The sequence below is a fragment of the Canis lupus genome, chromosome 5 (assembly GCF_003254725.2).
Source record: "Canis lupus dingo isolate Sandy chromosome 5, ASM325472v2, whole genome shotgun sequence".
NCBI lineage: Eukaryota > Metazoa > Chordata > Mammalia > Carnivora > Canidae > Canis > Canis lupus.
In genome coordinates this window covers 8,803,936-8,864,883 of record NC_064247.1, presented here as the reverse complement: position 1 = coordinate 8,864,883, position 60,948 = coordinate 8,803,936, and the positions used below count along the sequence as shown (strand labels likewise).

The 60,948-nt window shown below is 46.5% G+C and overlaps 2 protein-coding genes, 1 long non-coding RNA gene and 1 pseudogene across 3 annotated transcripts; 1 reads left to right on the top strand and 3 right to left on the bottom strand.

Annotated features, from left to right (window-relative positions):
- Positions 1 to 10,465: 10,465 nt before the first annotated feature.
- ACRV1 (acrosomal vesicle protein 1) lies at positions 10,466 to 16,984 on the bottom strand. The gene is made up of 4 exons (XM_025465030.3): positions 16,827 to 16,984; positions 13,459 to 14,139; positions 11,776 to 11,895; positions 10,466 to 10,845 (listed from the first exon to the last, which is right to left on the bottom strand). Exons 1-4 carry the CDS (start codon positions 16,873 to 16,875, stop codon positions 10,721 to 10,723), a joined length of 975 nt encoding a protein of 324 aa, XP_025320815.1. The 5' UTR covers positions 16,876 to 16,984; the 3' UTR covers positions 10,466 to 10,720.
- A 6,862-nt stretch (positions 16,985 to 23,846) lies between these two features.
- LOC118354846 (uncharacterized) lies at positions 23,847 to 29,055 on the bottom strand. Its single transcript, XR_004816153.2, has 3 exons — positions 28,939 to 29,055; positions 25,521 to 25,720; positions 23,847 to 23,974 (listed from the first exon to the last, which is right to left on the bottom strand). It is a non-coding gene; the product is annotated as an uncharacterized LOC118354846 (long non-coding RNA).
- An 8,130-nt stretch (positions 29,056 to 37,185) lies between these two features.
- LOC112671108 (protein SDA1 homolog) lies at positions 37,186 to 39,281 on the bottom strand (annotated as a pseudogene).
- An 8,529-nt stretch (positions 39,282 to 47,810) lies between these two features.
- LOC118354656 (acrosomal protein SP-10-like) lies at positions 47,811 to 53,789 on the top strand. The gene is made up of 4 exons (XM_049109476.1): positions 47,811 to 47,958; positions 49,686 to 49,790; positions 52,070 to 52,375; positions 53,177 to 53,789. Exons 1-4 carry the CDS (start codon positions 47,811 to 47,813, stop codon positions 53,299 to 53,301), a joined length of 684 nt encoding a protein of 227 aa, XP_048965433.1. The 3' UTR covers positions 53,302 to 53,789.
- Positions 53,790 to 60,948: the final 7,159 nt, after the last annotated feature.

Below are 60,948 nucleotides of genomic sequence, written 5' to 3'. Positions count from 1 at the left end.
CAGATAAACATGTCTGTCATCTCAGTTTTGGCATGGATTGCTTGTCTTTATATTTTACTTTCATTTAGTGTGGGATCTTCCTGGTTTTTGGTATGAAGAGTGATTTTTTGAAACTTGGACATTTTTAAATTATATCCTGGGCATACAATTTTACTGAAGCATTTTGTTTTAGTTGGCTTTTTTTTTGCAACAGTTCCGGCAATGAGGTGGACAATACCTTGTTCCTACCCAGTAGAGACAGATGTACAGGTTTCCCATTTGGCACCCAAGTCGGAGAGCCCTTCATTGCTGCCATGCAGGGTAGAGTTCCAATTTCACACGTGGTCTCTGCTGATACTATCATGGGGACTGCCTCAGTATGCTGGGTAATGGGGAAAATCTCAACCTCAGTAGACTTCCTCTGATACCACCAATGAGAATGGGAACTCCCCATTATTGTTAAGTGGAGGCAGAAGTCCTGGCTTTCCACATGGCCATGCTGACACTGGCAAGGGCCCTGTTTCTTACTGGGGGGTGAATGTCCCAACTCCTTCTTTGGCCTTACCTGATACAACCACAGCAGGGGGGTTAGGCACCTAATTATAGGCTCATTAGGGTGGAAGTGCAGGCTCCTGACTTGGCCTTTGCTTGCCTTGGTGGGTATGGGACTATAGTTGTTCTGTGGTTAGTTAGCTGTAATTAATTGGTTATTGTCTTTGGTGGGGGGGGTGGAGAGTAAAAAAATTAAACATTTAATAATAAATTCCTTATATTTGTACAGCTTACAATTTTTAACATTTTATTTTAATCTCCATAAAGTTAATATACAGTGTTCTATTAGTTTCAAGTATATAATATAGTGATTCAACAATTCAGTACAGGGGATCCCTGGGTGGCTCAGTGGTTTAGCGCCTGCCTTTGGCCCAGGGCATGATCCTGGAGTCCCGGGATCGAGTCCCGTGTCAGGCTCCCGGCATGAAGCCTGCTTCTCCCTCTGCCTGTGTCTCTGCCTCTCTCTCTCTCTCTCATGAATAAATAAATAAAAAATCTAAAAAAAAACCAAAAAATTCAGTACAGTACTCAGTGCTCATCATGATAAGTGTATTCCTTTTTTTCTTTTTGTTTTTTGTAAATATTTTATTTATTTATGAGAGACACAGGTAAGGGGAGAAGCAGGCTCCATGCAGGGAGCCTGACGTGGGACTTGATCCTGGGTCTCCAGGATCACGCCCAGGCTGAAGGTGGCGCTAAACTGCTGAGCCACCCGGGTTGCCCGATAAGTGTATTTTTAATCCCCTTTACCGTTTCATCCCTCTACCTACCTTCCCTCTGATAACTGTTTGTTTTGTATAGTTAAAAGACTGTTTCTTGGTTTGTCTCTTTGTTTTTCCTTTGTTTTGTTTCTCAAATTTCACATATGTGTAAGATCATATGGTATTTGTCTTTCTCTGATTGGCTTATTTCTCTTATTATACTCTCTAGGTCCATCTATCTTGTTAGAACTGGCAAGATCTCATTCTTTTTTATGGCTGAGTAATATTCCTCTGTGTGTGTGTGCGTGTGTGTATCACATCTTCTTTATCCATTCATATATCACACTTGGGGTGCTTCCATAATTTGGCTGTTGTAAATAATGCTACAGTAAACATAGGAGTGTACTAATCCTTTTGAATTAGTTTTCTCATATTCTTTGCGTAAATACCAGTTGTGCAAATACCCAGTAGTGTGAGTTGCTGGATCATATGGTAGTTCTATTTTTAAATTTTTGAGGATCCTCCCTACTGTTTTCCATAGTAGCTGCACCATTTTGCATTCCCACCAAGAGTCACCACGGTTCCCTTTGTTACCAAGAATGAGATGGAAAGAAAAAGAAACCTCAGTTCTTTTCACTGCCATAGTAAAGAATTGCAGGACAGCAAAATGAAAATAAAGCAAAACAAAGTTTTAGTCAAGTGCACTCCAAGGGAGGAGCCAGCCAGTCAAGAGAGACAATGGAAAACATTCCCCTACAGCCACAGTTTTCTACCTTTATTCGAGTAAATCAAATACTTTTTAGTATTGCATTTTAATTTTTCCATTGGCTTTTTAGCTATACGTTTGTGTATTTTTTTAAATGAGTTTTCTTTAAGGATTACTTTATCTCTTCACAGTTGAATAAATTAATACTGTACTACTTCACTTAAAAATTCGAAACTTTTTTTTTTTTTAAGATTTTATTTATTTGAGAGATAGAGCGAGCGAGAGAGCACAAGCTGGAGGGAGAAGGATACTCCCTACTGATCAGGGAGCCCAACATAGGGCTCAATCCTAGGACTCCGGGATCATGACCTGGGCCAAAGGCAAACACTTGACCAACTGAGCCACCGAGGTGCCCCAAAACTTTTTTTTTTTTTTTAAGTTGGCTCCATGCCCAGCACGGGAGCTTGAACTCACAGCCCTGGGATCAAGCCCTGAGCTGAGATCAAGAGATTGATGCTTAACCAACCGAGCCACCCAAGTGTCCTGAAAAAAAGAAACTTTTGAAACTATGGTTCCAGATACCTCCTCTTTCCTTTGTGCTATCATTGTTATGTGTATCTTTTTACGTTAAAAATAATTTTATCTTTAAGCAGGTATGGCTTTTAAAATTAGGAAAAGAAATAAGGTATATGTCTTATATTTACCACGTTTATTATATTTGTTCTCCACATTTCTTCCTGTAGATCAGAGTTGCCATCTGGCATCCTTTTCATTCAGCTTCCTTGAACAAGAAGAAATTACTTCAGCTTTTTATTTATTTATTTATTTTTTGAGGCAGAAACACTCAACCACTGAGCCATCCAAGTGCCCCTGAGACTCCAATTAATCTTATGTTCTATTGCTTGATACTGTCCCACAAGTCACTGAAGTTTTGTTCACTTTAATATTTTTTTTAATTTTTTATTTATTTATGATAGTCACAGAGAGAAAGAGAGAGGCAGAGACATAGGCAGAGGGAGAAGCAGGCTCCATGCACCGGGAGCCCGACGTGGGATTCGATCCCGGGTCTCCAGGATTGCACCCTGGGCCAAAGGCAGGCGCCAAACCGCTGCGCCACCCAGGGATCCCCACTTTAATATATTTTTTAATGATTTTATTTATTTATTCACGAGAGACACAAAGAAAGAGGCAGAGACAGGGAGAGGGAGAAGCAAGCTCCATGCAGGGAGGCTGATGTGGGACTTGATCCCGGCACTTCAGAATCACCCCCTAAGCCGAAGGCAGATGCTCAACTGTTGAACCACCCAGGCGTCCCTCTTTAATATTTTTTTCTCTGTTTTTCAAGTTGGATAATTTCTGTTGAGCTTTCTTCAAAATTGCTGATTCTTATGTGGTCTCCAATATGCTGTTAAGATCATCCAGTGATTTTTTTTTTCAGTTTTGTACTTTTCAATTGTAAAATTTTCATTTGGTTCTTTTTTGTAGTTTTAGTTTGTGTTGAGATTCCTTATCTATTCACTCATATGAGAGTATTTTTTTAATTTATTTTTTAAAGATTTATTTATTTATTTATGACAGTATTTAAAAAAATTTTTTTTAAAGATTTTATTTATTCATGAGAGATACAGAGAGAGAGAGAGAGAGAGAGGCAGAGACACAGGCAGAGGGAGAAGCAGGCTCTCTGCCAGGAGCCAGACGTGGGACTTGATCTCAGGTCGCCAGGATCAGGCCCTGGCCTGAAGGTGGCGCTAAACCGCTGAGCCACCCGAGCTGCCCTATTTTTTAAAAATTTTATTTACATTTAGTTAATTAGCATATATTATTTATTTCAGAAGTAGAGCTCAGTGATTCATCAGTTGTATATAGCACCCAGTACTCATTACATCAAGTGCTCTCCTTCATGTCCGTCCTCCCAGTGATCTTCAGTTTGTTTCCTATGATTAAGAATCTTATGGTTTGTCTCTCTGATTTCATCGTTTTATTTTTTCCTCTCTTCCCCTATGATCCTCCGTTTTGTTTCTTAAATTCCATATAAGAGTGAGATCATATGATAATTGTCTTTCTCTGATTATTTCACTTAGCATAATATTCTCTAGTTCCATCCACATTGCAAATGGCAAGATTCCATTTTTTTGATGGTTGAGTAATGTTCCATTGTATTTACATACCACATCTTCTTTATCCATTCATCTGTTGAAGGACATCTCAGCTCTTTCCATAGTGTGGCTATTGTGGACATTGCTGCTATAAACATTGGGGTGCAGGTGCCCTTTCGGATCATTACGTTTGTATCTTTGGGGTAAATACCCAGTAATGCAATTGCTGGGTCATGGGGTAGCTCCAACTTTTTGAGGAACCTCTATACTGTTTCCAGAGTGGCTGCACCAGCTTGCAGTCCCACCAACAGTGTAAGAGGGTTCCCCTTTCTCCGCATCCTCGCCAACATCTGTTGTTTCCTGACTTGTTAATTTTAGCCATTCTGACTGATGTGAGGTGGTATCTCATTGTGGTTTTGATTTGTATTCCCCTGATGTCCAGTGATGTGGAGCATTTTTTCATGTGCTTGTTGGCCGTGTGTATGTATTCTTCTTCTTCTTTCTTTTTTTTTTAAGATTTTATTTATTTATTCATGAGAGACAGAGAGAGAGAGGTACAGGGAAGCAGGCTCCATGCAGGGAGCCTGACATGGGACTTGATCCCAGGTCTCCAGGATCACGCCCTGGGCTGAAGGCGGTACTAAACTGCTGAGCCACCAGGGCTGCCCCATGTGTATGTCTTCTTTGGAAAAATGTCTTTTCATGTCTTCTGCCCATTTCTTGTTTGGATTATTTGTTTTTTGGGTGTTGAGTTTATAAGTTCCTTATAGATTTTGGATACTAGCCCTTTTCTGATGCGTCATTTGCAAATATCTTCTCTCATTCTGTAGTTGCCTTTTGGTTTTGTTGACTGTTTTCCTTTGCTATGCAAAAGCTCTTTATGTTGATGGAGTCCCAATAGTTCATTTTTGCCTTTGGAGACCTGTCTAGCAAGACGTTGCTGCAGCCAAGGTCAAAGAGGTTGCTGCCTGTGTTCTCCTTTAGGGTTTTGATGGATTCCTATCTCACATTCAGGTCTATCATCCATTTTTGTGTATGGTGTGAGGAAATGGTCTAGTTTCATTCTTATGCATGTAGCTGTCAAATTTTCCCAGCACCATTTGTTGAAGAGACTTTTTTCCACTGGATATTCTTTCCTGTGTTGTTGAATATTAGTTGACTATAGAGTCTATTTCTGGGTTCTGTAGTCTATTCCATTGATCTATATGTTTTTATGCCAGTACCTTACTGTCTTGATGATTACAGCTTTGTAATAGAGCCTGAAGTCCAAATTGTGATGCCACTAGTTTTGGTTTTGTTTTTCAACAGTCCTTCAGCTATTTGGGATCTTTTCTGGTTCCATACAAATTTTAGGATTAATTGTTCCAACTCTGAAATAAGTTGATTTTGATAGGCAGTACATTGAATGTGTAGATTGCTCTAGGTAGCATAGACATTTTAACAATATTTGTTTTTTCAATCCACGAATATGAAATGTTTTTCCATTTCTTTTGTTTTGTTTTGCTTTTTTGTTTTTCTATTTTTTTGTGTCTTCCTCAATTTCCTTCATGAGGCATGACACTATTTTCCTTTAGAGTCTTAAACACATCTCTAATAGCTGCTTATTGCTTTTGTTTACTAATTCCAATGTGTGGTATTTCTTGGGGTCAGTAACTTTTTTTTCTTTGCTATGGGTTACATTTTTATTTCTATGCCTTTATTTCTTATTACATAGTGGACATAGTAAATGATGCATTGTAGAGGTTCTGGACTTTGTACGTTCCTCTGAAGAGCATCAACTTGTTTTCTACTAGGTGGTTATCTTGGGTTGACTTTGTTGTGCCCAAGATTGCGAATCTGAGAAACCACCAAGGAGCCGACACTGATGCAAACACACGAGGGTTTATCTGCAAGCTCGAGCTTGGGTCCAAGTATACCCAACACAGCGGAGCAGAGACTTGGACCCCGAGACTAAGAGGCGTAGCAGCTTTATAGGGGCCAGTGGCCAATGGGATTGTAATATATGCAGAAAGTTGCACAGTCATGTAGGTCCACACGCAGGTGGCCGATTGAATTACATCTTACCCTATAGTATCAATTTGAACTGGCCTATCACTCTGGTCAGAATGGGTGCGCAGTTCTGGTGGGCACAAGGCGGGGTTACATTGTTATGAGCCGATTTCCGATTAGGGTGTGCCCAGCGGCTTGACTAGGGTGGGGCAGTGCCTTAAGCAATAAGCAGGTCCTGTGGGGGTGATACAGGAGGTGGCGGGTGCAGCACAAAATGGAATTAGTCCTGCTCTGCTTGTCCAGGGGCAGGAGATTTTTGTTAAATTTCCTGGGTCCCACAGACTTGTAGTCCAAACTCTATCTTCTTTGAGGTAGATAGCAGCACACATCTCTGTTCAGTTCTTTCAGCTTCCTGGAGTCAGTGATCAGCCAAAAATTTGGTCATAGTTTATATTCATTTTGAGGTTTCATTGTGGCTTCTTACTTTCCAGGATTTCTCTAATTTTACAGCTGCTCTGCTAGCCCTAATGTTTATTCTCTGATTCCTCAAACCAGTAAATTGTGGGTTTGTCCTTGATCTGTGGACTAAAAAATCCTCTCAGGCATAAGGCCACAGACTTGCAATTCTAACCCAGCACTGTTCCTGTCTTTTTAGGGGTGACTTCTCTCCAGTTCCTTTAAAGGAACTTTCAAATAGCTCTTTTCTATTTTTTGCCCCATTTATAATTGTTATCTGAAGGAGGGTTAGTTTGACCAAACTATTACACTATTAATGGAAGCCACAACTTCCCCTCTCTTACTTTTTAACCACATATTTGAACTTCTTTCCTCAACATATGTAACTATATTTATAGCATAGATTTAGCTACTACTTATTCCCTTCATTCCCTCAAAAAACATATGTCAATAATGTTAGTAGGATTCCATTTTTCTTCTTGCCTTCAGTAGATCATATTTCAAGTTGAGAATTCATTTAGAATTTTAGTTCCAGGTTTGGTACTTTATTTCTGAATGCCAGTTTATCAAGGAGTAGTACTATGTGTCCAAAATAATTTTCACTCAGAAATTTGAGAAGTTTGAAAAGGAGCCTGAGGGAGTCTCTGGACCACAACCATTTATTTTGACTTGTGAAAAAACTCTCCAGTTTGTCTTGCTTAGGATCCTGTAATCTTAATAATTTAATTAATAATCTTAATTTTGTATACTTATATACCACAATTTAATAATTTTGACTGTTTTCAGGATTAAAAGAGAAGGCATCAACAAGACTGCTAAATGCATTGCATGGCCTAGGGTATATATTCCGTAAGTGCTAGTTACCACTCTGTTCACATTGATGATTGTCTTCATGGAAATACATATCCAAAGTCAGTGCCCAGCTCATTTGGTTTTAAGCCAGTAATACATACTTTTTTTTTTTTAATTGGAGTTCAATTTGCCAACATACAGCATAACACCCAGTGCTCATCCCACCAAGTGCCCCCCTCATTGCCCATCACCCAGTCACCCCAACCCCCCACTTACTTCCCCTTCCACTACCCCTTATTCATTTCCCAGAGTTAGGTGTCTCTCATGTTTTGTCACCCTCACTGATATTTTCACTCATTTTCTCTCCTTTCCCTTTATTCCCTTTCACTAATTTTTTATATTCCCCAAATGAACGAGGTCATATAATGTTTGTCCTTTTCCGATTGACTTATTTCACTCAGCATAATAACCTCTAGGTCCCTCCACTTCAAAGCAAATGGTGGGTATTTGTCGTTTCTAATGGCTGAGTAATATTCCATTGTATACATATACCACATCTTCCTTATCCATTCATCTTTCAATGGACACCAGGCTCCTTCCACAGTTTGGCTATTGTGGACATAATAGCTGCTATAAACATCGGGGTGCAGGTGTCCTGGCATTTCACTGCATCTGTATATTTGGGGTAAATCCCCAGCAGTGCAATTGCTGGGTCGTAGGGCAGATCTATTTTTATCTCTTTGAGGAACCTCCACACAGTTTCCCAGAGTGGCTGCACCAGTTCACATTCCCACCAACAGTGCAAGAGGGTTCCCCTTTCTCCACATCCTCTCCAACATTTTTTGTTTCCTGTCTTGTTAATTTTCCCCATTCTCACTGGTGTGAGGTGGTATCTCATTGTGGTTTTGATTTGTATTTCCCTGATGGCCAGTGATACGGAGCATTTTTTCATGCGCTTGTTGGCCATGTCTATGTCTTCCTCTGTGAGATTTCTGTTCATGTCTTTTGCCCATTTCATGATTGGATGGTTTGTTTCTTTGCTGTTGAGTTTAAGAAGTTCTTTTTTTTTTTTTTTTAATATTTATTTATGATAGTCACACAAAGAGAGAGAGAAAGAGAGGCAGAGACATAGGCAGAGGGAGAAGCAGGCTCCATGCACCGGGAGCCCGACGTGGGATTCGATCCTGGGTCTCCAGGATCGCGCCCTGGGCCAAAGGCAGGCGCCAAACCGCTGCGCCACCCAGGGATCCCCAGTTTAAGAAGTTCTTTACAGATCTTGGATACTAGCCCTTTATCTGATGTGTCATTTGCAAATATCTTCTCCCATTCTGTAGGTTGTCTTTTAGTTTTGTTGACTGTTTCTTTTGCTGTGCAGAAGCTTCTTATCTTGATGAAGTCCCAATAATTCATTTTTGCTTTTGTTTCTCTTGCCTTCATGGATGTATCTTGCAAGAAGTTGCTGTGGCCAAGTTAAAAAAGGGTGTTGCCTGTGTTCTCCTCTAGGATTTTGATGGAATCTTGTCTCACATAGTACATACTTAAATCCATAGATGAAAATATTAAATTCGTCACAGCTTATATTTCTCTGTTAAAGTACAACAATGTTTAATATGTTGTCAATTTGGATATTCCCATATAAAAAAATATCAATGTAAACATCACTGAGTTTTAGACAATGGAAAATAAAATTATATACTGAGAAACATGCCTCCAGTGATTGTTAAAAAAAAAAAAAAGTGAAAATGAGTTTGTCTTCCAGCCAACAGTTCTTGCCAATGAAGAGTCTGTTACCAATATGTTTTTGGGAGAGGGTCCATGATGTATGTATGTGTGTGTATATAATATTTTAGTTTCACAAACAGTTAAGTCTGTTTCTTGCTGTAGTAGTCTAAGAGCTTTGTTTTGTTTTAAGATTTTATTTATTCATGAGAGACACACAGAGGCAGAGGGAAAGGCAGGCTCCCTGCAGGGAGCCCAATGTGGGGACTCTATCTCAGGACCCCGGGATCACGACCTGAGCCAAAGGCAGATGCTCAACCACTGAGCCACCCAGGTGCCCTGTATTCCAAGAGTTCTTAAGCATGAAATCTAAAACCCTGTCCATAAAAGAAAAAAATAGTGAATTGGGTTTTATCAAAATTAAAGGCTTTCGCTCTGCACAAGACACTGTTTTTTTTTTAATTATTTATGATAGCCACATAGAGAGAGAGAGAGAGAGAGAGAGAGGCAGAGACACAGGCAGAGGGAGAAGCAGGCTCCATGCACCGGGAGCCCGACGTGGGACTCGATCCCGGGTCTCCAGGATCGCGCCCTGGGCCAAAGGCAGGCGCCAAACCGCTGCACCACCCAGGGATCCCTGCACAAGACACTGTTAAGACTACTGTTAAGACTACTCAGGAGGTTTTAAACAGAGCTTTGAGAGAGCAGTGGCTGAAAGGAGATGGGCTTGTATAGGAAGAGAGGATTGACTTTGGTCTTGAAAGAACTGTTCTGCCTGATACTTATCATGTGCTGGAAACAAATTGAATTACAGATTTGGTTTTGAAATCTGGCCTTGGCTCAATGTAGCTCTGTAACCAAGGCAAGTTTGGAACAACATGGAGTATGAATAAATAAATCCTATGTATTTGTAAACTAAGGATGATGCTATCCTTCTTGTCTCCCTTACTGGGCCTTTTTCTGAGACGATGAGACCATTTGTATGAAAACACATTGAAGAATATAACACTAATACAAGGAGAGAGAGGGACTTTACAGTATTTCCACCTGCTCCAATGCTGAGATGATCCAGTAACATTGTGTGAGAAAAGGATTTAAGCAGTATGACCTACTACATATTTAATAACAAAATTTTTTAAAAAGTCATTTTATTGTTATAGTTATGTTAAGAATAAACTCTTAAGGACTGAAATTCTCAAGAGCCAAAGAAGGAATGAGTTTTGGACCACATCATTGGATGGTAGAAAGGGGTAGGGTTTCTATTGTGATGGAAAAGGAGGGGGGTCAGAGAAGGTCCCACAGTATTGTTTAAGCTACCTGCATTTCTCTTTGTGGTCTCTGCCCTGGGGGACTCCTCCACTTTGAGGAATGTGGAGTGATTTAAAATGCATCCACTTTAGTGTGAGGAGAGGAAGCAAGATCTGACTGATCCTGCAACTGGCTGATAGGAAAAGAAGTCCGTTTTCCAGTCTGTATTCTTGACCATGCGGAATTTATTGAGAAAGAAAAGAATGTTGAGAGATGGGGTAAGGGAAGACAGATGACAGAGAAAAATGGGAAACAGCATGGATAGGAGAAGAAAAGTGAAGTATTTGCACATTCTGTTTAACACTCAGAGGCAGATGTAATTAGTTGTTGACTGGGGAAGAAACAAAACATAAATTGGGCCATATTGGGTGATGGAGGATTTTTGCTGCCTGAGTCAGGGTAGGAAGCAAGGGCACAGGCTTCTAGATCTTGTTGCAGAAAGATTGGTTCCGACAACATATAATTTGCATCCTGGTTCCATGGGAGAAGAGATTCATAGATGGGCACATGTTTTCACATCCCTGAACCATGAATTGGAGTTTTCCACCTGAAAGAAGCAGAGACAGACTGTAGTGAGCAGAAGGCTTCCTCCTTGTCCTTCGCCTTCACCCATGGCCCCCAGTGTTCTGCAAGCACAACCAAGACCTCCAGCTTGTATATTCTTCCTCCCCTCTCCTTTTTTTTTTTTTTTTTTTTTTTTAATTTATTCATGAGAGAGAGAGAGAGAGAGAGGTGGAGACACAGGCAGAGGGGAAGCAGGCTCCATGCAGGGAGCCCGACGTGGGACTTGATCCCCGGTCTCCAGGATCACGCCCTGGGCTGAAGGTGGTGCTAAACCGCTGAGCCACCAGGGCTGCCCTCTCCCCTCTCCTTCCATCTGTCTTCTGGGCCCTTCCTCATATCTGTTGCCCACACCCTCTGTTGAGGGCTAGACAAACCACAAGTCAGGTAGTATGTTTCATAGAATGGCAGTAACCAAGATCTTTTATTTTGGTATAAGGGTAGAGAGGTATGGGAATATAATAAGACAGGTCCAGCAACCTGTGAACACTGACTGATTGACAATGGCTTATTCATTTATTCAGCATTTACTAAATGCCTACCATGTACTAAACATTGTGCTAAGTGCTAGGAAAATATAGCTGTGAACAAGACAGACAGTCTTGAGCTTATGGTCAATGTCTCAACATCTCAAGGTACAGCTCATACATTTCTTTAAGAGGAAGAGACGGCTAGTCTCCCTGTCTCCTTTTAAGACATCAGAGTGCTCCTGGGAAGGCCTCTACCTCCCAATCAGTAGCTGGAATTCTGCTCTTAATTCTTGAGAGGATAAGTTTCTCCTGAATCTCCCAAGTTTCTGGGGAATCGCAGCTTGACCCCTCCTCAGGCTCCTGCCATCCCAGCTGCTCTCCAGAGTACTCAAGTTAGTTGATGTGTGTTTCTCTGGCAAAGATTGTATCATGAAGTCCCCACATACCTTCAAAGATCTTCTTTAACATGCACTGCTGGGAATTCTGAGTGGAGCAGACTCCCTCTCCACGAAGACATTTTCCTTGATCATTCATATATGAGCATGTGTGACAATTTAATATTGGGCCTGCAAATTTAAGATAAGCTTGTTGAAATTTCCTGATGGACTAGGCACAGAGCTATGAGTCACAAGGAGAGGAATGAAGGGCCTGGATATAACACGCTTCATTGTTTGGTTCTTGGGCATTTGAGGGCCCTATGTCTGATAAAGCATAGTCTATCTTCTGGACCAGAGGAAATTCCTTCATTCTTTCTGCTTCATCTATCATTGTCATTGCTGAAGAACCCCAAATTTCTCTCTATAATGCTGATGTTAACTCCAATTCATATTCCCCCTGACTTCCTGGACATTTATAATTAGATGTCCTTTTGCCATGTCTAACTCCATAGGAGCAAAGAAGAACTTTAATCATATGACTGGCTCCCATTTGGACTCCCCCCATCATACTCTCACCCACAAGGCACAAATATTTAGAGCACGAGCTAACTGGTTGACAAGCTATGTTAGAATGCTCTGATGTTGCAGATTCTGTGTAGAGTGATCATTCTCCATTTTCAAGTCAACCGTCGACTATGTCAATTTGTCACAAAAGGCATTCTTTAAGAAATGCTTCCATCTTGTCTCTTTTACTATCTCCATTGCCAAATCCCTAGTTAGGGAAACAAAGAAATAGGAAAGATGTGGGCCTTGTCAGAGCAGATGTGTCAGAGCAACTTAAGTTGGATCCAAGGATTGTAACTCTCCAGCTATGTGATGTTAGTCTCACTTCTTTCATCTGAAGATTGGAATACCACTACATATGCAATGGGAGGAAATATGAAGTGCTTATGTCTGGTAATATCTTGAGGTGTCAAACTCTGGATCTGGTTTTCCTTCCTTGAGCAGCCCTTTTTAGTAAGAGCCAAAGAATTGCAGTTGTGCTTGGAACTTCTTTAGGAACCTAGCAGAGACTAAAGTGTGTTCATGCTTTATTTTCCACATTTAAACAAACAAAATGGAGACACCAGCACCAGGGCTAGACAGGCATTCTAACATAGGTTTTTTTTTTTTTTTTTTTTAAGATTTTATTTATTCATGAGACACACACACACACAGAGAGACAGAGACACAGGCAGAGGGAGAAACAGGCTCCATGCAGGAAGCCTGACATGGGACTCGATCCTGGGTCTCCAGGATCACGCCTTGGGCTGAAGGCAGTGCTAAACCACTGGGCCACCCTCTAACATAGATTGTTAAGGCAGAGTTAGCACAAAGTTCATGAAGGTTAGTCTCCTCATGAAGGTTAGTTGCTCCTTCCAAGGGAGCAGTGGGCATTTGTATTTGTAATTACTTACATAGAGTGAAGTTGGAGGGACTGCTGGAATTTTGTATTTGTGTTATTTCATTTTTTTAAAGGGCCCTCAAAGTTGTTTAGCCTTCAGAGCCCCACAAAACCTGTCTCCTGCCTTCCTGGTACTATTGTAAAGAGGTGTAAATAGTGTCTTTGAGAGAGCTATGAACTGTTTGTGAACTGGTCTTTCTTCCAAACCCTCTCCTTAAAATTGGGTTTCTTGATGTGTTGCATATTTCACACCTGAAATCAAGGACTAGCACCCAACCAGATGTGCTTCCCCTGAAAATGTGCCTTACCTGAAAATGTGCTTGAAGGTGGAATGCCTGAAGGCTGTTCACCCAGTGGCTTTTCACCTGAAGCCTGTTCACTTGAAGCCTGTTCAGCTGAAGCTTGTTCAGCTGAAGCCTGTTCACTGTAAGCCTTCTCATTGGAAGCTTGTTCACCTGATGGCCTTTCAGCTACAGCCTGTTCACCTGAAGGCTTTTCAGCTACAGCCTGTTCACCTGAAGGCTTTTCAGCTACAGCCTGTTCACCTGAAGTTTGTTCAGCTGAAGGTTTTTCACCAGAAGACTGTTCACCGGAAGGCTGTTCACCTGAAGACTTTTCACCGGAAGGCTGTTCACCTGAAGACTTTTCACCGGAAGGCTGTTCACCAGAAGGCTGTTCACCAGAAGTGTGCTCACTTGTAGCATGTTCACTAGAGGTGTGTTCACCCGTAGCACGTTCACCTGAAGTGTGTTCACCTGAAGTGTGCTCACCTGAAGTATGCTCAGTTGAAGAATGTTCAGCTGAAAAGTGCTCAACGGAAGTATGCTCACCTGAAGTGTGCTCACTTAAAGTGTTCTCACCTGCAGCAGTCTCATATAAAGCCTCACCATCTGATGGGTTTCCAAGTGAAAAGTACTCACCTGAAAGTTGCTGAACTGAAGCTTGATGATCCATAGAGCCAGGAGGCTCATCAGGCTGACCTGATGCTCCTGGAATGGAGAAGGAACAGAAGATGGTGAAGATAAGAGAACGAATATCCAGGGTAAAGACTTTTTTTTTTTTCAAAGATTTTATTTATTTATTCATGACACACACACACACACACACACACACACACACACACATGGAGAGGCAGAGACACAGGCAGAGGGAGAAGCAGGCCCCATGCAGGGAGCTTGACATGGAACTCCATGCTGGGTCTCCAGGATCAGGCCCTGGACTGAAGGCGGCGTTAAACCGCTGCCCAAAGACTGTTTTTCTTATACAATAAAGCTACGGTGGAATTCCTGGGTTTCCTTTGGGCCTGGTCAGGTATCTGAAGATCTTGCAGATGTTGGAGGATATCATCTAGTTACCCAAGAGACCATGAAGGACAGAGGTGTTAATGAAACGCATTGAGACTGCCTCTGGTATTTAAAGGAAGAATTTTAAGATCCACATTATTAAGAAATGCACAGGGAAGCCCATGTACCAAAAGCACCTGAAGGGAAAATGATGTGCCTTCCTCCTTCAGGAAATCAATGTGCCATCAATCACATAATCAGAAGTCTACCACCAGCCCTCCCTCCAGTCTTTTGTGGGTGAAAAGCAAGAACGATAAAGATACAAAAGGGAAAGAGAAAGCAAGTTGTTTCAATAGCTAAGTAATTCTAGCTGTAATTGAAGGTGGAAGATTTTACACTTCGGATAGGATAAAATTTTCAACCAGAGGTGACAAATATCTAATGAACCCACAAAAATGATCAGATGGGATTTAAGACCTTTTTATTCTTACACTCAATCACCAATCCATGTGGGTTAGAGACTCAAAGTTGGAATCAATTATTAAGATAAAAACATTCTTTGCTTATTTATTTCTGAATTCAGATTCCTTGTGATATAACATTTATACCCACTTTATGCTGTTGCCATGAGTTTTCAGTATGAAAAATCGTGAAGCACCTAGTTTATGGCTTAAGTGCTCAATTTTATTTCTCTCTCCTCCCCACTTTACCCTGGGGCTTAAAAAACTCTTAGCAGGTCATTCTCTTCTGGCCAGCCAATCCTTTCTACCTTTAATCCACCTCACCAATGACTATCAGACAAATATTCTTTAGGTATGACTTTCATTTTATTGAATGTAGCACCAAGCAATTTGATTATTACTCTTTGGTTAGACTGAGTAACCCAGAGGAGGGTGGGTAGACTACAAGGACCGAATCTTAATTCTAGCCAGAAGCTGAGAGGAATGACAAGATATTTTGAGGTGGAGGTAACCTAAGGCTCGAAATTACCCTTATCTCTGTAAGAGCCCTGCAATAGATAACATATATTCTGGGTGATTCACAGTCTATAATCAATGACTTTCTTAAAGACTAAGATTAGAATATGTTGATAAAGGAAAAACAAGGTTTGGAAAAGCTTTTGGGAGGTTTTATTTTTAAAAGTTGTTACTGAGTATTATCTGCTTGACTGATTCTTTAATAGTTAACAGAAGTTTTAATAAAGATTTCTGATGTGGAAAGGAGGCTTGAAAAAGCACAATCATTTCTTAGCCATTCTTATAGTTGATGACTTACTGCTTTGCCACGTGGCTGGCATATACTACCATCTGGTAGCTATATATCTACATTTCTAAGTTAACTTTCGAAAATCTCTTTTTATTTTTTTAAAGGATTTTATTTATTCATGAAGACACACACACACACACACACACACACACACACACACACACTCTGAGGGAGAGACAGGCAGAGGGAGAAGCAGGCTCCATGCAGGAAGCCTGATGTGGGACTCAATCTGGGACTCCAGGGTCACACCCTGGGCTGAAGTCAGGCGCTCAATGGCTGAGCCACCCAGGCGTCCCAACTTTTGAAAATCTAAGCAAAAAACCGAAATCTCGGACAAACAACATTCAATGGCAACACTTTGTCATTTAACTGACAGTTCAGAGCTCATGGCCTCTCTCTTCTCTAGGAGGAATAAGGGAGCACAGCCCATTATGAATGAGGATCCTCAAAAAGGAAATACAGACAACTGGATGGGTAGAAAGAACATGGCCACGAAGGAGAGGTTCATAAAGTCTCTGGCCCATAGCCCTGTTGTGTCCTGAGATGGCTTTCTGGGTACATCATATTCCCATCTTGTAGTTTTCCTTGCTACATTAGCTACATAAGGATCCCTTGCACTCAGCTCATTGAGACAAACTTTCATTGGATTTTCACAGAACCGTTAGACCTGTCTTTTCATCTCACAGATCATCAGGTACAAATGATCAGTGGCTGAAAAAAGTAGTAAGAATGAGACTGCTCCAAGCCAGCAGGCCTCTCTAATGATAAAGCCATTACTAGGAAGAATCAACTGGCTCAGAAGCTCTCAGAGTTGAATTTTTTAGCTATTCCTGATTTTGAGTCAGATTGGTTTGGGAACATATTCTGGTCTTTCTTCTTTATTTTAGATTTTATTTATTTGACAGAGAGTGCACACAAGCAGGGAAAGTGGCAGGCAGACAGAGAGGGAGAAGCAGGCTCCTGCAGAGCGAGAAGCCCCGTGCAGGACTGGATCCCTGGACCCTGGCATCATGACCTGAGCCAAAGGAAGATGCTTCACTGACTGAGCCACCCAGGTGCTCCTGGTCCTCCTTCAAGGGCTATAACACCTTAAAGAAGTTTCCCAAGGGCCAAGTTAGGGGACTCACCTCTGGCATATCCAATCAGATAAAGACTCATTAGTAAGAGAAACTTCATCTGGATTTTGGGAAAGAGGAGACCCTGGTGAAGGACACCCAAGAGCTATGAAGGAAAACTGTGAGCAGAAGCTCCTAATGCTAAGCTACAGCTCCCGGGAATTCTAGAACCTCAGACACCACCCATGTGCCTCACAATGGGTTGAGCTCTGAGGTTCTCATGTAGGCTATTCAGGCAGGATGGCCCTCTTAACAACTCAAGGCTAACTGTGCCAGTGAAGGCTAATTTGCCATGTATAAGGTGGTATATTGGGGCTCTTTGCCCTATCTTTAAAAACAAACCTTATTACCAAAATAACATATTATCTTTGTAATAAATTTTAAAAGCTATTCTCTTTCTCTTTTTTTAAGATCTTATTTATTCATGAGAGACACAGAGAGAGAGGCAGAGACACAGGCAGAGGGAGAAGCAGGCTCCATGCAGGAAGCCTGATGTGGGACTTGATCCCAGGACTCTAGGGTGCCGCCCTGGGCTGAAGGCAGATGCTCAACCACTGAACCACCCAGGGATCCCCAAAGCTATTCTCTTTTGAAATGTTCTTGACAAAGAGGTGTGATTGGCTGATTGTTTTCTATTTGGCTCTTTGAATCAGCCTTTTCTTTTTGGCCCTTGTAAGTTAATCTCTGTTGACTTGATCACCTGAATGCTGGTTGGGTTTGGCTTCAGACTGGATTTATTAGCCAGTGGAAGATTCGAGAGGGAAATACACACACACATACACATACACATTGAGATTGAAATATTTAGTCTATATTTATTCTTCCTTTCCTGCCACAGTTTTGATACTGGTTGGGTCTTGACATGACAAAGCTTCTATTGGGTGTCCTTTCTTCTATGGCTCCTGCTCTCAACCAGCTATGGTAACCTGTTGGTTTTGGTAAGAAACAAATGGCAAATACATGAAATGTATCCAGAAGAAGGACCAACAAGGGATGTTGAAAGCTGTGCCCTGAGCTGTAATTTCTATCAAGGGGGTAGAATATGGATGCAGTGAAGCATCCATATGATAGAAAGCTAGAACTGTTGGGGATTGCGTGGTAGAGATCCTATGGCCCTCACCTCCTACATCTTCCCTGCCCACCAACCTCGGACCTCTTTGGTACATGTAGTACTGAATGCCGGAACCAGAATAGATTTATCAGTCTTATAATTATTTAATATTTATCTCCTTCATTAGACTCTGAGCTCCTTGAAAGAAGGATCTCTGTCTGTCTGTCTTGATCACTGTATGTAGTACCTCACTATCTAGCAGCAGCTTTGTCATATAATACATACTTAATACATGCTTTCTGAATGAAGAAATGGATAAATTGCCTTTTCTGGGCCTCCCTCTGCCTCATAGTGGAAATTTTATAGAGAGCTCTTAGAATGGGCTGGCTAAAGACCGTGGGTCAGTTGGAGAAAAGGGATCACCAGGCATCAAAAGTTGCAGAGGGAGGCCTACCCTACTTGGCTTGTATTGGAGGACAAAACTAGGATTTGTGGGTCTGAGGCTGGGCTTCTGTGGAGTGGAAAAATTCATGAAAGAGTATGTTGCTGATAATCTTTTCTTCCATGTGGAGAGAGTCTGGAGAAACAGCTGGGGGATCATACTGAGTCAGACTTTCATTGATAGAAGTGGTGGAAATTTGTGGAAAGGGAGAGGCACTATGTATACCACCTACCAGTTGTTTTAAAGTTTGGCAGCACCCTTTTTTTTGCAACTTTCAGAACTTTCTGGAATATCACTGACTCACCCCTCCCCAGGAGTCACAGAATTGAAAGGTAAGACCTAAAGCCTAAATGGTCTTTCCTTAAACCTCAGCCTCCAACTTTTTCTTCCTTCTTTTCTTAAGGTTGACTTTACAGGACTGTATCCCAATCCCACCCAGGCTGGCTTTTCTTGGGGTCTACTTTGGAGACTTTTCTCCCTATGCCAGTGGTCTGGCACTGCAGAGCCAAACCTGTGAGTATCTGAGCACACTGTATAAGAAAACGTGGAGTGATGGAGAATTTGCTGTGGGACCAGAAGTGCTCCAGAGCTAAGATGTCCAGAGGTGCTCCAATCCCTGTGTCCTTCCTCTGCCCATCTCTGCATCCTAGATAAAAGTGAAGCTCCAGTTTCTTTTTTTTCTTCAAATGACCAATGACATTTATTTTTTATTTACATTTTTAAAAAATTTAAATTCAGTTTGCCAACATATAGTATAACACCCAGTGTTCATCTGAAACTCCAGTTTCTAAAGGCCTGAAGCAAAGCAAAGAAACTGCAGTGTCAACCCTGGCTGGTAATATTTGTGGCCTGGTTCAAAAAGATGAGCTGAACTGAACAGTCTTCTCCCAAGGGCTTGCAGTTGGAACACAGAGAGAGGCAACTAGGCTCTGTAGGAATAGTCTTATCTAGGGAGAGCTGAGTTGAAAGGTTATGTAACTCAAGTCTGAGACAGCTGTTTGGGGTCGAAGGGAAAATGAGCAAGCCAAGAAATCCAGGAAAGAATAACAGAAAACACAGAAGAGATGAAAGATACCATGCCTCCTTCAGTTGATCTTAGTTGACCTTAAATAATGGGAGGTGACTCAGATATTCATGTAGGGACACACACCACCCAGCCTGGGCCTCATGGAGACCTGGACACAGTCTGTGACCTGGAAGGTGTTTCTGGATACTTAGCAGTTCCAGTTTGGTTTCTTTTTTAAATAAACTTTTTATTTTTAATTTATTATTATTATTATTATTATTTAAGATTTTATTTATTCATAGAGATGCAGAGAGAGAGAGGCAGAGACACAGGCAGAGGGAGAAGCAGGCTCCATGCAGAGAGCCTGACGTGGGACTCGATCCCAGGTCTCCAGGATCACGCCCTGGGCTGCAGGCGGCGCTAAACTGCTGCACCACCAGGGCTGCCCAATTTATTATTATTTCTTAAAGTAAGCTCTACATTCAACATGGGGCTTGAACTTAGAGCCCTGAGATCAAGAGTTACATGCTCCATTGCCTGAGCCAGCCAGGTACCTCCAGTTCTAGTTCTAATAATCCTGTAGGTCTTAGTTTCTTCTAGTTTTCTTGCCTGTGTTTCTACTGCTCTTGTTCTGTTCCCTCTATTTTGTGACTTCTGCTTACTCATAATTCCTACTGATTTGGAATTTTTGCTTGCTCATCATTTTTTTTTTTTTTTTTTTAAATTTATGATAGTCACAGAGAGAGAGAGAGAGGCAGAGACACAGGCAGAGGGAGAAGCAGGCTCCATGCACCGGGAGCCCGACGTGGGATTCGATCCCGGGTCTCCAGGATCGCGCCCTGGGCCAAAGGCAGGCGCCAAACCGCTGCGCCACCCAGGGATCCCTTGCTCATCATTTTGGAGTGTGTGCTATTTCTGCTTATTCATGATTTCTGTTTATTCATGGCTTGTGCTCACCCCTGACTTCTGATGTGTGCCTTTGTCCTTTGGCCCTAATATGCACTGTTGACTCTGCTTACATTCAATTTTCTTTTTTATTTTCTTTTTTTTAAAAGATTTTATTTATTTCTTCATGAGGGACACAGAGAGAGGCAGGCTCCCTGTAGGAAGTCCAAGGTGGGACTTGATCCCAGGACCTGGGAGCATGACCTGAACCAAAGGTGGACGCTCAACCACTGAGCCACCCAGGTGCCCCATCCTTACTTTCAGTTTTCAGAGAAAACAGAGAATCTCAATGGTTTAAACTCTCACAATCATCATTTTTGCACAAAATTCTAATGCCAGCCTGTTTCATAGGCCTTTTATGCAATTCATGTCAGAAAGACACCAAGAGTCTAGGTTACACCTGGAATGGTGATCTCTGTTAAGAAACCTAGAGAAGGGGTCGTAGCTGTGGTAAGCATCCTGAAGCTTCTCAGAAGGCAGGGGGCAGTAAAATTGGAAAGTGTGTTGCTTCATCTGTGCAGTACTGCTGCCAGCGAAAGCCATCAAGACATCTTGCCATCTGTCCCCACATTTGCTTCCTTAGTGTCATCTCACTTGTCTCACTTTCTCTTACATCTTCATCCTATGTCCATCTCAAGCCTCACCCATACCCAGTTCCTAGTTATTCTCTGAATGTACAATGCTCTGTGACTTTCATGGTGCTCCTCCCCACTTTTCCTGAAATTGTACTTCTCCATCCCATCCTCCTGATGAGAACTAATTCTTACTTTTTACATATTCCCTACGAATAGGGAATCTATTCATAATCTATTTAATCTGTGTCAATCAACACCTACAAATTGAGGACTCCCTAAACCTATAAGCTGGCCCTTCCTCTTTAGTTCAGACTCAGATACCCAGCTACTAGCTGGACATTTCTATGTGGGTTCCCACAACATCTCAAACTCAACGTTTGTAATACTGAATTCATTGTTTGTACCCCAACTCTGTTCCTGGGACCTTTGGCTGAGTAACCAGCTCTTCCTTTGCCCTCCCCTCACACATTATATCAGTTTTACCTCTAACTGGTTCTTTGATTTATCAGCTCTTCTCTTTCCACTGACATAACCTGAGTTCAAGCTCATCTTTCTCCTGGACCACTGAAACAGCTGCTTCTTGATCTTTTGTCCTCATCAGAACTTTCCTTTGATCTGTTGTCAAAATTGACTTCTAAAACTAAAATCCTGAGCAATAAAGTTCCTCTGAATTTTCTGCAGACTCCAAACAAAGATGTCCAAGATCAAGCTTCTCCAGCTTCAGTTTCCATAGCCTGACATCCCTGTCAGTCACCTAGCATGCAAACAGATGGTTAGACACAGTCCTTTTGAGACAATGCATTGTTGAATATGGCACAAACCTGAGGAGAGGCCTGTTAAAAAGTGGGGAAATCTTCGATTTGGCTGTCTGTGTAGATTTGTTCCTTCCCCGATCTATCAAATCAGAGATGGGGCATGTGATATTATCACTGAGAATTGTATGAGTAGAAGGATATAGCAATTTCTACCTTTCACTTGCCCACCTTCTTTGAGTGGTGGTAATTTAACCCGTGATGTTCTGGGAACTGGCTTGAACTGGCTGAAGAGTGCTAATTGGTAAAGTTTCAGGAATTCTACAAGCTGTTTGTTGAACACAGCTATTAAAATTAACATATAAACTGACATATTAGAAACAAATACTCAAAACTTCATCACTTCTTAATTATGACATTTTACTATTATCTATGCTCATAAGGTTATTTAGTACTGTTGTATCTATATGCTGGAAATACTCTATAATAGTGGGCATATCTCTTCCCAACTCCCTATTCAGTGATGTCAGGATGGTAGCTGAAAATTGACATTTACACCGTGGAAATGTGCAAAGGCTACAAATCAGGGCTTTTCCCATCCAGGCTCACCCCACAAGCCAGTTGTTAAACGTTTACCAGCACACCAGGGGGCTAAATCCATGTACTTGTAATTACTGGGAAAAGTGGCCAACTTTTCAGGATATTGAAACCTTGCATGCTTTTTCATATCTGACAGGATGGCTGATCAAAATAACAGCCAGGAATTATATTTTTTTAAGATTTTATTTATTCATAGAGACACAAAGAGAGAGAGAGAGGCAGAGACACAGGCAGAGGGAGAAGCAGGCTCCATGCAGGGACTCGATCCCAGGTCTCCAGGATCACACCCCAGGCTGCAGGCGGCGCTAAACCGCTGCACCACAGGGGCTGCCCACTGCCAGGAATTCTGATGTTGTTGGAGCCAGATAAGAAATGAGAGTTGGTACTAATGGTTGCATCCAATCTATGCATTCTTTTGTCTCCAGTGGTTATTTTTTTTAAAAGATTTTCTCCTTTTTTATTTGAGAGAAAGAGAGAGAAAGTGCACATGCATGATCATGAGGTGGGGCGGGGAGGAGCAGAGGGAGAGGGAGAAGCAGACTCCCCACTGTGAGCAGAGAGCCTGAAATGGGGCTCCACCCCAGGACCCTGACATTATTCAGCACTAAGTCTGGCACATAGCAAGCTCTCTATAAATGTCTTACGTTGTTTTGAGATGGCATAGTTGAGTCAGCCTCCTCAGATTTTAGAGGTGGATGGGGGAATAATTACACCCTTATGGAGTAAGCCCTCCATTTTAGTGGGTTTCTCATTCTTAAACTGGAGAGAATATTAATGCAGAAGGGGAGCAGATATATTTATTCTTCAAGTCATTCTTACCATGTTTGAGTAAGAATGAACCCAAGTTCTAAGGGTGCAGAGGAGCCTGATCTAAAGCTATAAAACTCTTAAAATCCAGGTAAGTGTTTTGTTTTTAAAGATTTTATTTTTAAACATCTCTATACCCAACATGGGACTCAAACTCAGAACCCCAAGATGAAAAGTTGCTCGCTCCACCCTCCCAGCCAGCCACGTACCCTTTCAGATCAAAGTTTTTAAATTACATTCCTCAGCATATAAACAAACATCTCTAATCTGGAATACAGCTAATCTGGAAGATAAATGCAATAGATTGAATGAATGCAATAGATTAACTCTTGCAACAAGAGATTGAAGGAGAGAAAGACACAGGGAGAGAGAGAAGAAGCAAACACAGGTCTTATTGCGGCAACAGAAACCTGGAGAGGGGGTCCCCAGCTAAGGCTGGAGCCCTCGCCACTTACAGGCTGAGGGGTCCTTACAGGTTGGGGTTCAGGACGTGAGTGGCTAGAGTCCCTAAGGAAGATCACCTCATGGTTAGACTATTTTTTTGTTAAACAGGATGTTAGGTTTAGTGTTTTTTTGTTTTTTTTTTCCCCAGCAATAGTCTGGGTGCCCATCCTTATCTGAGAAATCTGCGCTCACGCTCTATTGAGGAGCATGTTCTCTAAATATGGGCAGTCACATGGTGGTGTGTGCTCACCCCCCTGGAGGCAGGCAGGAAGGCTAGGGCTCCCACCAGCCCTCTGTTCACTCTGCAGTGAGAGTGCAGCCCTTTGTCTCAGCTCCCATCGGGGCCCCTCCCAGCCAGGGTTATAAAGCCAGATACTCAGGGCCTGTGCACCTGTGGCTCTGTCCTGCCTTCTGCTCCCTGGTCGTGGGTGCAAGAGGAGTCTCAGCATCCCATCTCTACTGGTGGTGCTGGTGCTGTTGCCAGTGATGCTGGTGCAGTTCCTCTGCATCGGGCTGGGCATCTGGCAAGAAAGCACTCCTGAAAAGCAAAAGAAGAAACCTTGGGGACCGGTTTCAGGTGAGCTGTGAATTGGTGGGCCTCGGGGAGGTGAAGAGCAAGGCCCAGGGCCTCCCTTTAACCTCAGAGGTGATCATAGCCTTCACCCCCTCACCCCACTGTGTTTCCTCCCTCTCTGCCTCCTCTCCTTTGCTTCTTCCCCTTTTGTCCTTGCTCTTCCCTTTGTCCTTCCTCCCCCGCCTTCGATTTTACTTCACCTCCTTCCCACCTCAGTTTGAATCCCTGACACTCCCCAGTTCCTCAGGCTTTATTGCTGAGAGCCCTAAATTTGAGTGGAAAGGGAGCAAAGAAGATTTTGTGGATGGTGAAGGCAACGTGGGCTGCCCTTCGGGAGGGATTGGGAAGATGGTGATGGGTCCATATGAGTGGGGTTGGGGGAGCTACAGTGTAGGACCCGACCTTCCCCGGGCAGCACAGTCCATCCCTGGGAGTAGAGGGGGATCCTGTCTGTCCTCGGGCAGGCATGCCCCCTCCCAGGCATGAGCCAGGCACCCAGAAATCCCCAGCTTTCAGCCAGGCGGCTCATGAGGCCTGGGAACTGGCCACTGTCCAGGCTGCCAGGGCCCCAGAGAATGTGGTTCCTCCTGACCGACCTGTGGGAAGGCAGAGCCTGGAGAGCCTCGTGATGCCCAATTTCACTTTCCAATTCTAGTACATTTCCAGAATCTAAGAGTCTACGTCTATCAGATTTTTATGGCCAGTGGAGTTTGCCAGGCTGAGCCAAGTGCCACCCAGACTGCAGGGAGCCTGCAGAACTCTCTGACAGCCGCTGAAGGTAGGTGGGAAGGTAGGTGGGACGTGCAAAGTCACCTGAGTGATGTTTGCCTCATCTTGGGGCGGTAGTTCTCAGGAGCCCCGGGGGCAAAAGTGGAGAGCTCCAGAAGGGTGTTTTTCCTAAAAAGTTGAAAAAAGGGGTCCTGGCCAGAACACATCAGGGATATCCCCGTGGGTGGTGGTTTTAAGTAAATGTCACCATATCTCTAATCAGCTTGCTAGAATTTTACTCTGGAAACTCCCTACAGGGCTTGGCTTTAGGCTCTTCCTTGCAAACTCCACCATTAAGCACTGTGAAAAGAATCCTGTTCTGGGTTCTGGCACTGTTTGTAAAATTAGTGTTTCCATTGTTTGAGCCAGGGCTGAAATCAGTGTAACAGTATTTGATTATGATCTAAAGCATCACATGTGATAGTGAATAAAGTGACAGTGAAATCCTTTGAAAAAAAAAAAAAGTTGCAAAAGGGTCCTGGATCTGGTGCTGGACTGCCACCGACCCTTGACTGGACCAACAGACGTATCAGGAGAAGAAGTGCTTGTTGAGGGATCCCTGGGTCTTTGGGGAGTCCCCATGCAGACCCCAGGATGGGCGGGACTGGCTATAAAAGTTGTAGCAGAGCCTGTTTGTGGTGGTGCTTTTGGAAACTGGAGGCCTTGGTGGGGGCAAGGTGAGGGTTTGCGGGGAGATGGCCACTAGGGTGGCCATTGCAGGGTGGCTGGTGTCCCTTCTTACCTGGCAACTCAGGACTATGTGCCGTTTCTTCCTGTTGGCTGAATCACTCAGTCTTTCCACGGGTATGTATTGTTTACCTTGTAGATGACAAGCACTTGAACTTGCAGGCCACAAATCAGAGATGCTCTTTTCTTGTCTTCTTCTCCAGATAACAAGCTCCCGTATGGAGACCGGGACACTGGGCGTCTCTCCCTGCCTTTCTGCAAACCAAGGGTGCAAATTGGTTTGGATACCACGGTGACACTAGAAACAACCGTAGAGATTGGCCATTCTTTGAACTGGTGAGTTATTCACTTAGTCCTTTCTGTGCTCCTGTAGCCTCAAAGGACGGGGCCATCCTGCCCCAGCACCGTTCAAGGCCTGAAGCCTGCCCTGCTCAGCTGTGGCTGTTGACATGTCCACAGCTTGACCCAGCAGATCAAGGCTTTCTGCTTCCCGCCACCCTTGGTGCTCTTTCTCTCAGATTCCTGTGTCAACCTCCCCTTTTCTCTCTGCACCTCCAACCCTCCCTCCCTCCCCTATCACTGGCTGCCAGATAGCAAGCTTTCCTCTTCCCTCTTTTCCTTCCTTCAACCCATATTTTCTGCTGGCTAAGCCTGGGAACTAGATGATGATTATAGAACAGTGAATAAAACAGACCTGCTCCCTGCCCTCAGGGTGCCTTTGGTTTAGAGGCTCCTTTGGTGCCAGGCTGATCAGAGCCACAGTGGCTCCAGTGTCTTGCCTCCCTCTTATTCATAGAACTTAGGGCTGGGAGGGACTCCTTCACCAGCCCCTCTGGTACGTACACACACACACACACACACACACACACACACACACACACTCTCTCTACTTCCTCGGTCTTTCCCCCTTTCCACTATGTAGCTTTTTTTCTTAAGGAATGTGTCTTTTTAAGTTGGTGTTATTTGGAATCTTTGTTTTTATGTTTAACTCATGTAACTAAAATATTCAGTTTAGAAAAAGTATAAAATAGTGGCCAGAATAGACATCACTAGCCATCTCATCTTCTCATGTAGAGACATACCTTGTTTTAGTGTTTGGGGTATATACCTTTAATTTATCACAATTTACTTAAAGTACCTTATTCTCCTGATGTCAAGATTTGCTCTTTATCTTTGGCTTTAAGCGGTTTGGTGGTTCTGGTGGTGATGTTGTGTGTACTCCTATGTGAGAATCTTTTAGCTTCTTTGGATCTGTGTTTTGATGTTTTTCATTATTTTTGGAAAGTGTTGGCTTTTATGTTTTTAAGTATATAATATTCCATCCCATTTTCTCTTTCTTCTATGTCTGGGAAACTAATCACATCTGTAGAATATTTTGTATTATCAAACGGCTATCAGATGTTATGTGCTGGTTTCTTCTTTCTATTATTAATTTTATTATTATTATGTCTCCTCATGTTTCTATTTCCTATTGCCCAGTCTTCAAGTTCACTGCTTCTTTCCTCTCCTGTATTGAGTCTACTGATGAGCCCAGCACAGAAATTCTTTACCTCTGATACTGTGTGATTTTATTTCTACCCATGGACTCTTTCTTAGAAATTCCATCTCTCCTTTCAAATTCTTCATCTATTTGTGCATCCTGTTTTAACTTTCAGCCAGCCAGTTTCTGTTGCTTTAAAAAGCTACCCTAAAACCTCTTTTCCTTTTGTATAACATTCAGCTCAAGGACAAAAACCATTTTGTGGCAGGATACCAGCTGACCTGCTAAACCTTTTTGTCTTTCCTCTCTCCTTTCTCAAAATAGCTCCCACATTCTTCCAAGAAGTTTCCAGTCCATTTTATGCCTGGCCTCAGGGAGAATTTTTTGGCAAGCACAGAGTTGTTTGAGAACAACCTCCCCCCACCTGCTGGTTTATCTGGAAGCCTGAAGCCCTTTGCAGGATTACCTAGCTAGTGGGGAGAGCAGTGAATGCCTTGGGGGCTGTGAGAGAATGGGATCGTTTCTTCCCACCTTGATTTTGGCAGCGCCTGAAGGAGCAGGTGACCTCACAGGGACATGGTCCACTGGGAAAGGTGGCCCCTCATCTCTGTGGATTTCAGCTCTGGCAGGAACCAGTGAGGCCCCGAGCATGAAACTAAAACAGGAACCAGGAGCTTCAGCAGAGGCAAATATTTCTGCTGTAAGTTCAGGCAAAAATTAATGAACTTCCACTGATGTGTCTCTTCTTTAGACACTCCTCCTGAAGGAAATGAGAGAAGCCCCAGAAATAACAGAGATGGATGTTTTTACCATCCAGGTAGGTGGTGATGGAGTGTCAGATTATAGATGACTTCAAGAGAGTGAGAAATAAGGTATTTCTTGGACACCAGGTTATAATGACAACAAATTCACACACACCACACCACCCATACTTCCTTTTCTAATAAAACTTTCAGAGAACCCTCATAAATCTCTTTAAGTAGATTTATATTCAATTCAGATGAGCGTGAGCCCCTCCTGGTTTCCTAAGTCTTTGTCAATACCTCCACTGAATGTTGGACAGCTAAGGTCCTTCCACTATGCCATGCTCTCCCTGGTCCTATATTTTCTGCTAAACAAGGCTGTGTGATGGGTCTCTGGGAAGGATGAGGACAGGATGGGAATTTTCTCATGACCTCCTGTTAACTCAAATTTTGTACCTAAGGAATTAAGGAGGTATCATAAGTGTGGCAGCCAGTGTAGCACCTGTTTTCAGTCAGAACCTGTTTGCTAGCCCTGCCTACCCTACACTCAGAGATGTGCGAAGGCAGGACTCACTTGTAGTGCAGACTGCTAGTGGGGCGGTGGTCTTCTTCCAGGACTGTCTACCAAGGGAAATGCCATCCAAAGCAGCTGCTTCCAGACCCATGCCCCCACAGCCCCTCTCTGGGATGTTGAGCTAATTGGAGCCCAGAGAAGGATAGGCCAACAAGAAAGTGCCCACGACTCTGACTGTTTCCTAAGGAATGAAGAACAGGTAGACTGTGATGTTGGTTATAGTGTGCACCTGCTCGTTGAGGCAGCAGGATGCCAGCCCCTACTTATCTCTTCTTGTACCCTATTCCTCAGAAGGCAGAGATTAGGGTGATGGTCGTTATGGTCTTGGTCTCTGTGTTCCTTCCTAGTCCTGCTACTTGGAACTCATGCTCATTTGATAAGGGCCTGAGCAAAAATGTTCTGTTTCTGATCCTGAGGGAGACAGGGAAGACTGACAAGGGCAGAGGGTGTCGTATCTTGAGCACAACATGCCCTTCCTGACCAGGGACTCGGCCTTAGAGGAGAGCCTGATGCTCTCCCTCCAGAGGGAGGGAAGGTGGGGGGAAGTAATCCAGACAGAGAAACATGGTGAAAGGATGGGAGAAAAGTGAGCCCAGGGTTTAACTCTCATCAGAGGCAGATGAGGAGGAGGACAGGCTGAGGGAAATAAAGGGTGGCATTCATTCAGGAGACGTACCTGCTCAGGAGAGGCCTGTGTCCCCACTTCGCAGCGAGCTAGGCTGTCCCAACTAGAGAGGTGCCTGTGCATGTGCTCTTTAGTACCTTCAAAAACAGAATGCTGAGCTCTCTTCCCATCCCGAGAAAAGTGATCTCATTGGCGCTCACAAAGCAGAGAGCAGCCTTAAAGGTTGGCTTCCCTGTTGAACCGGAGACAGAAATGTCATCAGGTTTGATTAACTGTCTGTGGCTAAGCTGCTGCACATCCAAGCCCAGCTGGGCTCTTCCCAGGAAAGAGATGCTGGAATAGGAAAGGGTTTTGTGTCTGCTCTGCTGGTGAGGACTTGCGGATTCAAAACATCAAGTAACTGTCCTGATTCACAATACTTTACAGAAACAAAATTAAGCCTCAGCTTAGTTAAGACTCAGATTTTCTCTGTCCCTCTGGCCCTGCCGAGGCCCTCTGAGCCTCCAAGGACAGTGCCAGGCCCTCACTCTCGCCACATCCCCAGCACCCCGCTGGAAATACCCAATACAGCTTTTAGCAATGAAGTTCTAGAACTTGTTAGTGAGAAAGTGAAAATAAGCTTTGTTTTACAGTTTACTAGAAATTACAGAAAACCACAAGATGGGAAATTCAGAAGGTTCAGGAGGCAGAGGGCTAAAAAGGGAGGCATCTGGCCCTCATTGTTCTCATCTAATTTATTTACTTAATTTAGCAGCAGGATGGAAACAAGCTGAGCTGTCACTTGTATGAAATCCTTGGAAGTGCCAACACGGGGTCCCCAACACTGCTGGGTTCCAGGTGACTCCGATACACCTGTGCCTCACAGTCCTGGCTCCAAGGTGGTGAGGAACATCTTTACCAGAGCAACAGACCATCTATTCCAAGTCTGGAGCTTAGCAACATGAAAAAACAAACAAAACACATAATAAGTAAATACCAATGGAGAGAGATCTTTGAAATGACTTCTGCCTCTTCAAAATGCAACAATGACAAAAATGGAGAGAGTTGAGACCACACAGACAATGGCCATGTGGCCACCTCTGTCGTGTTTGTGGCTGCCTGACTCACACCTGTGACAGCTGGAGAGCTTGTCCAGAGGCCCGTCATGAGCCTCACTTAGGGAGCCTTCCGGAGGTGTCCCTACCTGCGTGTCCCTTGGCGGTCAGCATCTCAGGCTCCTCCAGCTGTGATGTTTCTGCTCTGCTCCATCCCTGGGCCCTCTCCATCCTCACACCTGAACTCAGGGACCTGAGGATTTGGGTGGGGGCAGGGGGAGGAGTCTTCACCTCTCACAGAGTCAGAACACAGTGAGCAAGGCCGCCCCCTGCAGGCAGCCTCCGGGGTGAGAGCATGCATTCAGCCTGGCCCCCTGTTCACCTGGTGTGGGTGCTGGGCAGGCATCTGGCCTCATGGTGAGCCAGAGGCTTCTCCTCCTTCCTGGGGTTGTGGGGGTGTGTGGGCAGACTATGGCTTGCCACCCGAAGGCACAGCTCACTTAGATGGCCTGCGGGGCTTACATGTTCCCCTGCCCTCCCTCAGACCCCCATGACTTATGCCAGGATTTCTTTTTTTTTTTTTTTTTTTCCAGGATTTCTTTAGAGACATGCAGTCAACCTGAAATTCTCCTCCCTAGTCCCTGGCTCTCTACGCCCAAGGAAATACCTGTCTCTGTGACCACTGTCCTCCAGAAGGTGCTGTTGGGTGGAAGCCCGGTGTCCACGGATTTCTGTCTCAGCACATGGAGGCCCCTGGGAAACATAGGTTCCTCCAAGCAACTCTGCCCCAGGCCTGCTCACCCCTAACCAGGAAAATCCCCAGTTTATTTGGAAATTCTGCATCCATGCACATGGGGTATGGTGCCCTAGACTCTCTCTCATGGTTACTGAGGATTCCAAGTTCGACTCTCCCTGGACTCACGACCTCACCCCACTTCACCTTTATGCCTTCCTTTGTGCCTAGGATGACACCCGCCCCCCCCACGAGGAGTGTGACCCCTTTACCTTCAAAGTGATAAAGGGTATTTGTTCACATGGGGATTTCGAGAAGGTAGGGTTTCAGAGAAGGATTTTTACCCAAGGGGCTGGACTGCCCTTCCCACTGCTCTCACATTCCCTCCCCTTCTTTGCTCCTGAGCTCTAGGAGCCTCGGGCCTGGCCAGAACCTTCGTCATGTCACTAGGAGGACAACTGTCTTCTCATCCCCCATCCCGGTGCTGGTCCTTCCTCCCAGATTTACCCACTCAACCGTCTCTCTACAAAAACAAGGCTCTCAGCTTTTAGAAATGGAAATGATTGAAGGTTCTTTGTCCTTCCTCAGCAGCAAGACGTCAATCAGCCTCAAGACAAAGCCAGGTCACTTGGAAGTCACCGTTTTCAGTGCTTCCGTTTGTCTCTGTCACAGCATCATTTTCATTGAATGAAGCTATAATCCGTGTTCCTGCCAAAGTCTCCGATTCCTCCAAAAGCTTTCTCTCCAGAATTCAGAAGGGAGTCCTTGAACTCCTACCATGGGGAAGGCTCTCTGCAAACCTGAGGTCCACCTGTAGGAGGCAGCACAGGGCAGGGTCCGACTGTTGCCACCACAGGACAAGCTGGGGAGCCTCCTTCCCACCCCCACCTTTTCTGAAGCTTGCCAGGCTGCCCAGTCCCAGCTGGGACTCCTGACCCATGAGACTGCTCCCAGACGCCGCAGGGGGTGCTGCCCACCCTGCCCTGGTTTGGGAGGCTGGGTCTCAGGGGTGATCTCAGAGTTCTTTTGACAATTGTGCATCTGGCTTCTCTTGATTGCCCAATTCGGTGGAAAAGACAGACATAAAAATGGGGGCACCAGATATAGGCGCTGTAGTTTCCACAACCTGGCGCTTGGTCTAAGACGGCGAAGCCGTGACTGCCCCAGTGGTAGACCTAGAGCTTCCACTGGAGGCTCCGGGGCCTCCTCCGGGGCACCTGGTAACCAGTTGGGGATAAGTGCTCAGGAGGAATGGGTTCTCCCTGCTGAAGGTGACCTGCTGTAGGTTGTGCCCAAGGGATGACATATATGTAGGAATTTGATTTTTTTTTGGACAGATTTTATTTATTTAAAGATTTTAATTTATTCATGAGAGACACACAAAGAGAGACACAGCAGAGAGAGAAGCAGGCTCCATGCAGGGGCCTGACATGGGACTCGATGCCGGGTCTCCAGGATCAGGCCCTGGGCTGAAGGTTGCGGTAAACCACTGAGCCACTGGGGCTGCCCTGGACAAATTTTATTTTTAAGGAAGCTCTACACCCACTGTGGGGCCCAGACTCACAACCCCGACATCAGGAGTCCCAGGCTCCACTCACTGAGGGCCTCACGTGCCCCACCCGGGAATTTCATAGTTTTAGTCATCCAGGAATGGAAGCGTGCTTATCACTCGAAGCTAATTTTCACATTATTTTCACATCACATTTCAGGATCCGTGGTGCCTGGAGCCCAGCTGAGCTCGCAGAAGGCTCTGCCCAGAGCTGAGCCCCTAGCCTTTCAGACCACACCTGCTAGGATTTGAGTGGAAAACCCCAGCCCTTAATCCTGTCCCAATTCCAAGGGGGAACGTCAGCGGCAGGGAGCAAGTCCCAGCCCCTGTGGGTGGGGCCGGTCTGCTGCTTTGGTCCCTTCCCCAGTGGCAGGTGCATGGGAATTGGGGGGTGGGGTGCACCCGGGGCCTTCTCTCGGCCGGGACACAGTAATATCCCCTGTTACCACCCACACGTAGGTGCACCTGTCTGTCTCCTCTTGTGTGGATGAAGGCTTTCCCTGATGGGATTCTTGGAGGCCAAAAAGCCATAAAAGCTGGTGTGCTTGCGTGAGCACTCGGAGCTCTCAGAGCACCTGCCACCAAACCCAAAGATTCCTGAGTTCAGATGAGCTGATTGTGGAACCGGTCATATTGGCCGTAGGTCACACCAACCTCAAGAAATTTCTGTGTGAGGAGGAGCCCCAGAAAACACTGCACGGTCCCTTTAGGGGATTAGATCGGGTCTCAGAAACCCAGACGGTGAGCAAAATAGATGCTTCAACTCTAAAGGCTCAAATGAGCCTCCTTCGGGCACACCTGCTGAACTTCTGCCTAAAACTATGGTCCTGGAAGCGACACCTATCTACGAGAGTGAAAAAATGTGACTACATCCTGAAACCTCGTTTTGGTAACCGTCCCGTTGAGGGACCCAAGTATGGTGCTCTGCACCCATTTGGGACCAGATTTGGGCTGACGGAAATGTGGGTGGAACTGCATTGGCGGCTAAGTGTCCAACTGAACTGCTGCCAGCCTTCAGGACGGTGACAGGCCGCTGGGAAGAACTTTCCCGAATGTAAGAAAATGTAAGGAGTGCACTTTGAAGTCGGGCTTTCAGAATGAAGCAAACAGGTTGCGATACCTATTTTACTTGGCATAAGGAAGCTTCCAAAAGGCCTCAGAATTCCAAAGTCGTTTCATTGAGAGATTCCTGCAACACCCCCACGAGAAACTACAGACAGGGCTTGTTCAATCCGGCCAGCAAGTGTTGCTGTTTGTCCCACATATGACTACAAAGTACGTCTGTGATCAGAAATTGGCCAGATTGCAGAGCCTGATAGCATTAAAAGAAGTTGAAGCAGAAAGAAAGTATGTGTCCTCCCCTCAACTAAATTGGAGCCAGGTACCCGCAGGATCAGGAATGCCTCCCCAACCTTCCTGGGGCATTTACTGAAAAAGAGAATGTAGCTACAGGGTGAGCCCACCTACGAGAACATTGAAGCTGCAACGCAATTCCTGGAGCAACTGAGAGTCCCTGGCCTCCTCTTACAAATCTTTGTAGCCCTGGAATGCAGCTCTGGAGGCAAGCCTAAGTTGCATATTACATGATGCCATTTTAGCACTTGGCCGGCCAACGTCCCCTGTTTACCCCAAAGGGCTGGGAATCTGCGCTCTCGCTTGGGGCCCTGAGACGTCAATGTCATAAATGTCACAGGACAAACTTCAAGGAGGAGATTACACCATAAGTTGGAACTCCTTCTGGAACCTGGGCAACCGGGCAACCCTGAGGAGGGAGTGTGTGGTCTCTGTTTCGTCTGTCTGTGGGTCTGTACACCTGTGTTGTGGATGCCGGTATTTGCTGCCTCCACATGGAATCACCAAAGTTCATTCTCCAAGAACACACGGGAGGGACGTGAAGAAAATCCAGCACTTACCCGAATTAAGACTTGGTAGAAATCCTCAGGGTGATCATGGGAACCGACCCCACGACTTTTCAGGTTCATGTGCTCTGGGATCATCTTTGGCAAAGAAAAGGTAGTTTCCGTTTGGTTGGATGGAAACAGGCCCGTCTTCAGACTTACCCACGTTAACTATCACGCAGATGGTCAGACAGGCTCATGTTCTCTCTCAGGTGATTTGTCAGTATTGAGAACAGCCTGGAATGATGGCCGGCTTGTCTCAGGCCTCATGAAGTTGTTGTAGTGGCCTAACAGAACTACTAAGAACAAGGAAGTTCAATAGATAGAGAGAGCACAGGGCGCCAGGGTGGCTCGGCTGGTTAAGAGTCTGCCTTGGGCTCAGGTCATGGTCCCGGGGTCCTGGGATCCAGGAAGTGTCAGGCTCCCTGCTCAGGGGGGAGCCTGCTTCTCCAACTCCCTCTGCTTCTCCTGCTTATGCTCTCTGTCAAATAAATAAATAAAGTCTTAAAAAAAAAAAAGAAATAACAAAGACACTGTTAGATGTATTTTTAATTTTTTTAAAGATTTTATTTATTCATGAGAGAGAGAGTGAGAGGCAGAGACATATTCAGAGGGGAAGGGTTCCCTAAAGGGAACCTGGTATGAGATTTGATCCCAGGACCCCAGGATCATGACCTGACCCAAGGCAGATGCTCAACCACTGAGCCACCCAGGCACCCCTAGATGGACTTTTTAAAACTTTCTCCAAATCTTTGGGTCTTCTGAGCTTTAATTGATTTTAAGTTAAATCAAATGATAGGCATTCATTAACTGTCCAGGTCAATACAAATAAGATGAAAGGTTAAAACATTAATTGCTAATCCTTAGCTTGCTTGATACCTGGGATTATTAGTAAACTTGTTAAAAACCCTGAAAAAAATTCACCAGAAGAAAATATGTTTCCAGAAATTATAAAATATAATCATAAATCTGCCAAGCCCCAGAATGCTAATAATATAAAAAGACTGTTCATGCTTGTGTACTCTCTATTTTCATGAAAAATTAAGGTTCCTAAGGGTGAAAAATTCTAACATATCTAATTAAAGCAACCAGAAGAAATCAAGGAAGTTTGTCCTAATGCAAGGAAATTAGGTTGTGTGTTTTCAATAACGGACAGTTATAAAGGAGGCTCATGTTCTCTCTCAGATAATTTGTCAGCAAGAACAGCCTGGAATGATGGCCGGCTTGTCTCAGGCCTCATGAAGTTGTTGTGAGTGGCCTAACAGAAAGGCATTTTTTTGTTGAGGGAAAAGAAAGGAATTTTGTCCTAAGAGAGGCTAATTATTGAAAGTGGGAAAGAGAGAAAAAAAAAAAGGACAAAATGTGAATATCAAAGTTGTAGAAGGTTTATAAAAAGGAAACTTTGGAAAGAAATTTTAATGTGTGGTCAAGGCAGAAGGCTTTTAATTAAGTGAAATGAGTTTTAGATTTATTTATTTGAGAAAGAGTGGGAAGGGGCAGAGCAAGAGACCTTTAAACATTTTTTTAAAGATTTATTTATATTTTTATTTTTTAGAGGGAGAGAGCGTGAGCCTGGGGTAGGGGTGGCGGAGGATGGTTAGAGAGATAGAAGCAGACTCAGGGCCCTGAGATCAGGCCCTGAGCTGAAATCAAGAGGCAGTGGCTTCACCCACTGCACCACCCAGGGGCCCCAGAGGTAAATGGGTGCAAAACCAGAACTAGTTTTCTCTCTGTTAAAAGGACAAAGTCTTCATTGAACCAACACTTGAGCTATTGGTCTGCTCTTGGTAAGAGATTGTAAAGGTTTTTCTTTATATTTTTAAGTCATCCACCAGGAAAGCGAAGATTGTGGGTTTTCCTCAATACGTGATGCGTGAAAATGTCTTTAACTGTTTTAATTTTTCTTTCTTTAAACAGAAAAGCTCCAATTCACCTGCTACTCCATCCGGCAGTAACATCCTCGGACTTGCCTCCCGCAGAAGCTGTCAGGCCACCACGCTTGGACACCCACCGAGCTTCTCTTTCCCCATTTACCAATTCAAGATACACGTGCCTTTTTTTTTTTTTTTAAGATTTTATGTATTTATTCATGAGAAACACAGAGAGAGAGAGACAGAGACACAGGCAGAGGGAGAAGCAGGCTCCATGCAAGGAGCCGGATGTGGGACTCGATCCTGGATCTCCAGGATCATACCCCAGGCTGCAGGCGGCGCAAAACCGCTGCGCCACCGGGGCTGCCCTACACGTGCCTTTAATGCCCGGGGCACCCATAGATGCAACGGGCATCTTAGGGGCACGCAAAACTCTTTGCATAATGATGTGACCAGCTATTGCTCTTGCCTCTTCCTCTTCCCCGGATGAGCAACTTGCTATCTGTGAATGAAGAAAATTCCTGAGCACTTTCTCTGCCTGGAGTAGCACCCACCATTGTGCCAAAGAGTGGAGGCCAGGTTTGTGACACTGACACTCACGGGCCTCTTTAGCAAAAAGTGAGAGAACAGGTGCACAGGGTGGTATTCTCTCGCTACCTTGACCCAGGTGCACCTGAGGAAGCAGGTGAGTGAGGCTTGAGACTCCCCACGGAAAGGCCTTCCAGGCAGAGGGAGTAGCAAGGGTAAATGTCCTGAGGCAGACTTTGCTTGGGAGTTTGCTTGAATAGCCAAGAGGCCCAGAGAGTCTGGAGTGGCCAGGGTCGCAGCAGTAGGCAGGAGAGAACCACTGGGAGCCCGCATCTTGCAGGGCCTGCCAGCCCGCTAAGGGTTCCAGCTTGACTCTAAGTGCACTGGGGAGCCAGGGGAAGGTGTTGAACAGGGGAGTGACTGACCTGATCCGCCCATGGTGTCCCTGGAGCATCTGCCTGAGGGTGTGCAGGACACAGTGTGGCAGGGAGTAGGAGGGCCAGACCGGAGGGAGGCAGGGAGACCGGACAGGAGGCTGCTTCTGTTCTTTTCTTTTCTTTTCTTTTCTTTTCTTTTCTTTTCTTTTCTTTTCTTTCTTTCTTCTTTTTTCCTTCAGGACTTTTTAATGTAAACATTCTTAAAAAAAAAAAAAAACATTCTTGATTAACTAATTTTCAAAATAATGTACAAATTTAGCATTCTTCTTGGAATGGAAGACTTGCTCGGAGGTTACTTCATTCTTTTTCTCTTTTTCAAAAGTGCATCTCGTAGTGCCAGCTGCTTTTCTCGGAAGGAACGCTTGTTTTTTGACCAGACGTTATGGCTATATCGCATCATCATAAAGTTCTTCTGTTTTTTCTTCTCTTTATTAGTGGAACTGGAAAATGGGTTCATTTTGGTTTTCTTCCTCACAAATTCTTTTCGGTCTGTCTTTCCAGCCACTGCTGTTGCTAGTCTTGTCTCCTTGTCAGATTTTGGCTTTCTATTGAAGGCGTTCAATGTCCCGAAGAGAAAGTAACTCACCCCTGGGCTCCTCATCACTATCTATTTCAATATATTTCCTCTTTTGGGCTTTCCCTGGGGTAGCGTCGAGTTCTTTCCTCATTTGGGCTATGCGGATTTTCTGGAAGTCTTCCTGAGTTAGAACTCGGCTCGTGCTAATGGCTGCAGCTTTGGCTTTCTGCTCCTCCATGGGCATCCTGTTGAGCTTCTTGAATATTTCTTGCTGCTCTTCATCAGAAGAATGATGCACATCAACCCACTCACCATCAGCATCTGCCTCCTCACTGAGACTGGTACATTCCCACCCATCTTCAACATTTTCAGCATTCTCTTCTTTTCCAACTTCTAGAACTTCTGCTCCTGGAATGTAATCTTTAGCATCTAATTCTCCATATTCTTACACTCTTGCTTCCATGGAGGCCTCTGTAGGCTTACCCCGGAATTTCTTCTGCAACATCTTAGGATTCAGTGTTCGGAAGAGCTGAATCAAAGTTCTAGCAGACATCATCACATTCTTATCTGTGTGTTTTATACTGAGCTAGGTCTTGGAGAAGTTCTTCAGTCATGACTAGAAGACATCGAGCTGTTATCTCTTTTATAGCATTGATTCCTACTGTCATGACCTCCCCAGAGTTCTTGTCGGTGACAAAATTGTTGGCCACACTCATGAGCACTGACTGAATGATCTCTGGGGGTACTAAGTGATGAGATAGATGCTTGGGCAGCAACAGAAGGATCTTTGTTACTTCTCTTTGGTGGGGCTGCAGAAATCTTTGTACAAAGGGATAGAAGTTGAAGAGAAAAAGCTCATGAATTCCCACCAATCTGGAGATGAGGTTCATGAGCATCATTTTCACCTCAAACCTCTCCGTAGAGCTCTCTAGTTGTTTTAATAATTTTCTGCAAAATCTTGGGGATCATGAATCAAATGAATAGCTGAAAAGTTAAACACCTCTGGTTTCTTCTTTTTTTGTTTCTTGAGCACTTTCATAGCCTTTTCCAACCTTTTCTTGTGTTTGGAGCTTTTCTTCCCCGTGGCATATTGCACTAGCAGGTCTCTTGCTGTTGGTCCTTCATCCTCGGATTCTGAGTCGCTGTCCTGTTTCTCCTCTTCATCTTTGCCAAAGAAAAATGTCAAAGCAGCAACTAATATCTTGGTGACCTTAGAGAAACATGCAGTTGTGATCACACTGACAATTTTGTCATCATTCCAGATGTTTCTTCTGTAGAGTTCAGTCATCACATCCAAAGATATCTTGGCTGCAGTTGCATTGCTATCTCTTAACATGGTGTACATGAAATTCTGCAACACAATATTCACTTTATTGTTCTTGTGTTTTGCATTTATATTCTCGATATCAGTGACAATATGTGTGTATAAAGTCTTTCGCAGAAGCTTATCATGGCAATGCAGAAGTTCAAGAAGAGTTCTAGCAAACTTGATGGATTGATGAGATTCTTATTTCTCAGCAAGATCAAAGCTTTGCAAAATGTCATTCGAAGATCTGGATCCAAGACAGCATGATTGTAGGAGAGAAGATCTTTCAGCTCTTGAGGAAAGTTACTTAAATGTTCTGGGTAGCAGTGACCAATCTGGGCTCTGCCAGTTCTTTGCTAGGTTTATTTGGTTGTAATTTAAAAATCTCCACATTGGATTTGTAGTGATTATACTGCTGTAGAAACTCCTCGACGTAAGCTGGCGGATCCCGCTTGATCAGATTCTGTAACTGTGACAGGTTGCTGGGCAGCTTGTTATTGTTTCTGTTACACATGTTGGTTGCTGAGTGGCTCGCAAGAAGCGGTCTGAAGAAGCACCTCACCGCTAGCCCTTTTCTTTTCTTTTCTTTTCTTTCTTTTTCTTTCTTTTTCTCTTTCTTTTCTCCATTTACTCCTCTGTGGATCTGATACATTTTTTAAAAACAGAATCTTCAAAATTTCTATTACATAAAATAAAAAAATTCTATGATTATTTGTGGGTACATTAACAGCTATGAAAGACTCCATTTCTGTGTATTTATCTTTTTACAGAATTAGGTGTTTGAATAAAGGCAGAGATCTCTCTTGTCTGTCTTCCAGAATCCAGGCAGACCCCCTGAGCACTGTGGGCATTACTGCTCTACTGTCTTCAGCAGCTGGTGCTGTTCCTGACAAGAACAGTGTTGGTTCAATGATTCTGCAGTGGATCTGCTCTTCTCTCTAGGAAGGGGTCATTCGTTATCTTCCTTATACTTGCCGAATGTACTGGAAGCTCACAATTTTGAGCGAGGCAGGGTCTTACCTCGTTTTCTCTCCTTGACACTTGCTAGACCCTTTCTACCTAAGATTTATGTCTCACTTGAGGAAAATGGGGAAACATTTTTTTGTTGACAAATCCGTCCCATTTTTTTCTGGAATGCTATAGGTCAGTGTTGCTCTGTGGGTCCACCTTCCACATCTTAGGAATTCCTCACACATTTGTTGTGTTTGTCATCTTTCTCTGCTCTGGGAGATGGAAGGCAAGACTGGCAGGAGGGGAGAGTATAGCACCCCAGCATGCGTTTTCAATAAGGAGGGAGCAGCCAACCCCAAAGGCTTCCAGGGAATTAGAAAGAGGAGGGCTGACAATGTTGGGGCCCAGTGTCCTGAACCTCTGCCCTCCGGGACCCCATGAAGCTCAGGGCAGGGCAGCTTTTGGGAAGGCAGTCAGGCCTGATGGGTTCTGATTGGCTAAAATTCCAGGTCCTAAAAAAAACGTTTTGAGGCTGATATTGCTCACTTTTAACATAAAAATTGGAAGCACCCCAATGGCAAATCCCTCAGGTTTCCTTGGGATTTGGCCTCCCTGCCACCCACCCCATGCGTACTCACCCCAGCCTAAGCTGACACTCAGAGGCCTCTCCCGGAGCCTACTCAGGTCCTCATTGACAAAGCAGTGGTGGGTTCAGCCAAGGGGAAATTCATGTCCTCTTCCTGTTCTTTGTCCCTGGGGCTCTTCACCCCCTCTGGCTGCACGAGGCCCTGTGGAGAGGAGGCTCCCTGAGAGCCGATCCCTCAGCACACGGGGCCATGCTGTTACTTATCAGACATTGACTCTAATTTTGCTTGTACATGATTTTGAGGGCTCCCTGAAAGTTTACTTGGGGCAGGAAGTATGGGTGTGGTGGGTGTGGATTTGTTGTCATTATAACCTGGTGTCCAAGAAATACCTTATTTCTCACTCTCTTGAAGTCATCTAGAATCTGACACTCCATCACCACCTACCTGGATGGTAAAAACATCCATCTCTGTTATTTCTGGGGCTTCTCTCCTCATTTCCTTCAGGAGGAGTGTCTAAAGAAGAGACACATCAGTGGAAGTTCATGGATTTTTGCCTGAATTTGCAGCAGAAATATTTGCCTCTGCTGAAGCTCCTGGTTCCTGTTTTAGTTTCATGCTTGGGGCCTCACTGGTTCCTGCCAGAGCTGAAATCCACAGAGATGAGGGGCCACCTTTCCCAGTGGACCATGTCTCTGTGAGGTCACCTGCTCCTTCAGGCGCTGCCAGAATCAAGGTTGGGAGATGCAATCCCATTCTCCCACAGCCCCCAAGGCATTCACTGCTCTCCCCACTATCTAGGTAATCCTGCAAAGGGCTTCAGGCGTCCAGATAAACCAGCAGGTGTGGGAGATTGTTCTCAAACAACTCTGTTTGTGCTTGCCAAAAAATTCTCCCTGAGGCCAGGCATAAAATGGACTGGAAACTTCTTGGAAGAATGTGGGGGCTATTTTGAGAAAGGAGAGAAGAAAGACAAAAAGGGTTTAGCAGGTCAGCTGGTATCCTGCCACAAAATGGTTTTTGTCCTTGAGCTGAATGTTATACAAAAGGAAAAGAGGTTTTAGGGGAGCTTTAGCAACTGGCTAGCTGAATCACCTGTCTCCCACCCTCAAGTGAGAGCAGAGGGGCTGAGCAGAGCCCCTGGGCAGGGCAGGGACACCTGGCCTGGTGGGAGCTCCTGGGACCTTGGCTGAGTCCCAGGTCTGGGTCCCCCAAGGAGATGCTGGAGGTCTGTGTAGGAACTGGATGGAACCCTTGCCGTCTGCCAGCTTTATTTGTAATCTCTGGCTATCCCCCACCCTGTGAGCCTGGGGACAGTGGCTGCTGCTTCTGTGCACCTGTCCCCACCTCAGCCACCTGCACTTTCTGCAGTGACACACATAGGTCACATAGCAGATCTTCTCATTCTTTTCTTTTTTTCCTTTTTTTAAAGATTTATTTGTAAGTAATCTCTACACCCACCATGGGGCTCAAACTCACCACCCTGAGATCTAGAGTTGCATGTTCTACCCCTGAGCCAGCCAGGCACCCCTGGTCTTCTTCTTTTAAGAACTTCCCACCCATTCTGCTAATCATAAATATGTCCCATCATAAGACCCTTTCCGCAGACATCCCTAGGATCACAGGCTGCCTCGGGGACCGTTTCCACCTTCTGCCCCCAGGCCCAAATCCCCACTGACAATGAGGTTATCAGGGCCTACGTTCGCAGCCAAGGGGTTGTTGCTTTTTACCTCCTGTGGGTCCTTCTATAAACGCAATTAGCACTGATTTCATTCTTCAGGATATGAAATACTGTCTCCCACCCCCCACCTCACGACATGTGCATGTTGGGGATGCTGTCCCGGCAGCAGAGCTGTGAGAGGGGCTTCAGCCCTCCATCCCCCCTGGGATGAGTCAGAAATTCAGGTCCACAATTACGTGCCACCATGACATCAGTGTAACTGGGAAAGCCTGGAATGATCCAACCATACATTTCCCACTTCATTCTGATCCTGTGGATAAGTTTTCCTAGGGACCAGTCCCCTTCATCAAGGGCACCAGGTGGGGATCCCTGGGTGGAGCAGCGGTTTAGCGCCTGCCTTTGGCCCAGGGCACGATCCTGGAGACCCGGAATCGAATCCCATGTCAGGCTCCCGGTGCATGGAGCCTGCTTCTCCCTCTGCCTATGTCTCTGCCTCTCTCTCTCTCTCTCTCACTGTGTGCCTATCATAAATAAATAAAATTAAAAAAAAAAAAAAAAAGGGCATCAGGTGTGGTTCCTGCTCAGTCCTGAATAGCAGGTGTTAGTTCCCTGACAGCCATGGGATTATTCCTCTGACACAGTCCCAACCTCTCTGAAAACTAGGGGCCCCCTAAGCCTCTTACTGCTACTGAGCTGGCCCTCCACCATCCCTCGATGATGTGCTGTTCCCATGTGCGACTCCCCCAAGGGCCCTGGGTGGCATGTGGTGTCCTCCTCCCTCTATGAGAGTACGTGACCATACTCAATCTCATCTGTCAATCTCATCTGTTTCCACTGTCCCACATTATGCCTTTGGTCATCTTCATAAGTGAGGAGTGGGATTCCCTCTCTCATCCACAGGGTGGGTAAGAGGTGCACATCACCCTCTTAATCCAGGGAAGGAAGCACCATGTCCGGGGAGCCACAAGGGTGCTCTGGACTCAGGTTCTTGCAGAGAGTGCCAGGGAGAAGCTCCAAAGGAATGCATCCCTTTGGGCAGCCCAGCAGCAGGGTGCATTCCATCTTCCTATCGGAGATCTTCAGAAATCATATGATCAGGTGTGTCAGAAGAACCACTTGATAAAAAACCACTTGATAAAATCCACAGGCTTATGGAGCTGGATTGGGCCTGAAGAAGCATCTCAGAAAGCCAAGACCAGTATTGACCAGGGCCATCTCTGTAAGGTGAGCTGGAGGGAAGTGGTGCACGGGGATTAGAGAGAATGGTTTCTGCTAAGGGGGCTGCCCCCAGGAGCAGGTCAGAGTCTGTGGGACTGTGCCGTGCAGGGCCCGGGGGTGATGTGTGGCAGACAGCTGGAGCCCAAGCCTGGGTGACAGGTACCAGCCGTGTGCACCTGGCCACAGCGCTGACCCTCAGTCTTCCACTGCACAAACCGGAGGTGACTGTGCCCGGCACCCTGGAAATAGAGGGCGCAAGTGGAAGTGCTCCTCAGGCTCTTGCCCGGGGCCCTGGCCCTGGGTAAACGCTTAGATGAAAGTCATTCTCGTTTTGAATCTTTGGAGCCCTTTGGACAGATGGAAAATAAGAATAGCTTCATGAAATAGCCTCCGCTCCCGCAGGCTTTGCAGGCATCAGCTGGTGGGGAAGCGCAGCAGGAAGGGGTATGTGTGAACTTTCGCTGAAGTCTGGGGATGAAATCTGGTTCCGCATTCAGCCTAAAGCCATAAAGTACTGGACTGACTGTCCCTTTATTCCATGAGTCCACCTAGGATTTTTCAGCTTCCCGTGTGTAAAGGCCATACACGCTTGTCAGAAACTGTACTTGGATTTTTTTAAGCTTTTATTTATATATTTATTTATTTTAGAGAGAGGATGATAGACAGCTAGAGCACTCATGAGGGAGGGAGGGGAAGAGGGAGAGAGAGAGGGAGAGAGAGAGAATCTTAAGCAGGCTCCACACCCAGGGAGGCGCCCAGTGCAGAACTCAATTTAAGGACCCTAAGATCATGCACCTGAGCTGAAATCGAGAGTCGGATGCTTTTTTTTTTTTTTTAAAGATTTTATTTATTTATTTGACAGAAGAACAGAGAGAGAGAGAGAGAGAGCACAAGCAGGGGGAATGGCAGACAGAGGCAGAGGGAGAAGCAGGTACCCTGAGGAGCAGAGAGCCTGATGCGAGACTCGAATCCAGAACCCTGGGATCATGAGCCAAAGGCAGACACTTAACCAACTGGACCAGGTGACCCAAGAGTCAGACACTTAACTGACCTAGCTGCCCAGGCACCCCAAAACGGTACTTTGGATCTTTCCCTGGGTGGGGAGAGGCACTGTGACACCCTCTCCTAAGGGGTGGACACTGCAGCTCACGCTCCCAGTGTCAGGAGGGCCAATAGAGACTCTCACAAGCGTTCTGTCCCTGCAGTCATGCTGTTTGCCCCTTCATCACACTCCGATAAATGACATGAGATATTCCATCTGGTATAAAGTAGGCTCGCACAGGTGATTTTGCCCGACCGCGGGCTGCTGTGAGTGTTCTGAGCGGTGTAAGTGATGACAGGTAGTAGGTCAGGTGTGTATTCGGTGCTCTCTTGATTTAGGATTTCACAACTCAGGATGGGTTTGCTGGGGTGTAACTTCATCGGAAGTCCAGGAAGATCTGTGCTTGTTTCCTTTGCTGCTGAAAAACATCACAACTTAGTGGTGTAAAACAACACGTATTTATTCTCTTAGTATTCTGGAGTTGAGATCTGAGATGAGTCTCATGGGGCTCAAATCCAGATGTCGGCAGTACCGGAGCCTTCCAGAGCTTCTGAGGGACAATCCTTTCCTTGCTTCTTTCAGCTTCTGGAGCCTGCTGGCATCCCTTGGCTTGTGACCCCCTCCCATCGTCCGAGTCTCTGGCTCCCATCACTACATCCCCCACTACGGACTGACTGACCTGCCTTCCTCTCCTAGGGACCCTATGGTTACTCGAGCCCCACCCGGAAAATCCAGTCTCATGTCCCATCTCCAGATCCTTAATGGCATCTGTAAAGCCCCTCTGTGCAAGGAAATAACATTTGCAGGCTCCAGGGATTAGGACAGGGATGTCGTCTGAGAGCCACCATGTGGATTCTATGCACTGTCCGGTACATAGTACACAGTGCAGACTACACACACCACAGACACGTGTACACACATAGGTATGTACCCTAGTGTGTATGTATACACACATACATATGTATCTTAAAAGATTTGTTTCTAGAAATTAACTCACATGATCAGGGAGGTTGACAGGTCACATGTTGGGGCAGGGCACCTGCAGCCTGGACACTCAAGCAGAGTTTCTTCTTCCCCAGGACACTGTTTTTGCTGCCCTCGTGTTAGTGACGGCAATGTCCCTTCCCCACAGTCGACTGATTGTCCACATGTACAAAGGGTCCTCATGGCGACACCTGGACTAGCATGTGACTCATCAACTGGGGACAGAGCCTCCCTAGTGGCCGTGTAAAGCTGACCATCCCTGACATGGACATTCGTGTTTTCCACCCTGTCTGGGGCACCTTCAGCCGTTGAGTCTGTGGCCGCATCTTTGGCTGCTGTCTCGCTTCCGCCTCCTGGTCCTTCCACACGCGTCAGTGTTGGGGCTCGTGGGGGCCTGTTCATTCTGCTGCTTTCTTTCCCTCTTTTCCGCAGGTCGCATAATCTCTGTCAACCTGTTGAATATTTCTGCTTCTTTCTTCAGCCAGTCAGATGGACCACTGATCCTTCCCACTTTTTCATGGAAGCTGACCTTGTCACCTCCAGAATTTCCATTCAGTTCTTTTTCATAACGTCTGTCTCCTGGCTGGTGTGTTGCTGGGCGAGCCATTGATTTCCTCTAGCTCTTGAACACGTCCCTAAGGGCCTCTGGGCCGCCTCGGGTGAACCAGACATCAGCCTGTCCCACAGGGAGTGTCTTTCCCCCACCTTCACTGAGGGATAATTGACAATAAAATGATACACATTTAAGGGAGTACAATGTAACGATTTTGTACACACGTATTTTGTGAAATGATTACCACATCCAGCTAATTAATCACTTGGCATGCTTACTTTTGCTCTGTGCGTGGTGATGAGTAAGAGACAGGTGGGGCTAGATAGGGAGACAGAGATAGGGGGCTACGTGGTCAGGCTCACAGAAATCCCGACAATGCGGAGGCGTCGGGAAACCAGAGATGAGGGAACACACCAGGCCACTCCGCCCTCGGTGTCTGAGGAGAGGAGTCTAGTTTATGACAGTCTCCTGTGGCCAACAGCAAATAAGCAGATCATAAAAAAGAAGTCAACCATTAAAAATGTTATCACAAGTCCTTAATCCATGGCTCTGCCAGTAGGGACGTTAAAAAGATCGAAGTTCCCCGATTAGCTTTCAGGGAAAGATCAACCCTCAAGGCCCTCCATGGCAGCCCTGTCGGGAGCACCTAGTCCTCTTGTAACTGAGCTTTTGAACCCCTTACCAACATTCCCACACCCCCATCGCAGACGGTTTCTGGGACCATTTCTTTCCTGGGTGTGGGCCCCATGTTCCCGGGGCTCTGCTGGCCTCACAGGGTTTGGATGCAACTGGACATTTTAGGTAAATTATTGTAGCAACTTGGATAGTGGTTCCTGCTCTTTGGGCCCGCCTCCCAGGGATTTGGGTTGTTTTCTTGACTATCTTTAGGGACTGGCCTGCACGGTTTTAGTGAAGCTGACTTGCTCCCGGGGTAAAACATCCGCTGTCTCCCCGCAGACAGCTGTGTGCAGTCAGCTGTGTGCTGCTCCCTGTGATCCGGGGAGGGCGGTGAGCAGGACACTATCGGCCTGTCTCTTCCCCTCTTCCCTCCGTTAAGCTCTCTGCCTCTGGGCCTCCAAGCAAGCTCCGAGCCTCCACTAGTTGCTGGCTAAAGGCTCCATGCTTTCAACAAGGCCCTGGGGTAGAGAGAGCTCCCCCGTTTGAATTTGTTGGATGTCTCTAGGGTGATTCCCAGGGTTTTGAAACACTGGTTTAAAAACCACTTTTCACTTGTTATGAGTGAGTAGGGTGGAGGTGGGTGTGCAGTGCTCCTCCCAACACCATTCTGGAAAGGAATCCCGCCACCCACGGTAATCTAGCAGCCCCGAGAGAAAAGAAAAGGTTACTTAAAAAGGGAACGGTGAGATTAAAAAAAGCTAAAAACGAAAACCAACTATGGGTTACCTGCAGCAGAGCCTGTCAAGATTTTGGGGGAAATGCCTTCCTCTGCTCCTGTTGGGCTCAAACGTGACAAAGCAAAGCAGGTGTGTTTCATTTCTAAGACCTGAGACAACACCACCACCAAAACCTACTGTGTTCTGTTGTGTGCTGGCCTCGCATTTTTTTCAAAAGTCTAAGCATGTGTTTATTGAATAGGAGAGCATCTTCAACAGGGCGGGTGTGTTTATTGACACCATTCTTCAATGGTCCGTCCCTTGGACAGGACAAACTTCTTTACGTGGGGACACGTTTCCTAATTCAGTTGAATCTCACATCTTCAGTTATGTAAGTCCGGCTTTATTATTCCATTTTTGACTGGGAAATTGAGATACACTAGCGATGCCTTCTTATTTGAGTTGGCTCCCTTGGGGTCGTGTCAGTGGGGTGAGCGTGGCCAGGATCACTGGGGGAAGGCAGGGCTCCTCAGGTGTTCTGTCCTCATCTGTCCTCACTGTATCCTGGGGAAATGAGCCTTCGCTGGGCTGCCATTGGCTGCTCCTCCAGCCCGCACTCATAAAGCCTCGATTCTCACCGGCTCCAGATACCTGCACCTCGGCCCGCTTCTGCCAATCTTTGAGGCCGGGACCAAACGCGGAGATGGGTCGCTGCCTGCTGCTGCTGCACCTGCTGCTCATCCTGTGCTCACAGCTGGACCTGCTCCAAGGTGAGGCGCTGGGGAGCAGTGGAGGGCAGTGGGGACTGACGAGGATCCGGGATCTGGGGGAGTGGTGCTTTCCAGCTCCAGGTGGGACTTCTCTCCCTGACTCTAGATCTACCTGCCTTGTCCTGACTTGTCCCCAACAGGTAAGATGACCGCGTGGGTTATTCTTTAACCGGGACATCCTATTTTTCTAGGGACACATTTCAGTGTCTTCGTGCTTGTAACTTTTGTCCCCACAGCATCATGTACTTAGACACTTTTCAGGCTGATATGTGTTGGTACTCTCTGTTGCACTTTAACATTTCTGCTGTTGGGTTATCCTGTGGGATCAGGGTGGCCCCCACCCCAAAGGTGGTTCCGATGTCTGGACCCACAATGCCACATCTGCACCCAGAAGAAATGAGAAGGTTTTCCTCTTACCTGCTGAGGCTTTCTTGGAAAAGCAAGACTTGCGTCCAATTGGTGTCTCAATGGACTGAGGAGCAGGGAAGGGAGACTGGCTCGGGAGGTACATGGTGGTTGGGAGAGGGCCAGGGGCGTGTTCCTGCCTGCGGTGAGGGTCTGAATGTTTTGAACCTCCCGCCCATGCCAATTGCAGGAGCACCAGGGCCCAGATGTGGGGCAGAAGGGATGCGACAAGATCTGTCACTTGTCAAACATCCAAAAACGCAGTCAGACACTTTATTAACAGCAACTGAATTTAGGGTGCCATGCCGTTGTGGACACTTAGATTGAATCATAAATTAACTCTTCTGAAGCTTTGGTGCCTGGGTGGCTCAGTGGTTGAGCATCTGCCTTTGGCTCAGAGCGTGATCCCGGGGTCCTGGAATCAAATCCCCCATCAGGGTCCCTGCAGGGAGCCTGCTTCTCCTTCTGCCTGTGTCTCTGCCTCTCTCTGTGGGTCTCTCATGAATAAATGGATAAAATCTTTAAAAAAAATTCTTCTGAAGCTTAACCATTTCCAGCAAAGCTTGCTGAGAGCAATGTAGGTTCCTCATCACCTTCAATGAAAACTTTTGTAATTCAGTTATCCTACCTGTGTGTGTGTACATACTTAATTAGCAAAAAGTCATTTCTACATGCCCTGTAGTTGTATAGTGTGTGTGTAGGGGTTGTGTTGTACAATTGTTGGAACACAGGATATAATCATTTTGTTCTGCAGTTATACTATCACCACAAAAGAAATGATTTTATGTTCGGTGTGAACTTTGACACTGAATTTACAACAGCATTCACAAAAAGTCAGATGTTTTACCATCTACGGAATATGTGTCCACAGCTTTTACTTGATTCCATGGATTGAGTGAAGAATGAAATGATTGTTGGCATTAACTGGCCGCTGATATGATTTGTTTATAACATTCTCCATCTGCCAGTGGAATCAGCATAGAAGTAGTCCAGGTTTCTCTTAGGGTATGTGCACTAGAAGGCTCAGAATACCAAATATGGCAAGTTAATTGAGAAAACACTCATTTGATCTAAATAAAAATTCATCCTCCTGCCCTGTGTTCCTCCAGAAGCTGGATCTGAGGGACAGATCTGAGTAGAAATAATTTGATTGGACAGGGGTCCCAGGAAACTCCAGCAAGGGAGTGAGGAAGCGAGACACTGAAGGAAGGAGCAGGTGAAGGAGGCATCCTTGAGCTAGATGCCAGGTGGGCACCCGAAGCCCGGGGCTCAGTCCCACTGGGACATTCTGGAGCTCAGCGTTGAGAAGGCCGCAAGCCGTCCCATCTCAGTCGGTGTACTTATGCACCAACTCCCCACTTGCTCTTGGGAGAGGGCTACCTCCAGGGGCTTTGACTCTGTAGGACCCCAGCATACGGGTGTTGCAAGGCGAGTGTGCCCCGTGGGCCCCAGTCAGAGTCGCAGGTGTGTGCAAGAGCAGCCCACAGCCTGTGCGGGTGAATCAGGCTGTGAGGCAGGGGGAGGCAGATGAGGCCGACTGCAGTGCCATCTCTCCCCTGGGCCTCTTGCATTCTCTCCTTCTTAAAAGCCCATCGTCTGCACAGCGGCCAGAGGCAGCTTGCAACACAGAAACCAGTGCGTGTCACTCATTTTTATTTTTATTTATTTATTTTTTAAAAGATTTTATTTACTTATGAGAGAGAGAGAGAGAGAGAGGCAGAGACACAGGCAGGGGGAGAAGCAGGCTCCCTGCATGGAGCCTGATGTGGGACTTGATCCTGGGACCTCAGGATCACGCCCTGAGCCTAACGCAGAGCCTAACCGCTGAGCCACCCAGGCGTCCCTCACTCATTTTTAAACCTCCAGTGGCCTTCTCTCTCGAGTAAAATCTCAATTCCTATGGCGGCTGAAACTGTCCTGTCCAGTTAAAATATAAAGCCAGCTACAGATGGCGTTTTGAGTTTCTGAGTAGATACATTCGAAAAATAAGAAAGGTGTAGCATTAACTTTTATAATGTATTTTATTTACCCTGATATATCTAAAATAGTATCCATTGCATGTCATCGATGTTACACTTACTCATCAGGAAGCAAAAGAATTTTTTTGCCTATGTGTTTGAAATCACTCATGGCCCATCTCTTTGGGTTTTTTTGTTTTTTTTTGTGCATTTGTGCGTTTCTCTTTTTTTGCGTGCAGAAAGGGTGCTTTTATTAAAACCCAGGGACAGGCCCCACGGGCAGAAAGAGCTGCAGGGGGTGTTGTGAGGAGTGACTGATTATATACTTTTTAGTTAGTGGGGGTTAGGGTCAGCTTCTGTCTCCAAGGAACTTGTGCTCCTTACAAGTGGGATCTCCAGACCCCAGTGGGGGGCTACTGCGGTTAAGGCAGGGCTGCTCTTACCCTAAAACAGTGGTCAGGAGACCCTTCAGATGGGGAGCAGCAAGCTGTGTGTTTGCAAGGTGATTGCTAACCTATACCTGGAGGGGGGTAAGGGTTGTGGGAGGGAAGTCACGCTAGAGAGAGCCGGGGTGCTGCGGTCACACAGTGAAGGAGGCCTCGAGGAGCTGCAGGAGAGTTACCCTCTGTGAGCCTCGAGAGCTAGGCCTGGGGACAGTGAGCCTCAGCAGAGTCCGCTGCCTGCTTCCTTCTCCCATCACCTCCCCCTCTGACAGCTTTGACCCTTAAATCTTTGAGGTTGCTGTGCGCAGAGGGGCTCCTCTTCTGTAGCTTCCTCCTGCTGAAGCAGGTGCAGAGAGGCCCCTACCTGGGGGTCCCGGGGGCCCCGCTGAGGATTTAGTAGGAGCCCCGCAGTCAAGGAAGGCCGAGCAGCTGTGTCACGAGTGGGTAACATGCGGGTGTCCCCTCGGGTGGGGAGGGTCAGCTGTGGCCTTGATGGGGGGCAGGGGAGGAGTTTTGGCACCAGGCACTGAGACATTGGGAAAAACAGCAAAACAGGATGAAAATAACAAGAAGAAAAAGAAGCCCAAGGAAGAGTCCTTTGACAGTTGCCCAAAATCCTAGGGCCCAGGCATCGGACCCGTGACCCTGCAGGTGCTCGGCAGCCCCGGGGCAGGGGCCCAAGGTGGACGGCGCAGCCCTGAGGAGGGCCCCCGCTCTGGCCCCCGGAACCTCTTCCATCTCATTCCCAGTCGACCAGCGGCCCCACTCCTCGGCTGTCCCTCTCGTTCCTGGAACCCGCCACACCGATTTTCTCTCACAGCCCCTGCACTTGCCCCTCTATCTGCCTGGAACCAGTTCCCCAACTTCTCCCAGGTGTTGAAAGGGCCAGCCTTTCCTTCTCCCTTTAATTTGCTCACGTGTGAGTGTGAGTGACCCCCCGAGAGAGCCTCTCTGGCCGCCCCGGGTGAAGGGACAGCCCTACTGGCCCCCACCTGCCAGCTCTGTGTCCTCGGGCCACAATCTTCCTCTGTCACCAGGACCTGAGATCATCTCCCTCCCGTGTCCTTTGTCAGCCGCTTCCCCCATTTCTTTGCGGCCTTGAGGACATAAGTGCCATGCATGTTTCATTCCTCCCTCCTGTCACTCTGTCCCTGACATCGGGGACAGCCTGGCACACAGCAGGTGCTCAGGGGGTGTTGAGTGAAGGCAGGGGCCAGCTGCTGCCCTCTTAAGGTTGGAGAAGAGAGAGAGCTGGGGCTTGGGCCAGACGTTGGCAGTGACACCTGCGGCTCCCTCCGCCCTCCTTCCTTCTCCTTTCCTGAGTCCTCCCTGACTTACCCCCCCTCCTCCCTCTGATCTCATCCTACCCTCCTCCATCCCTGGGAGTCGAGGGGGATCTTGTTTGTGCTCCTCCCAGGTATGAGCCAAGCACCCAGAAATCCCCAGCTTTCAGCCACGTCATCGGGCCTGGGAACCGGCCACTGTCCAGGCTGGGAGTCGCCCAGAGGGTGTGCTCGCTCCTGACCCGTGGGAACGCAGGGCCCAGAGAGCCTCAGGATGCTCATTTTCTCTTTCCAGCTCTGCAATGTTTCCAGTGTAAACAAGTCAATGCCAATGGGGTTTGCGAGGATGGGAAAAGTACCTGCCAGGCTGAAGGCAACCAGCAATGCTTTCTGAGGAAGGTCTATAAAGGTAGGTGGGCCTGTGGAGTGTCCTGGGTGACCTTAGCCTGAAGTTGGGTGCTAGGAGTGGGCATGCAGGGTTGGGAGGGGTATGAGTCCCCCATGGGACCACGTGGAGCTGGGGGCCCCAGGACAAGGCAAGGTGACTCCTGGACCCAGGGAATTGGAGCCATAGGAACCCTGGCAGCAGCACCAGTATAGGTAGGGGTTGGTTGTCTTTTTTCAACTAAATGTGTGAATCTGCATCATCTGGTTCTGGTACTTGGCTGCCAATGGCTCTTAACGGGGCAGGTACCTGCAAAAGAAGAAGATAGGATCTCCTGTTAGCTCCTGGGGTGACAGGAAGGGCTGCTAAAATCCCACTGAAAAAAAAAATAAAAAAAATAAAATCCCACTGAGTGGGACCTGAGTGTTGTAGTGTTTGGGGGAGCCACAGGGTAGAGGTGGGGAGAGAGGGTTGGGGAAGGTGATATGGGCAATTCCTATTCACCCCTTCCTGCCCTCTCCTGTGTGGGGAGGGAACCCTAGGACACAGAGCCCCTCCAGCTATCCTGTGAGAACCCACTAGGGGGCCCTATCTCAAATTTCTCAATCCGGAGAGGCAGATACTTCTCCCTACCAGAGCTAGCAGTTCTTGATGGAAGGTTCCAGCTTCTCTCATTCCTTGATTAATTTGTTGATACAACTATCACTGATCCATTCAGCAATATTGATTAAGCACTGCTTGCCAGGACCTGCTGGACCCCACAGCCATGGGTCTTGAAACCCAGGTTTTGGGGTCTCACTTGCCCCCTTCTCTGCCTCTCTGCAGATAACATCCTTTCGTACGGATACCAAGGTTGTAGCAGCGTGTGTTCCCCTATGACGATCTTTAGTACGGATGTTAATTTGGAGGAGAAATGTTGCAATGACTCATCTTTCTGCAACAAGTTCTAAAGATGGGGCCCAGCTTCGCCCTAACCTGCTAGAGGAGGCTGATTCAACACACTTTTCAACTCTCACGATCTTTACAACTACTGTGCGCTGACCACAGGTTCCCCAGAGGGGACCTGACACAACCTGCTAGTTGTGTGCTAGGCCCAGTCACCCTTCTCTTTGCCTCATTGTGAGATGTCACCGGGAGAGTCTTTAACATCCAACCTGGGTGAAGAGTGGTGGGCACCAGTAGGTCCAAGCATGATTTCTTCCTTTCAAAATCCTAATGACGAGTCACATTGATTTTCACTTTAAAAAGGCAGGGTCTGTGGGATACTGTGGGGTCTGTGATTCTGGGTGTTCTGGAGGCAGCCAACTGAAGGAAGAGGGAGAGTCCTCAGAAGCTCAAAAGCATAGGCAATGAGTTGGCTGTAAATGATGTCTTAGGTGGTGGTGAGCTGCTGTAACAAGAATCTCTGAAATGTTGATGTCTTAAAACAGTAATAATAATAAATGACTGCTAACCCGTTTCACAGTTCAATGAGGTGGTGGTGATTATTTAGACAACCCAGCTCCTCTGAACTTTTTAGGCCGCCGTCTCTAACATGGCCTCCGAGGTCTCCACCGTGGGGAGTCACACTGGGGCTTTTGTGGCCGGAACTCAAAGCGGTGTATGTACATAATTTCTGCCCGCATTCCACTATTACTTGACTCCAAACAATTTGTAAGAAATGTAATCTTGCCACCTGCCGTGCAATCTGGTGTGCCCGAGAGAAAATTCAGATGCCCTGATGAACATGGTGGATAGAGTCTGGTTCCTTCCCCCACCCCCACCCCACCCCACCCCCGACTGTTCAGGACCCTTGACCTGCACCCACATTTGGCCTCTGTTTACAAGGGAAAGAATGACCCAGCAAACGAGGACTAGGGAGCACCATACGCTCATACATGTAGAACCTGACCAGATATCCCACCCTCACCCTCTCCGTCTCCCCCACATGGAGGCTGGAGCCCAGCGTGTCTCTTGAGCCTGTCTGAGGCACCCAGGGTGCTCCGGGGGGGTCTCAGGGCTCTCTTGCTGTGTCTCCCCCACCCCCGGCGACAGTGACCCCTGTATGGCTGTCAGTGGTGTCATGTCCTCATTCTCCCCAAGCAGCCAGCCCTCGGGAGAGGCACTGGTAGAAACTGGGAGAAGGCAGGTGAGGAAGAGGAAAGCCAAACAGAGCGCGTTGACGCCAGCATCGGTCACCCCCCTGCGTGGGAGTCACCAGGGATGAGAAACGAGTGATCACAACCACGCTTCTGTAGCATCTTAGCAAAGAAGCAGCATTTCGTACAGAAGAGACAAAATGAAAGAAAGGGGGTTGATACTTTCAGGGCTGGCGAATTATGGGGGGAAGGTAAACACACGGAGGAAGGAACGGAAAGCCTACTTAGTCCGGACTGTTGGGAGATTCCTCAGGGCTGGAGTCTAGAGCTGCGGCCCTGAGGAGACAGGGAGGCCAGAGGGTTTTCCTTGTTTCTTAGAAGTGACTTCCAGCTCAAAATGATCCTATGTCACATGACGTATTTTGGGGTGGCGGCTTCTGGACCCTTCCAACTCAAACCCATCCGTGAGGGCTGAGGGCTGGACGGAATCAGAAGTCTCACTGCTGTCTCTCCAGCTTCCTGCGTCATTAGGACCCCGGCACGTCCCCCAGACTCCCTCTCCCAGGGCTCATCTGAGCACAGGAACAGAAGCCATGACTTTTGAAGCCGGGAATGGAGCTGTGCCAGAGTCATTAGCTGTGCCCCCTCGTCTTTGTCAGGCTTAGCGAGGGCACCGGGCACAACACGGACTCGGGTCCCCGTGCGTCCTTGGTAGATGCTGCGCACACTCTGAAGCCAAGTGCACACATCCTGAGGTCCCCGGGCCTGCTGTGGAGGCAGTTTTCTCATCCACTGGGAGATTCATTTCCTCATAAAGTTTTCCTCCTCTGAGAAAGACTCGGTTATAACTTTGGTTATCAGCTGGTGATGGTCTCAGGCTGGCTCTCGCTGCCTCTGTGTTCATGGGTCACGGCTAGACTCACAGCTTGCCATGGGCTAGGTGGAAGAGCGGGTGTAGACACGCCACCTCAAAGGCCATACCATGTGACGCTTACAAGATTCCCTCCTCTGGTCTGAATTGACTGTGACAGTGGTGGACACACTTGACCCAGTGGAGCCAATGAGTTCTCTTTCCTGGGAATTCCTTATTAGATATCAGGGACGAGAGATCCCTGGGTGGCACAGCGGTTTGGCACCTGCCTTTGGCCCAGGGCGCGATCCTGGAGACCCGGGATCGAATCCCACATCGGGCTCCCGGTGCATGGAGCCTGCTCCTCCCTCTGCCTGTGTCTCTGCCTCTCTTTCTCTCTCTCTGTGTGACTATCATAAATAAATAAAAATTAAAAAAAAAAGATATCAGGGATGAATTTTCTCATCTGGGGAATGACTTTACCAAAGCAAAGGGCTGCCCATTCCAAGTGTAGCCCTTAGCAGCACTCAACAAACCAACAAAGAGAGATGGAGAAACAGTTTAGTGTTAGCTGTGCCTTTATGTCCAGGGTTTCTGCTTCCTCAAAACGACAACCACAAAACCCAAAAAGGACAAGGGAAGAAAACACAGACAATGGCCATGTGGCCACCTCTGTCGTGTTTGTGGCTGCCTGACTCACACCTGTGACAGCTGGAGAGCTTGTCCAGAGGCCCGTCATGAGCCTCACTTAGGGAGCCTTCCGGAGGTGTCCCTACCTGCGTGTCCCTTGGCGGTCAGCATCTCAGGCTCCTCCAGCTTCAGCTGTGATGCTTCTGCTCTGCTCCATCCTGGTGGCAGCAGGTGACCTTATCCCTGGGCCCTCTCCATCCTCACACGTGAACTCAGGGACCTGAGGATTCGGGTGGGGGCAGGAGGAGGAGTTTAAACCTCTCACAGGGTCAGGACGCAGTGAGCAAGGCCGCCCCCTGCAGGCAGCCTCTGGGGTGAGGACACGCACTCAGCCTGGCCCCCTGTTCACCTGGTGTGGGTGCTGGGCAGGCGTCTGGCCCCATAGTGAGTCAGAGGCTTCTCCTCCTTCCTGGGGCTGTGGGGGTGGGTGGGCAGACTATGGCTTGCCACCCGGAAGGCACAGCTCTGTCTAGCAGGGGATTTCTGGGTGCTTGGCTCATACCTGGGAGGAGCACAGACAAGATCCCCCTCGACTCCCAGGGATGGAGGAGGGTAGGATGAGATCAGAGGGAGGAGGGGGGGTAAGTCAGGGAGGACTCAGGAAAGGAGAAGGAAGGAGGGCGGAGGGAGCCGCAGGTGTCACTGCCAACGTCTGGCCCAAGCCCCAGCTCTCTCTCTTCTCCAACCTTAAGAGGGCAGCAGCTGGCCCCTGCCTTCACTCAACACCCCCTGAGCACCTGCTGTGTGCCAGGCTGTCCCCGATGTCAGGGACAGAGTGACAGGAGGGAGGAATGAAACATGCATGGCACTTATGTCCTCAAGGCCGCAAAGAAATGGGGGAAGCGGCTGACAAAGGACACGGGAGGGAGATGATCTCAGGTCCTGGTGACAGAGGAAGATTGTGGCCCGAGGACACAGAGCTGGCAGGTGGGGGCCAGTAGGGCTGTCCCTTCACCCGGGGCGGCCAGAGAGGCTCTCTCGGGGGGTCACTCACACTCACACACGTAGGCAAATTAAAGGGAGAAGGAAAGGCTGGCCCTTTCAACACCTGGGAGAAGTTGGGGAACTGGTTCCAGGAAGATAGAGGGGCAAGTGCAGGGGCTGTGAGAGAAAATCGGTGTGGCGGGTTCCAGGAACGAGAGGGACAGCGAGAAGTGGGGGGGCTGGCCGACTGGGAATGAGATGGAAGAGGTTCCGGGGGCCAGAGCGGGGGCCCTCCTCAGGGCTGCGCCGTCCACCTTGGGCCCCTGCCCCGGGGCTGCCGAGCACCTGCAGGGTCACGGGTCCGATGCCTGGGCCTCCCCCTGAGCCGGGAGCCTGACACTTGCTGGATCCCAGGACCCCAGGACCATGACCTGAGCCCAAGGCAGACTCTTAACCAGCCGAGCCACCCTGGCGCCCTGTGCTCTCTCTATCTATTGAACTTCCTTGTTCTTAGTAGTTCTGTTAGGCCACTACAACAACTTCATGAGGCCTGAGACAAGCCGGCCATCATTCCAGGCTGTTCTCAATACTGACAAATCACCTGAGAGAGAACATGAGCCTGTCTGACCATCTGCGTGGTAGTTAACGCGGGTAAGTCTGAAGACGGGCCTGTTTCCATCCAACCAAACGGAAACTACCTTTTCTTTGCCAAAGATGATCCCAGAGCACATGAACCTGAAAAGTCGTGGGGTCGGTTCCCATGATCACCCTGAGGATTTCTACCAAGTCTTAATTCGGGTAAGTGCTGGATTTTCTTCACGTCCCTCCCGTGTGTTCTTGGAGAATGAACTTTGGTGATTCCATGTGGAGGCAGCAAATACCGGCATCCACAACACAGGTGTACAGACCCACAGACAGACGAAACAGAGACCACACACTCCCTCCTCAGGGTTGCCCGGTTGCCCAGGTTCCAGAAGGAGTTCCAACTTATGGTGTAATCTCCTCCTTGAAGTTTGTCCTGTGACATTTATGACATTGACGTCTCAGGGCCCCAAGCGAGAGCGCAGATTCCCAGCCCTTTGGGGTAAACAGGGGACGTTGGCCGGCCAAGTGCTAAAATGGCATCATGTAATATGCAACTTAGGCTTGCCTCCAGAGCTGCATTCCAGGGCTGCAAAGATTTGTAAGAGGAGGCCAGGGACTCTCAGTTGCTCCAGGAATTGCGTTGCAGCTTCAATGTTCTCGTAGGTGGGCTCACCCTGTAGCTACATTCTCTTTTTCAGTAAATGCCCCAGGAAGGTTGGGGAGGCATTCCTGATCCTGCGGGTACCTGGCTCCAATTTAGTTGAGGGGAGGACACATACTTTCTTTCTGCTTCAACTTTTTTTAATGCTATCAGGCTCTGCAATCTGGCCAATTTCTGATCACAGACGTACTTTGTAGTTCTTTTTTAATATATATATTTTTTTATTGGAGTTAGGTTTGCCAACATATAGTATAACACCTAGTGCTCATCCGGTCAAGTGCCCCCCTCAGTGCCCATCACCCAGTCACCCCATCCCCCCGCCCACCTCCCTTACCACCACCCCTTGTTCGTTTCCCAGAGTTAGGAGTCTTTCATGTGCTGTCTCCCTCACTGATATTTCCCACTCATTTTCTCCCCTTTCCCCTATAATCCCTTTCACTATTTTTTATATCTCCCATATGAGTGAGACCATATAATGTTTGTCCTTCTCTGATTGACTTACTTCACTCAGCATAATACCCTCCAGTTCCATCCACATCGAAGCAAATGGTGGGTATTTGTCATTTCTAATGGCTGAGTAATATTCCATTGTGTACATAAACCACATCTTCTTTATCCATTCATCTTTCGATGGACACCGAGGCTCCTTCCACAGTTTGGCTATTGTGGACATTGCTGCTAGAAACATTGGGGTGCAGGTGTCCTGGCGTTTCACTGCATCTGTATCTTTGGGGTAAATCCCCAGCAGTGCAATTGCTGGGTCGTAGGGCAGGTCTATTTTTAACTCTTTGAGGAACCTCCACACAGTTTCCCAGAGGGGCTGCACCAGTTCACATTCCCACCAGCGGTTTCTCCACATCCTCTCCAACATTTGTTGTTTCCTGTCTTGTTAATTTTCCCCATTCTCACTGGTGTGAGGTGGTATCTCATTGTGGTTTTGATTTGTATTTTCCTGATGGCAAGTGATGCAGAGCATTTTCTCATGTGCTTGTTGGCCATGTCTATGTCTTCCTTGGTGAAGTTTCTGTTCATGTCTTCTGCCCATTTCATGATTGGATTTTTTGTTTCTTGGGTGTTGAGTTTAATAGAGCTCTTTATAGAGCTTGGACACTAGCCTTTTATCTGATAAGTCATTTGCAAGTATCTTCTCCCATTCTGTAGGTTGTCTTTTAGTTTTGTTGACTGTTTCTTTTGCTGTGCAGAAGCTTCTTATCTTGATGAAGTCCCAATAGTTCATTTTTGCTTTTGTTTCTCTTGCCTTCATGGATGTATATTGCAAGAAGTTGCTGTGGCCAAGTTCAAAAAGGGTGTTGCCTGTGTTCTCCTCTAGGATTTTGATGGAATGTTGTCTCACATTTAGATCTTTCATCCATTTTGAGTTTATCTTTGTGTATGGTGCAAGAGAATGGTCCAGTTTCATTCTTCTGCATGTGGATGTCCAATTTTCCCTGCACCATTTATTGAAGAGACTGTCCTTTTTCTTTTTTTTTTTTTAAAGGTTTTATTTATTTATTCATAGAGACAGAGAGAGGCAGAGACACAGGCAGAGGGAGAAGCAGGCATCATACAGAGAGCCCGACGCGGGGACTCGATCCAGGGTCTCCAGGATCACGCCCTGGGCCGCAGGCGGCGCCAAACCGCTGCGCCACCGGGGCTGCCCCGAGACTGTCCTTTTTCCAGTGGATAGTCTTTCCTGCTTTGTCGAATGTTAGCTGACTATAGAGCTGAGGGCCCATTGCTGGATACTCTATTCTGTTCCATTGATCTATGTGTCTTTTTTTTTTTTTTTTTTTTTTTTTTGCCAGTACCACACTGTCTTGATGATCACAGCATTGTAGTACAACCTGAAATCCGGCATTGTGATGCATCCAGGTCTGTTTTTTTTTTTTTTTTTTTTTCAATATTCCCCTGGCTATTTGGGGTCTTTTCTGATTCCACACAAATCTTAAGATTATTTGTTCCAACTCTCTGAAGAAAGTCCATGGTATTTTGATAGGGATTGCATTAAATGTGTAAATTGCCCTGGGTAGCATTGACATTTTCACAATATTAATTCTTCCAATCCATGAGCATGGAATATTTTTCCATCTCTTTGTCTTCCTCAATTTCTTTCAGAAGTGTTCTATAATTTTTAGGGTGTAGAACTTTTACCTCTTTGGTTAGGTTTATTCCTACGTATCTTATGCTTTTGGGTGCAATTGTAAATGGGATTGATTCCTTAATTTCTCTTTCTTCAGTCTCATTGTTAGTGTGTAGAAATGCCCCTGATTTCTGGGCATTGATTTTGTATCCTGCCACACTGCCGAATTGCTGTATGAGTTCTAGCAATCTTGGGGTGGAGACTTTTGGATTTTCTAGGTACAGTATCATGTTATCGGCGAAGAGGGAGCGTTTGACCTCTTCTTTGCCAATTCGAATGCGTTTTATTTCTTTTTGCAGTCTGATTGCTGAGGCTAGGACTTCTAGTACTATGTTGAATAGCAGTGGTGAGAGTGGACATCCCTGTCTTGTTCCTGATCTTAGGGGAAAGGCTCCCAGTGTTTCCTCACTGAGAATGATATTTCCTAGGCGGCTTTTAAGATGCTGAGGAATGTTCCCTCTATCCGTACACTCTGAAGAGTTTTGATCAGGAATGGATGCCGTATTTTGTCAAATGCTTTCTCTGCATCTATTGAGAGGATTATATTGTTCTTGTTTTTTCTCTTGTTGATGTGATCTATCACGTTGATTGCTTTATGAGTGTTGAACCAGCCTTGCATCTGGGGGACAAATCCCACTTGGCCTTGGTGAATAATCTTCCTAATGTACT

Coding starts and splice junctions, on each gene's coding strand:
- ACRV1 (XM_025465030.3), bottom strand. CDS start 16,875: ATGAAGTTTCTCTTACTAATGAGTCTTTATCTGATTGGATATGCCAGA. Junction 11,896..13,458: donor ACCTTCAAGCACATTTTCAG/GTAAGGCACATT, acceptor TTAAATTTGCAG/GCCCAATATTAAATTGTCAC. Junction 10,846..11,775: donor GTTAAAGAAGATCTTTGAAG/GTATGTGGGGAC, acceptor TGCTTCTTTCAG/GTGGAAAACTCCAATTCATG.
- LOC118354656 (XM_049109476.1), top strand. CDS start 47,811: ATGGGTCGCTGCCTGCTGCTGCTGCACCTGCTGCTCATCCTGTGCTCA. Junction 47,959..49,685: donor GTGGTGCTTTCCAGCTCCAG/GTGGGACTTCTC, acceptor TTGACTCTGTAG/GACCCCAGCATACGGGTGTT. Junction 49,791..52,069: donor CTGTGCGGGTGAATCAGGCT/GTGAGGCAGGGG, acceptor CATCCCTGGGAG/TCGAGGGGGATCTTGTTTGT.